This window comes from Phyllobates terribilis, unplaced genomic scaffold, assembly GCF_046119375.1.
Source record: "Phyllobates terribilis strain yellow unplaced genomic scaffold, ASM4611937v1 Scaffold_1__5_contigs__length_1240528914, whole genome shotgun sequence".
NCBI classification, from domain to species: Eukaryota; Metazoa; Chordata; class Amphibia; order Anura; family Dendrobatidae; genus Phyllobates; species Phyllobates terribilis.
The window spans coordinates 1,137,240,312-1,137,312,400 of NW_027362761.1; the positions used below are offsets into that span (position 1 = coordinate 1,137,240,312).

General features: G+C 47.7%; 1 pseudogene; it reads left to right on the forward strand.

Annotated features, from left to right (window-relative positions):
• The first annotated feature begins 5,386 nt into the window (after positions 1-5,386).
• On the forward strand, positions 5,387-57,705 carry LOC141183781 (uncharacterized; annotated as a pseudogene).
• Positions 57,706-72,089: the final 14,384 nt, after the last annotated feature.

A 72,089-nucleotide genomic window follows, 5' to 3' on the forward strand; every position in this document is an offset into this window, starting at 1 on the left:
ACCAACAGACAGGCGGCAGATGAGCGCTCCCAGATGAGCGGGCGAGAGTCTCTGGATAAGCGGGTGGTCACAGCACGTGACGGCAGAGCCTCCAGGTAGGCTAACGGACAGGCAGCAGATGAGCGCTCCCAGGTGAGCGGACAGGAGTCACTGGACAGGCAGGTGGTCACAGCACGTGACGGCGGAGCCTCCAGGTAGGCTAGCAGACAGGTAGCAGATGTGCGCTCCCAGGTGAGCGGGCAAGCTGGTCCATAGACAGACTGACAGGAGTTGGAAGGCAGACCGTCGGACCTCAGGCAAGCAGGCAGGTAGCTGAAGTGCGCTCCCAGGTGAGCGGGCAAGCTGGTCCTTAGGCAGACTGACAGGAGTTGTAAGGCAGACCGTCGGACCTCAGGCTAGCAGGCAGGTAGCGGAATATCAGGCAGGAATAAGACAGCAAGCTGGCAGGAATCTGGCAGGTATCTGGCAGGTAACTGGCAACGGGACCTGAGGGCTGAAGCAGAGTAGTGAACAGTGCAACAACATTGCTCGGGCACCTCCATTTTGGAGGAGGTGCCTTATATATGGTGAAGTCCTCCGGCCATTGGCCGGGGACTCCTTAGGACGGCGCGCGCGGCCCCTTTAAGAGGGAGGGAGAGCGCGCGCGCCCTAAGCACAGTGGCCGGGAAGGAGCGCGCGCTGCCAGCAGAGCGGGAGGAGGACGCCGGGCACGGAGCAGGGAGGTGAGGGGAACAGCGTCCCTGCCTAGCAGAGGGCAGGGACGCCGGCGCTACACTGATCAAGCAGCAGCAATGGCAACAGGAGGTGCTTATGCTGCAGATGGAAACCCCTCACAGAGGCCATTCCTAGTAGGCCGGCAGCCCCTCCCCCAATTACAGACGATGATTCATACGTCCGGAAGGCGGTAAGAAAAGTCTTTGTCTACCTCTATGTGCAGCAGGGTGAGCGAGCAGATCGACCACAGTTGGTGCTAGAAGTGTGGGCAACTTCCCCAGGGAGCACATGTGACGGCTGTGGATAGCCAGCATGTCTTGGATGAAGATGGCGGTGAGCCACGAAGTGTTTAGGTGATGATTCATACGTCAGGAAGGTGGTAAGACAAGCCATGCAAAAGATGACCCCAGGTGATGATATTGAGCCATTTTTGACTGTTTTTAAAAGGGTAATAGAGAGAGGGAAGCTGCCACTGGAGCAGTGGGTGGAGGTGCTGGCCCCCTATCTAACTGGCGAGTCCCAAAAGGCTCATTATATAGCCAGGCCTTACAGGATGCACAAGAGTATGCCAAATTAAAAACTGAGATATTGGCATGCTCAGGAGTGACTATGTCTGTCAGAGCACAAAGGTTCCACTACTGGGCGTATTGCAGTGACAAACCCCCTCACTCCCAAATGTTCGACTCACTTCATCTCGTATAGAAGAAGTGGTTACAGCTGGAGTCCTCCACCCCAGCCCAGATGGTCGAGTGTGTTTTCATGGACAGATTTATCCACTCTCTTCTTAGGCTAGTGCAGACCTGGGTTGCCCAGGGGGATGCATGGAATGCGAATGACCTGGATGGCATAGTGGAAACGTACCAGGTAGTCGAGAAGTCCTTAAGGAAACCGGGTATCATTGCATTTCTGTACTGGGGTACCCAGAAGCCAAAGTCTGCTGGTAAGTACTTAATTTCTTAATTTTTTGGCGATGTCATGGTGTCACGGGTGTGTCAGGTGTAATAGACAGTCGCTCTGGATCTAGCTGTAGAAGGTCACTGCGCAAGGCATTGCAGACACCTTCTTCCTTTAAGACCCAGCGGTGACCTCCCTCCTGCTGCTGATTGACACACCCTTGCATGGGAGTTAAAAACCCTCAGTTTGCTCCAGGCAATCACTGCTGATACTTCTATGTTCTTTTGTGCATGCCTGAAGCATTAGCTGTTGGCTGGCTTCTTCTCTGGTGCCCTTGGAGGACAGTTGGCATTACTCCTCTGGTGTCTGCTCAAGCTAAGTTAATCCCCTTTGTTTGTCTACCTTGTTGTCTTTCTTTTGTAGTGGGGCCTGACCAGTGCTCACCCCTCCCTCTCCCTATCTAGAGCCAAGGTCTAGGGATATACAAGGTTTAGAGTCCTGCTCGGCGATTGATGTGGAACCAATATAAGGACAGTAGGGTTGGAAGGGTGTTATTAGATCTGCCTAGGAGTCTCCACTCCACCTTTCCCTAGTGTTTGGGCTTCCTCCCCCTCTTCCCTTTGTGTTGCACTTAGTCTTTCCCACACCTTGCGTGACACATGGTCCTGGGCACAAAGCCGTCTGTTGTCTTATCTCCGATGGACTGCAGCATAGGGAGGCGCTGTTTGTATTATGCCTATCCAGCTTACAGTGTTGGCTATCAGCTGGGTGAGGGGCTGCAGGCATGTCTCATGACAATAAATGGGGTACTGGTGTCTGGAATCTTGGACTCAAGGAGTTTGGTGAACCTGGTAAGGGCCACACTCTCCCACCAGTTGAACTCCGGAAAGTTTGTGGACATCTGCTGTATTCATGGGGATGTCAAGGACTACCCCATCGCCAGAGTAACTATAAAAATGAACTGTGGCATGGAACCCCATAAGGTCAGGGAAGTTAAAGAACTGCTGCACCCAGTTATAATAGGGTGGGACTTCAGCTTATTCTGGGATTCATAGCAAAAGGTGGGGGTGCCAAGTTACTCAGACAGGAGCCGGTTCACCCATGAAGAATAAACATCGCAGTCGGAGGCGGATGAGTTCCCCCTGTGTCCTCGCTGGTGATGAGGACAAGATGGTGACCCATGAGTCTGAGATTCTTGAGTTGGGAGTTTCTGGAGGGAATTTTGGGACTGCTCAAATGGAGGACCTTATGTTAAAAGCTGCATGGGACAGTGTTACTGTGATAAATGGGGCTGCCCAAGAACCGGGGGCCGACACCAGATTTTTATATTTCGCTGTAAATAAGGATTTGCTATATTGGGTCACTAAACTGAAAGGGGAAGTAATAGAGCAGTTGTTAGTACCTGGCTCATATAGGCGCAGGGTATTAGACCTTGCCCATTCTCATGTCTTGGCTGGGCATATGGGTGTAGATAAAACCCAAGAGCGGGTCCTTCAGAGGTTCTACTGGCCTGGATGTCACAGAGAGATTGTTAATTATTGCCAGTCCTGCCCTACCTGTCAGCTAACTGCTTCCGTCTCAAACTTACACGGTTCCCTAGTGCCGTTACCCATTATAGAGGTCCAATTTGACCGGATTGCCATGGATCTTGTCGGACCCCTAGTTAAGTCTGTCAAGGGCACCAATATATCCTTGTGATCATGGACTATGCAACACAGTACCCGGAGACGGTACCACTGAGAAACTCCTCCACCAGGACTATAGCCCAAGAGCTAGTCCATATTTTTTCCTTAACGGGCCTCCCAAAGGAGATCTTGAAAGACCAAAGAACTCCTTTCATGTCCAAAGTAATGAGGGAGTTGTGTAATGCTCTCCAGATTAACAACTCAGGACGTCGGTGTAGACAGATGCCTAGTGATGAGCGAATATGTTCAGTTAACCCTTTCTGTGAGTATGCCCGGGCCAGTACCGAGTATCATCAGCGTACTTGGTAATATGTTTGAATAACTCCCATGTGCAGGATTTGCGAGCATACTCGCTGAAAGGGTTAACCGAACATACTCGCTCATCACTACAGATGGCCTGTTGGAGAGGTTCAATGAGACCTTGAAGTCCATGCTTTAGAAGGTCGTGGAGAAGGGTGGCCGAGACTGGGATTGTCTACTCTCATACCTGCTGTTTTCTATTAGGGAAGTTCCACAGGCCTCTACAGGGTTCTCATTGTTTGAGCTGTTATACGGACGGCACCCTCAGGGACTTATGGATATTACAAAGGAGACTTAGGAAGCAGAGGTTACACCCCACTGGAGCATCATTGAGCATGTGGCCCAGATACAGGACAGGATTGTGAGGGTAATGTTGATTGTGAGGGACAGCCTCCTTCAAGTGCAAGATGCCCAGGCAAGCGTCTACAATGGGGCAGTGAGACAATTTAGCCCTGGAAACAGGGTGATGATGTTGATCCCCACGGACAAAAGTAAATTTCTGGCCAAGTGGCCTGGGCCATACAAGCTGGTTAAGAAGCTGAGTGATGTCAACTACAAGGTCTATCAGATAGAGAGAAGAAAGTACCAACCTGCTTAAACCGTGGTGAGACAGGGAACCTGTGGAAGCTACGTGCCTGGGGGCCATTCTGGAAGCCAAGACTGAGGATATCACAGTGACAGAGACATCACCGGCCCAGAAACAACAGTGCCGGGAACTGCTTCAGCGGAACCAGGACCTGTTTTCAGAGTTGCCAGGATGTACACAGGTTGTTGATCATGAAATCCAGATGAAACAAAAAGCCATATTGAATCCCTGAAGCACGCCGTGAGGTAATTTTAAAGGAGATGAGGAGAATGTTGAGCCTGGGCGTCATCAAGGGGTCAAAGAGCGGCTGGTCCAGCCCCATTGTCCTTGTGCCAACGCCTGATGGATAGTGGCGTTTTGGTAATGACTACAGGAAAACTAAATGAAGTGTCCAAATTTGATGCATATTCGATGCCCTGGTATGATGAATTCATTGAGAGGCTAGGGTCAGCCAGATACATCATCACCCTGGACCTAACGAAAGGGTACTGGCAAATTCTCCTATCCCAAAATGCCAAGGAGAAGACGTCCTTCTCTACACCTGACGGTTGCTTCCAGTATACCAGAATGCCTTTTGGGCTGCAGGGAGCCCTGGCTATCTTCCAGAGGGCCATGGACCGAGTACTAGCCCTTCATAAAAAGTATGCTTCAGCTTACCACGACGATATTGTGATATTCACTTGGGGAAGTCATCTGCAGAAGGTCCAGGCCGTACTGGATGCACTGAGAAAGAAACCCAAAGATGTATGCCATGGGGAAAGAGGAAGCAAAATACTTGGGCTACATCACCGGAACAGGCAAATTAAAGCTGCAGTGAGGTGGAGGAATTCCAAAATTGGCCGCAACTGGTCTCCAAGAAACAGGTTCAGGCATTTCTGGGAATCGAATGATACTAACGGTGATTTATCCCGAATTTCGCTATGATAGCCGCACCCTTGACCGACTTTCTTAAGGGCACTAAGACGTTGATAGCCAAATTGTCTTCGATAGTGGAAATGACGTTCCAAGAATTGTAGCTCACCCTGTGTAAGCAGCCGGTCTTGATCATACCTGACTTCAATAAGTAATTTGTGGTCCAGACAGATGCCTCAGAGGTCAGGTTGGGAGCCATGTTTTCCCAGGAAATAAATGGGGAGGAAACTCCAATCCTGTATCTAAGTAGGAAACTTTCCTCCTGTGAGAAAAACTATGCCATTGTAGAAAAAGAATGCTTGGCTATCAAATGAGCAATTGGTACCTCGAGGTACTACCTGTTAGGCCAGAAGTTCAGGATAGTGTCAGATCATGCGCCCCTGAGATGGATGAGAGAAAGGAAGAGGAAGAATGCAATGCAATGAAACAAAGAGTTTAATAGAATTTATAGGGGTCTGAATACTTTCCGTACCCACTGAATATACATATACAGTGGGAACCAAATGTATTCAGACCCCTTTAAATTTATCGCTTTGTTTCATTGCAGCCATTTGGTAAATTCGAAAAATTTCATTTTTTTTCTCATTAAAGTACACTCTGCACCCCATCTTGCCTGAAAAAAACAGAAATGTAGAAATTTTTGCAAATTTATTAAAAAAGAAAAACTGAAATATCACATGGCCATAAGTATTCAGACCCTTTGCTCAGTATTGAGTAGAAGCACCCTTTTGAGCTAGTACAGCCATGAGTCTTCTTGGGAATGATGCAACAAGTTTTTCACACCTGGATTGGGGGATCCTCTGCCATTCTTCCTTGCAGATCCTCTTTAGTTCCGTCAGGTTGGATGGTGAACGTTGGTGGACAACCATTTTCTGGTCTCTCCAGAGATACTCAATTCGGTTTAGGTCAGGGCTCTGGCTGGGCCAGTCAAGAATGGTCACAGAGTTGTTCTGAAGCCACTCCTTTGTTATTTTAGCTGTGTCTTTAGTGTCATTGTCTTGTTGGAAGGTGAACCTTCGGCCAAGTCTGAGGTCCAGAGCACTCTGAAAGAGGGTTTCATCCAGGATATCTCTGTATTTGGCCGCATTAATGTTTCCTTCAATTGCAACCAGTCGTCATCTCCCTGCAGCTGAAAAACACCCCCATAGCATGATGCTGCCACCACCACCATGTTTCCCTGTTGGGATTGTAATGGGGAGTTGATAAGCAGGGCCTGGTTTTCTCCACACATACCACTTAGAATTATCACCAAAAAGTTCTATCTTTGTCTCATCAGACCAGAGAATCTTATTTCTTATAGTGTGGGAGTCCTTCATGTGTTCTTGAGCAAACTCTAGGCATGCCTTCGTATGTCTTGCACTGAGGAGAGGCTTACGTCAGGCCACTCTGCCATAAAGGCCCGACTGGTAGAGGGCTGCAGTGATAGTTGACTTTGTGGAACTTTCTCCCATCTCTCTACTACATCTCTGGAGCTCAGCCACGTTGATCTTGGGGTTCTTCTTTACCTCTCTCACTAAGGCTCTTCTCCCATGATTGCTCAGATTGGCTGGATGGCCAGGTCTAGGAAGACTTCTGGTGGTCCCAAACTTCTTCCATTTAAGGATTATGGAGGCCACTGTGCTCTTAGGAACCTTGAGTAATGCAGAAATTCTTTTGTAATCTTGGCCAGATCTGTGCTTTGTCACAATTCTGTCTCTGAGCTCCTTGGGCAGTTCCTTTGAGCTCATGATTCTCATTTGGTCTGACATGCACTGTGAGCTGCGAGCTGTGAGGTGCCTTTCCAAATCAATTCCTATCAGTTTAATGAAACACAGCTGGACTTCAATGAAGGAGTAGAACAATCTCAAGGAAGATCACAAGGAAATGGACAGCATGTGACTTAAATATGAGTGTCTGAGCAAAGGGTCTGAGTACTTATGACCATGTGATATTTCAGTTTTTCTTTTTTAATAAATTTGCAAAAATGTCTACATTTCTACATTTCTGTTTTCAGTCAAGATGGGGTGCAGAGTGTACTTTAATGAGAAAAAATGAACTTTTTAGAATTTACCAAATGGCTGCAATGAAACAAAGAGTGAAAAATTTAAAGGGGTCTGAATACTTTCCGTACCCACTGTATATATATATAGTTTTATATATACAGTGGGGAAAATAAGTATTTGATAACACTGCCGATTTTGCAAGTTTTCCCACCTACAAAGAATGGAGAGGTCTGTAATTTTTATCGTAGTCACACTTCAACTGTGAGAGACAGAATCTAAAAAGAAAAGAACAGAAAATCACATTGCATGATTTTTAAATAAGTAAATTGTATTTTATTGCATCAAATAAGTATTTGATCACCTACCAACCAGCAAGAATTCTGGCTCTCACAGACCTGTTAGTTTTTCTTTAAGAAGTCCTCCTACTCTGCACTCAATACCTGTATTAATTGCACCTGTTTGAACTCATTACCGGTATAAAAGACACATATCCACACACTCAATTATTCACACTTCAACCTCTCCACCATGGCCAAGACCAAAGAGCTGTCTAAGGACACCAGGGACAAAATTGTAGACCTGCTCAAGGCTGGGATGGGCTACAGTACAATAGGCAAGCAGATTCATGAGAAGGCAACAACTGTTGGCACACTTATTAGACAATGGAAGAAACACAAGATTACTGTAAATCTTCCTCTGTCTAGGGCTCCATGCAAGATCTCACCTTGTGGGTAAGGATGATTCTGAGAAAGGTCAGGAATCAGCCCAGAACTACACGGGAGGACCAGGTCAATGACCTGAAGAGAGCTGAAACTACAGTCTCAAACATTACCGTTAGTAACACACTATGCCGTCATGGATTAAAATTCTGCAGGGCAAGCAAGGTCCCCCTGCTCAAGCCAGCACATGTACAGGCCCGTTTGAAGTTCACCAATCACTGCTTTGATGATACAGCAGAGCATGGGAGAAGGTCATGTGTTCAGATGAGACCAAAATAGAACTTTTTAGCATCAACTCCACTTGCCATGTTTGGAGGAAGAAGAAGAATGAGTACAACCGCAAGAACACCGTCCCAACTGTGAAGCATAGTGGGGGAAACATCATACTTTGGGATTGCTTTTCTGCAAAGGGGACAGGGAGACTGAGCCATATTAAAGGCAGGATGGATGGGGTCATGTATTGCGAGATTTTGGCCAACGACCTCCTTCCCTCAGTAAGAGCATTGAAGATGGGTCATGGCTGGGTTTTCTAGCATGACAACGACCCAAAGCACACAGCCAGGAAAACTAAGGAGTGGCTCTGTAAGAAGCATTTACAAGGTCCTGAAGTGGCAGACCTGAACCCAATAGAAAATCTTTGGCGGGAGCTGAAATTCAATGTTGCACAGCGACAGTGCCGAAACCTGAAAGATCTTGAGAAGATCAGTATGGAGGAGTGGGCCAAAATCCCTGCTGATGTGTGTGCAAACTTGGTCAAGAAATGTCTGACCTCTGTAATTGCAAATAAAGTGTGGCATCGGCGTCTGTGCCTCCTGCCGGGCAGAGACGCCGTTCCCCTCACCGCCGCGGTCCCGTCCGGCGTCTTCCTGCTCCCCTCCTGCTGCTGCTGTGGCGCGCACCGTGCGCAGCTTCCCGGGCACTGTGCTTAGGGCCGCGCATGCTGTCCTAAAGCGTCCCTGGCCAATGGCCAGAGGACTTCCCCTTTATAAGGCACCTCCTCCAAAATGGAGGTGCCTGTGCAAGGTTGTTGTTTTGTGTGCTAACACTTTCCTCAGCCCTCAGGTCCAGCTGCCTGTCAGCCTGCACGCAAGTCTGTCTAACAGTCCAGCCCGCCAGTCTGTCTATCAGCCATGCCCACCAGCCTGCCTACCCGGAGCACCCGCCAGTTACCTGCCGTGCCCGCCAGCCTGCCTACCCGGAGCACCTGACAGTAACCTGCCGTGCCGGCCAGCCTGTCTACCTGGAGCACCTGCCAGTTACCTGCCGTGTCCACCAGCTTGCCTACCCGGAGCACCTGTCTGGCTAACCGCCGTACCAGCCTGCTTGCCTACCCGGAGCACCTGTCTGGCTATCAGCCGTACCTGCCTGCTTATCTACCGGGACCACCCGCTAGCCTTCCTGCCATGCTCATCCGCTGTATCGCTCAGCTCCTGTCATCTGACCCATGGGAGTCACCTGCTCTCACACAAGGTCGGTGCCAGAGTGGCATCTGGTTCACCAGCCCGGTCCCTCCCTGGTTCACGGAGTCGACTAAGCTACAGTGTGACCTGGGTCGGTCCAAGTAGGCATTTAGTTATGTCCCTCTGGTCCCTCCTTGCTCCGAAGCACAGAATTTCCACCATCCGGACCCGTAACAGTTTGCACAGGCCATGGAATCCGGTGGCTTCCAGGCTCCTTCGCTCTCTGACCTGTACCTGGAGGTCTCTCGTCAGAGATCCCAACAGGAAACTATTCTGTCCTATCTGCGGACTGTCAACTCCTGCCTGGACACTCTGTCCACCCCATCTGTGTCCATCTCTAGCCGAGCGGCACCTCAACCTAGTGGGGCTGTGGCATCCGGCTTTGGACCCCGGCTCTCGGCGCCTCCACGTTTTGGTGGTGACCCCGTCCTATGTCGGGGCTTCTTAAATCAATGTACGCTGCACTTTGAACTCCTGGCACACCAGTTCACCTCCGACCGGGCCAAGATGGCGTTCATCATGTCTCACCTCACCGGAGAGGCATTGGCACGGTTTAACCCTCTGTGTGAAAGAGGGGATCCCCTGGTGTCCAATCTCCTGGTTTTCCTCGCTGCCTTCCGGAAGTTCTTCGATGAGCCCGGACGAAAATTTTCTACTGCCTCCTCACTTCTCCGTCTCCGCCAAAGGTATGCCGTACGTTTCCGAACCCTCGCATCTGAACTTGCCTGGAACAATGAGGCCCTGGTTTCCACCTTTTGGGAGGGTTTTTCCGGACGGATCAAGGATGAGCTAGCCGGTCGTGACATCCCTTCCACCCTGGACGCCCTGGTGTCATTAGCTACCCGGATTGACATCCGTTTTCTGGAGCGTGCTATGGAGATGTCCTGGGAGAGAAGATTTCCGCGTCTCGCTCCAACATTTCAAAGGCCAGCCTCGCAACCAGCAATCCCCCGGGCATGTTTGTCAGAACCTATGCAAATTGAGAAAACCAAGATGGTCAAGTCTCGCCTGGAGATACGCCAAGCCGAGGGGAGTTGCTTCTACTGTGGCAGTATAGAACATCTGTTCCGTTCCTGCCCGGTGAAGCCGGGAAACTCCAGTGTCTAGGACCGCTCGGAGAGGTAATCCGAGGCAAGAGTAAATCCTCTACGTCTTTGACTAAGTCTGTTTCCATTTCCAGTGGTGAGACCCGCTTCTTCGAGACAGCCCATCTGGATTCCGGAGCCGCTGAGAATCTCATTCAACAGGCTGTTGTGGAGTGTTATCAGATTCCTAACGTACATCTGGCTGAACCGTTGGCGGTTGCCTCTGTGGATGGGAAGCTTCTCCCAGAAACCATCTTGCTAGTCACTGAGCCTGTAACCGTTCAGGTGGAAATGCTGCACTCGGAGAAGATCTCCTTTCATGTGCTGTCCGGTCTCTCTCACTCCCTCTTGCTTGGTCTACCCTGGTTACAAAGACATGAGCCCATCCTGAATTGGAGATCTGGTGAAGTGCTCCGTTCGGGTCAGGAATGCCATGAGTCCTGTCTGGTTCCGGTTCGCCCTGCTCGACCCCCGTCTACCTGGTCTGCTGGCGCCCTGGTCTGCTGGTCTGCCTGGTCTGTCGGCGCCCTACTGGTCCTATGTGGATGTTTTTGACAAAAAGTAGGCTGAGACGCTACCAGCTCATAAGCCATATGATTACCCCATCGACCTGGTACCTGGTGCTTCTCCTCCCCGTGGGCGAATCTACCCTTTGTCGCTGGCCGAGACCCGTGCCGTGTCTGAGTACATAGAGGAGATACTTGCTAGGGGATTTATCCAGAAATCCACTTCTCCAGCTGGAGCAGGATTCTTCTTCGTCAAGAAGAAAGACGGTTTTCTATGTCCCTGTATCGATTACAGGGGCCTAAACCAGATCACCATCAAAAATAAGTACCCCTTGCCTCTCATCTCGAAGCTGTTTGACCGCCTTAAAGGTGCGAAGATCTTTACCAAGCTTGATCTTCGTGGGGCGTCCAATTTGGTCCAGATTCGCCAGGGAGACGAGTGGAAGACGGCATTCAACACCCGGGACGGTCACTACGAATACCGCGTGATGCCCTTTGGTCTCTGTAATGCTCCAGCCATCTTCCAGGAGCTGGTCAATGACATCTTCCGAGATCTCCTGTATTCTTGCGTGGTGGTGTACCTGGACGATATCTTGGTTTTCTCTCCGGATGCGCCCTCACACCGGAGGGATGTTCGTCAGGTTCTGCTGAGGCTCCGGAAGAATTGCCTATACGCTAAATACGAGAAATGCCTCTTTGAGCAGACCTCTCTGCCATTCCTGGGCTATATTATCTCTGAGACTGGTCTGTGGATGGATCCTGAGAAGGTGTCTGCCGTCTTAAAGTGGCCCCTACCGGAGGGGTTGAAGGCGATTCAGCAATTCCTGGGCATCGCAAACTAATATCATCTCTTCATTCCTCATTTCTCCTCCCGGACTGCTGTCATCTCTGCGCTCACCCGTAAAGGAGCAAATCCCAGGGAATGGACTTCCGAAGTGGAGAAGGCCTTTGTCTCCCTTAAACAAGCCTTCTCCTCCACTCCTGTGCTACACCGTCCGGATTGCAACAAGCAGTTCTTCCTGGAGGTTGATGCGTCCTCCTCCGGGGCCGGAGCAGTGCTCACCCAGAAATCCTCGTCCGGGCGAATGGTGACCTGCCGATTCTTCTCCAAGCTCTTCTCCTCGTCCGAATGCCACTACTCTATAGGAGATCGAGAACTGCTGGCCATCAAGTTAGCGCTGGAGGAGTGGTGCTATTTGCTTGAGGGGCTCTGCACCCGGTGGTCATCTACACTGACCATAAGAACCTTGCTTATTTGCAGAAGGTCCAAAGACTAAATCCGTGTCAGGCCAGGTGGTCTCTATTCTTTGCCCGATTCTGCTTCACTCTCCACTACTGCCCGGCGGACAAAAACATTAAAGCTGATGCTCTATCCCGCTCATTCCTGTCTTCCGACCAAGAGGATGAGCCTCTACATATCATTGACCCCTCCAAAGTAATGACTGTTGCTCCGCTTGACCTGTCCCATCTTCCACCCGGTAAGACCTTTTTAGCGGTTACGTATCTAAAGAAGGTTCTACTCTGGGGCCATTCATCCAAACTAGCCGATCACGCTGGCCAGAGGAAGACCTTTCTGCTCGTTGCTCGACATTACTGGTGGCCTTCCCTGCACAAGGATGTTGCGTACTTTGGTGCAGCTTGTTCCTCTTGTGCCCGTAACAAGGTTCCCAGGCACCTTCCAGCCGGCCGTCTCCTTCTTCTTCCTGTGCTTTCCGCTCCGTGGCAACACATTGCATTGGACTCCATCATGGATCTCTCTGTTTCTGGTGGTTGTACTGTCATTTGGGTGGTCGCCAACCGCTTTTCTAAGATGGCCCACTTCATCCATCTGCCTGGTCTTCCGTCTGCATCTGTGCTGGCTAAGGACTTCATCCATCACATCTTCCGTCTCCACGGCCTACCCCTCCACATTGTCTCGAATCGCAGAGTTCAATTCACTTTGCGCTTCTGGAGAGCCACATGCAAGCTGCTGGATGTCCCTTTGGATTTCTCTTCTGCTTATCATCCTCAGTCCAATGGTCAAGTGGAATGTATCAACCAGATACTTACCATCTTTCTTCGGCACTTTGTCAACGCTCACCATAGCGATTGGGTTGAGCTCCTGCCCTGGGCCGAGTTCACCTATAACAACCATGAGAGCGAGTCTTCTACTAAATCTCCGTTTTTTGTGGTCTACGGTCGACACCCCCGGATTCCGTTTCCCGTCTCCTCTTCAGTGGAGAATCCTGCCGCGGAGTCTCTCGTCAGTGAAGTTTCGGCTATTTGGGAAGACACTAGATCTGCGCTTCTTCTGTCCTCCGAGTGGATGAAGAAGAATGCTGATAAAAGACGTCTGGATTCGCCTCAATTCCGTCCGGGAGACAAGGTCTGGCTTTCCTCCAAATATGGCCGTCTCAATATACCTTCTTATAAGTTGGGTCTGCGGTTCATCGTTCCATTCGAGTTTCTGAACCAAATTAATCCTGTGGCTTACAAGCTGAAACTCCTGGTCACCTTACGGATTCCCAACTCCTTTCATGTATCTCTCCTCAAATCAGTTGTTCTTAATTCTTTCTCTGACAATACAGGTACCACCCCAGCTCCAGCCTCCGCTGAGGACGTCTTCGAGGTAGAGATCATTTTGGCCACCAAGATGGTAAGAGGAAAGACTTTCTTTTTTGTGGATTGGAAGGGGTTTGGCCCGGAGGAGAGGTCTTGAGAACCCATGGAGAACATTCATGCCCCTCATCTTCTTAAAAAATTTTTTGCGGGCCTAAAGAAGAGGGGGCGTAAAAGGGGGGTACTGTAGCATTGGAGTCTCTGCCTCCTGTCGGGCAGAGACGTTGTTCCCCTCACCGCCGCGGTCCCGGTCTGGTGTCTTCCTGCTCCCCTCCTGTTGCTGCTGTGGCGCGCACCGCACACAGCTTCCCGAGCACGCGCGCGCTCCCTCCCTCTTAAAGAGCCCGCGCACGCCGTCCTAAAGAGTCCCCGGCCAATGGCCGGAGGACTTCCCCTTTATAAGGCACCTCCTACAAAATGGAGGTGCCTGTGCAATGTTGTTGTTTTGTGTGCTAACACTTTCCTCAGCCCTCAGGCCCAGCTGCCTGTCAACCCTGCCCGCCAGTCTGTCTAACAGTCCAGCATGCCAGTCTGTCTAACATTCCAGCCCGCCAGTCTGTCTAACAGTCCTGCCCGCCAGTCTGTCTATCAGCCGTGCCCGCCAGCCTGCCTACCCGGAGCACCTGCCAGTAACTTGCCGTACCCACCAGTTACCTGCCGTGTCCGCCAGCTTGCCTACCTGGAGCACCTGCCAGTTACCTGCCATGCATGCCAGCCTGCCTACCTGGAGCACCTGCCAGTTACCTGCCATGTCCGCCAGCCTGCCTACCTGGAGCACCTGCCAGTTACCTGCTGTGCCCGCCATCCTGCCTACACGGAGCACCTGCCAGTAACCTGCCATGCCCGTCAGCCTGCCTACCTGGAGCACCTGCCAGTTACCTACCGTGCCCATCAGCCTGCCTACCTGGAGCACCTGCCAGTTACCTGCCGTGCCTGCCAACTTGCCAACCTGGAGCACCTGCCAGTAACCTGCCGTGCCCGCCAGACTGCCTGCCTGGAGCACCTGCCAGTAACCTGCCGTGCCCACCAGCCTGCCTACCTGGAGCACCCGCCAGTTACCTGCCATGCCCGCCAGCCTGCCTGCCCAGAGCACCTGTCTGGCTAACCGCCGTACCCGCCTGCTTGCCTACCCGGAGCACCTGTCTGGCTATCAGCCGTACCTGCCTGCTTATCTACCGGGATCACCCGCCAGCCTTCCTGCCATGCTCATCCGCTGTACTGCTTAGCTCCTGTCATCTGACCCGTGGGAGTCACCTGCTCTCACACAAGGTCGATCCCAGAGTGGCATCTGGATCACCTGCCCGGTCCCTCCCTGGTTCACGGAGTTGACTAAGCCACCGTGTGAACTGGGTCGGTCCGAGTAGGCACTTAATTACGCCCCTCTGGTCCCTCCTTGCACCGAAGCACAGAGGTTCCACCACCCGGACCCGTAACATAAAGGTTTATGTACCAAATATTAAGTTCTGTTTTCCTATTGTATCAAATGCTTATTTCATACAATAATATACAAATTAATTATGTAAAAATTAGTGTTGAGCGAGCACTAAAATGCTCGGGTGCTTGAAGCTCGGGCCGAGCTCACCGTGATACTCGGGTGCTCGACCCGAGCAACGAGCCCAATGTTAGTCTATGGTAGACCCGAGTATTTTTGCGGCAGCACCCCGGCAGTCTGTAGAATGCCTAAAAAGTGCCCAAAACGATAGTGACAGTGCTCAAAAGACATGGGGACAGCATGAGGATCGCCCCAGGAAGCATTTCTGACCCCCAGGTCACTGCTGTCAACAACGTGGTCAGAGGTATTAAGCCACTTTTACGGGCTCACAATAAAACGTTCAAAAACGAAACTGAGACTGCTTTCCTGTGAAATATGTTAAGGAACATCCTTTCCAGGGTAAATACTTGTGTATAAGGTAAAATAGATAACCAAAAACAAAAATACTCCTCCACACCTTGGGCTATGTTCACAAGTAGCATTTTTTATGCGTTTTTGCACTTTTGTATTGCTTTCAACCGTGACAAATGCATTCACCAGGAAATGTCATTTTAACATTTTACAACCTTATCTGGCCATGTGCTGTGTGACACATGCATACAGTGCTGAAAAGACATGGGAACATCATGGGGAAGACCCATGGAAGCATCTCTGACACCCAGGTCACTGCCTAAAAGTGTGCCCATCAGAAGTGATCCTTGCCGCATCAGAAGATGCAGACATGCAACTATCCCCATGCAAATCCTTGTCCCAGGGCAGTGTTCAATTGTACTTCCCCCATTCCTTGCAATGCAAGCGCAAGTATGCAGCCTGCAACCCACCCACCCCGAGGCTGCAATACCATACTGCTTGCCTGCACTTGAAATTGGGCCTTTTAGGCATGTGGAGGCGGAATCTGGCCACCACATCATGGCTGTGTCGGCGGCCTGGTATCCATACTCAGTCCCCAGCCGTCCGGCGGCCGGTTGTCCATGCTTGGTCCCCAGCTGCCAGGGGACGGCCGGGTGTCCATAAACCGTCCCTAGCCGCCCCTATTTGTCCCGGTGCACCTTATACACAAGCGTGCATACCAAAACATTACCTGTGCCCTCCGCAGTGCATTTAGTGGGAAGGACAGCCTAACCACAAACACGTGGAAAAGTGAATGTGCCCGGGATGGTCCTTCTGACTGACGCCTTCACACTGGGTTAATATTGTGGAAGCCGGGACACAGTTGGACACTGGGATGCAACATGTCCTCCAGACATAGAGGATTGTGGGTCCTGGGTCAATCAGGCTTCAACACAAAGTTCAGAAGGTAGACAGCAGCAGTGGTCGGCCTCCTACGCAATGAATAAATTATTTATTATCATGATGCCATCCATCTCCTTAGCTTTCTGTTCCTTTGAATGCAAGCGCATGTATGTAGTAGCGGCTAGGACTGAGGTGGTCAGCGTTTTGGCGCATATCCTACCTCCTCCGAGGATTGCTGGATGTTTTCCTGCTACTATCCCAGTTCTATGACTCCCGTTAAAACAAAGCTTCAGGTGATGAATGATGGATGAGGTGGTAACAAAGGAGAAAGAGCAGGAGGAACAGGGACCATTCACATCAATATCAGGCCAGTCAACCACACATGTCTTGTAGGGTATGTTTCTATACCAAAAGGAGCGGTTCGGCTACACAGTTATAGGGCATACAGTGAGTGCAATGCCTACCAAAAATTTTGAGGCACTCCAATGCCCCTTGGAAGTGACATGGAGATCAGAGGGCCTTAACTAAACCATTTTTTTCATTTATAGCAACTGGGTCTCCCTCCTGTACACTGTTGGCCTAAGCAATGAATGGAAGGATTTCCAAAAATTCTGAGGAATTGCAATGCCCTTTGAAACAGACGTGGATTACAGCGTACTAAAAACCTTCTACCCATTATTGGGGAGTGGGTCTCCCTTAGTGTTCGCCTATGCATTGAAAAGCAAAAGGTGACTAAAATTAGGAGGAAATGCAATGCCCGTTGGAAGAGTCGTGGAGGTTAGAGGTAATTAAAAACAGCATTTCAATGCCTCTTGGAAGAGCTGTGGAGTTCAGAGTGGTTAAACAATATGGTTTCAATGCCTCTTGGAAGAGACGTGGAGGTCACAGTAGCTTAACAAGACGGTTTTAAAGCCCCTTGGAAGAGACGTGGAGTTCAGAGTGGTTTAACAAGACGGTTTTAATGCCCCTTGGAAGAGACTTGGAGGTCCCAGTGGAATAAAAAGACAATATCAATGCCCCTTGGAAGAGTGGTTGTGGTCGCAGTGGAATAAAAAGACAATATCATTGCCCCTTGGAAGAGTGGTGGAGGTCCCAGTAGGGTAAAAAGACAATATCAATGACCCTTGGAAGAGACGTGGAGGTCACAGTAGCTTAACAAGACGGTTTTAATGCCCCTTGGAAGAGACGTGGAGTTCAGAGTGGTTTAACAAGATGGTTTTAATGCCCCTTGGAAGAGACGTGGAGGTCCCAGTGGAAAAATAAGACAATATCAATGCCCCTTGGAAGAGTGGTAGAGGTCGCAGTGGAATAAAAAGACAATATCTATGCCCCTTGGAAGAGGTGTGGAGGTCACAGTAGCTTAACAAGACTGTTTTAATGCTCCTTGGAAGAGACGTGGAGTTCAGACTGGTTTAACATGACATTTTTAATGCCCCTTGGAAGAGACGTGGAGGTCCCAGTGGAATAAAAAGACAATATCAATGACCCTTCGAAGAGTGGTGGAGGTTACAGTGGAATAAATAGACAATATCAATGCCACTTGGAAGAGACGTGGAGATCACAATAGCTTAACATGACGGTTTTAATTCCCCTTGGAATAGACGTGGAGGTCACAGTAGCTTAACAAGACAGTTTTAATGCCCCTTGGAAGAGACGTACAGTTCAGAGTGGTTTAACAAGACAGTTTTATTGCCCTTTGCAAGAGACATGGAGGTCCCAGTGGAATAAAAAGAAAATATCAATGACACTTGGAAGAGTGGTGGAGGTCCAAGTGGAATAAAAGGACAAAATCAATGCCCCTTGGAAGAGACGTGGAGGTCACAGTATATAAACAAGACGGTTTTTATACCCCTTGGAAGAGACGGGGAGGTTACAGTAGCTTAACAAGACAGTTTTAATGCCCCTTGGTAGAGACGTGGAGGTGACAGTAGCTTAACAAGACGGTTTTAATGCCCTTTGGTAGAGACCTGGAGGTCACAGTAGCTTAACAAGAATTTTTAAATGCCCCTTGGAAGATATGAGGAGTTCAGAGTGGTTTAACAAGATGGTTTTAATGCCCCTTGGAAGAGACGTGGAGGTCCCAGTGGAATAAAAAGACAAAATCAATGCCCCTTGGAAGAGTGGTGGAGGTCGCAGTGGAATAAAAAGACAAAATCAAAGCCCCTTGGAAGAGATGTGGAGGTCACAGTAGCTTAACAAGACGGTTTTAAAGCCCCTTGGAAGAGACGTGGAGGTCACAGTAGCTTAACAAGACGGTTTTAATGCCCCTTGGAAGAGACGTGGAGTTCAGAGTGGTTTAACTAGACGGTTTTAATGCCTCTTGGAAGAGACGTGGAGGTCACAGTAGCTTAACAAGACAGTTTTAATGCCCCTTGGAAGAGACGTGGAGTTCAGAGTGGTTTAGCAAGACAGTTTTATTGCCCCTTGGTAGAGTGGTGGAGGTCGCAGTGGAATGAAAAGAAAATATCAATGACCCTTGGAAGAGTGGTGGAGGTCTCAGTGAAATTAAAAGACAATATCAACACCCCTTGGAAGAGACGTGGAGGTCACAGTAGCTTAACAAGACGGTTTTAATGCCCCTTGGAAGAGACGTGGAGGTCCCAGTGGAATAAAAAGACAATATCAATGCCCCTTGGAAGAGATGTGGAGGTCACACTAGCTTATCAAGACGGTTTTAATGCCCCTTGGAAGAGACGTGGAGTTCAGAGTGGTTTAGCGAGACAGTTTCATTGCCCCTTGGAAGAGTGGAGGAGGTCGCAGTGGTTTAAAAAGACAATATCAATGACCCTTGGAAGAGTAGTGGAGGTCGCAGTGAAATAAAAAAACAATATCAACGCCCCTTGAAAGAGACGTGGAGGTCACAGTAGCTTAACAAGACGGTTTTAATGCCCCTTGGAAGAGATGTGGATTACAGAGTGGTTTAACAAGACGGTTTTAATGCCCCTTGGAAGAGACGTGGAGGTCCCAGTGGAATAAAAATACAATATCAATGACCCCTTTAAGAGTGGTGGAGGTCGCAGTGGAATGAAAAGACAATATCAATGACCCTTGGAAGAGTGGTGGAGGTCGCAGTGATATAAAAAGACAATATCAACGCTCCTTGGTAGAGACGTGGAGGTCACAGTAGCTTAACAAGACGGTTTTAATGCCCCTTGGAAGAGACGTGGAGTTCAGAGTTGTTTAGCAAGACAGTTTTATTGCCCCTTGGAAGAGTGGTGGAGGTCGCAGTGGAATAAAAAGACAATATCAATGACACTTGGTAGAGTGGTGGAGGTCTCAGTGAAATTAAAAGACAATATCAACGCCCCTTGGAAGAGACGTGGAGGTCACAGTAGCTTAACAAGACGGTTTTAATGCCCCTTGGAAGAGACGTGGAGGTCACAGTAGCTTAACAAGACGGTTATATTGCCCCATGGAAGAGACGTGGAGTTCAGAGTGGTTTAACAAGACGGTTTTAAAGCCCCTTGGAAGAGATGTGGAGGTCACAGTAGCTTAACAAGACGATTTTAATGCCCCTTGGAAGAGATGTGAAGTTCAGAGAGGTTAAACAAAACGGTTTTAATGCCCCTTGGAAGAGACGTGGAGGTCACAGTAGCTTAAGAAGATGGTTTTAATGCCCCTTGGAAGAGACGTGGAGGTCCCAGTGGAATAAAAAGACAATATCAATGCACCTTGGAAGAGTGGTGGATGTCGCAGTGGAATAAAAAGACAATATCAATGATGCTTGGAAGAGTTGAGGAGGTCTCAGTGAAATAAAATGACAATATCAACGCCCCTTGGTAGAGACGTGGAGGTCACAGTGGCTTAACAAGATGGTTTTAATGCCCCTTGAAAGAGACGTGAAAGTCACAGTAGCTTAACCAGACGGTTTTAATGCCCCTTGGAAGAGATGTGAAGTTCAGAGTGGATTAATAAGATGGTTTTAATGCCCCTTGGAAGAGACGTGGAGGTCACACTGGAATAAAAATACAATATCAATGACCCTTGGAAGAGTGATGGAGGTCTCAGTGAAATTAAAAGACAATATCAACGACCCTTGGAAGAGACGTGGAGTTCACAGTAGCTTAACAAGACGGTTTTAATGCCCCTTGGAAGAGACGAGGAGTTCAGAGTGGTTTAGCAAGACAGTTTTATTGCCCCTTGGAAGAGTGGTGGAGGTCGCAGTGGAATAAAAAGACAATATCAATGACCCTTGGAAGAGAGGTGGAGGTCGCAGTGAAATAAAAAGACAATATCAACACCCCTTGGATGAGACGTGGAGGTCACAGTAGCTTAACAAGACGGTTTTAATGCCCCTTGTAAGAGACATGGAGGTCACAGTAGCTTAACAATACAGTTTTAATGCCCCTTGGAAGAGACGTAAAGTTCAGAGTGGTTTAACAAGACGGTTTTAATGCCCCTTGGAAGAGACGTGGAGGTCCCAGTGGAATAAAAAGACAATATCAATGCCCCTTGGAAGAGTGGTGGAGGTCCAAGTGGAATAAAAAGACAATATCAATGCCCCTTGGAAGAGTGGTGGAGGTCGCAGTGGAATAAAAAGACAATATCAATGCCTCTTGGAAGAGACGTGGAGGTCACAGTATCTAAACAAGACAGTTTTAATGCCGCTTGGAAGAGATGGGGAGGTTACAGTAGCTTAACAAGACTGTTTTAATGCCCATTGGAATAGACGTGGCGTTCAGAGTGGTTTAACAAGATGGTTTTACTGCCCCTTGGAAGAGACGTGAAGGTCAGAGTAGCTTAACAAGACTGTTTTAATGCCCCTTGGAAGAGACGTGGTGTTCAGAGTGGTTTAACAAGACGGTTTTAATGCCCCTTGGTAGAGACGTGGAGGTCCCAGTGGAATAAAAAGACAATTTCAATGCACCTTGGAAGAGTGGTGGATGTCGCAGTGGAATAAAAAGACAATATCAATCACCCTTGGAAGTGTGGTGGAGGTCGCAGTGAAATAAATTGACAATATCAACGCCCCTTGGTAGAGACGTGGAGGTCACAGTGTCTTAACAAGACGGTTTTAATGCCCCTGCAAAGAGACGTGGAAGTCACAGTAGCTCAACCAGACGGTTTTAATGCCCCTAGGAAGAGATGTGGAGTTCAGGGTGGATTAATAAGACGGTTTTAATGCCCCTTGGAAGAGACGTGGAGGTCACAGTGGAATAAAAATACAATATCAATGCCCCTTGGAAGAGTGGTGGAGGTCGCAGTGGAATAAAAAGACAATATAAATGCCCCTTGTAAGAGATGTGGAGGTCACAGTAGCTTATCAAGACGGTTTTAATGCCCCTTGGAAGAGACGTGGAGTTCAGAGTGGTTTAACTAGACGGTTTTAATGCCTCTTGGAAGAGACATGGAGGTCACAGTAGCTTATCAAGACGGTTTTAATGCCCCTTGGAAGAAACGTGGAGTTCAGAGTGGTTTAGCAAGACAGTTTTATTGCCCATTGGAAGAGTGGTGGAGGTCGCAGTGGAATAAAAAGACAATATCAATGACCCTTGGAAGAGTGGTGGAGGTCTTAGTTCAAATTAAAAGACAATATCAACGCCCCTTGGAAGAGACGTGGAGGTCACAGTAGCTTAACAATCCGGTTTTAATGCCCCTTGGAAGAGACGTGGAGGTCACAGTAGCTTAACAAGACGGTTATATTGCCCCTTGGAAAAGACGTGGAGTTCAGAGTGGTTTAACAAGACGGTATTAAAGCCCCTTTGAAGAGATGTGGATGTCATAGTAGCTTAACAAGACGGTTTTAATGCCCCTTGGAAGAGACGTGGAGGTCACAGTAGCTTAACAAGTCGATTTTAATGCCCCTTGGAAGAGATGTGGAGTTCAGAGAGGTTAAAGAATACGGTTTTATTTCCCCTTGGAAGAGACGTGGAGGTCACAGTAGCTTAATAAGACGGTTTAATGCACCTTGGAAGAGACGTGGAGGTCACAGTAACTTAACGAGACGTTTTTAATGCACCTTGGAAGAGACGTGGAGTTCAGAGTGGTTTAACAAGACGGTTTTAATGCCCCTTGATGGAGATGTGGAGGTCACAGTAGCTTAACAAGACCGTTTTAATGCCCCTTGGAAGAGACGTGGAGGTCACAGTAGCTTAACAAGACGGTTTTAATGCCGCATGGAAGAGATGTGGAGTTCAGAGTGGTTTAACAAGACGGTTTTAATGCCCCTTGGAAGAGACGTGGACGTCCCAGTGGAATAAAAAGACAATATCAATGCCCCTTGGAAGAGATGTGGAGGTCACACTAGCTTATCAAGACGGTTTTAATGCCGCTTGGAAGAGACGTGGAGTTCAGAGTGGTTTAGCGAGACAGTTTTATTGCCCCTTGGAAGAGTGGAGGAGGTCGCAGTGGTTTAAAAAGACAATATCAATGACCCTTGGAAGAGTAGTGGAGGTCGCAGTGAAATAAAAAAACAATATCAACGCCCCTTGAAAGAGACGTGGAGGTCACAGTAGCTTAACAAGACGGTTTTAATGCCCCTTGGAAGAGATGTGGATTACAGAGTGGTTTAACAAGACGGTTTTAATGCCCCTTGGAAGAGACGTGGAGGTCCCAGTGGAATAAAAATACAATATCAATGACCCCTTTAAGAGTGGTGGAGGTCACAGTGGAATGAAAAGACAATATCAATGACCCTTGGAAGAGTGGTGGAGGTCGCAGTGATATAAAAAGACAATATCAACACTCCTTGGTAGAGACGTGGAGGTCACAGTAGCTTAACAAGACGGTTTTAATGCCCCTTGGAAGAGACGTGGAGTTCAGAGTTGTTTAGCAAGACAGTTTTATTGCCCCTTGGAAGAGTGGTGGAGGTCGCAGTGGAATAAAAAGACAATATCAATGACACTTGGTAGAGTGGTGGAGGTCTCAGTGAAATTAAAAGACAATATCAACGCCCCTTGGAAGAGACGTGGAGGTCACAGTAGCTTAACAAGACGGTTTTAATGCCCCTTGGAAGAGACGTGGAGGTCACAGTAGCTTAACAAGACGGTTATATTGCCCCATGGAAGAGACGTGGAGTTCAGAGTGGTTTAACAAGACGGTTTTAAAGCCCCTTGGAAGAGATGTGGAGGTCACAGTAGCTTAACAAGACGATTTTAATGCCACTTGGAAGAGATGTGGAGTTCAGAGAGGTTAAACAAGACGGTTTTAATGCCCCTTGGAAGAGACGTGGAGGTCACAGTAGCTTAAGAAGATGGTTTTAATGCACCTTGGAAGAGACGTGGAGGTCACAGTAGCTTAACAAGACGTTTTTAATGCAACTTGGAAGAGACATGGAGGTCCCAGTGGAATAAAAAGACAATATCAATGACCCTTGGAAGAGTGGTGGAAGTCGCAGTGGAATAAAAAGACAATATCAGTTACCCTTGGAATAGACGTGGAGGTCACAGTAGCTTAACAAGACGATTTTAATGCCCCTTACAAGAGCCATGCAATACAGCATATTGAAAACATTATTCCCATTATTGGGGAGTGGGTCTCCCATAGTCTTTGCCTATGCCTTCCAAGCAAAAGCTGTCAAAAATTAGGACGGAGGAACTTGCAATGCCCCATACAAGAGCCGTGCAGTACAGCATATTAAAAACATTATTCCCATTATTGGGGAGTGGGTCTCCTATAGTCTTTGCCTATGCCTTCCAAGCAAAAGCTGCCAAAAATTAGGATGGAGGAACTAGCAATGCTGGCAACACGGACCACGGTCACCCTGGTGTTATAGTGGTGGTGAAGGCTGAGGATAAGGAGAAGAGCAAAATACAGCCGAAATGAGGAAGCGTATACCCATGTGTGGGTGTGAAGCTGTGCATGGGAATACACCTCCCGTGGTAACACAGTGGATTTGACTTTATGTTACTCTGCCGTCATTTAGTGGTGATGAGAAGTCTGGCCCAATCCAGCCCTTGTTAATTTTGATAAGGGTCAGCTTGTCAGCATTGTCATTTGACAGGCGAGTGCGCTTATCAGTTATAATTCCCCCAGCGGCACTAAAAACACGCTCCGATAACACGCTAGCAGCAGAGCAGGCCAGGACCTCCAAGGCGAACAGAGCGAGTTCATTCCAAGTGTCCAGCTTGGATACCCAATAATTAATAGGCACAGAGGAATCACGGAGGACGCTGGTAAGGTCGGCAAGGTACTCCCTCACCATCATTTGAAACTTTCCACTCCTTGTGAAAGTTCCACGAGCCTCAGGACCTGTAAGCTGGGCGTGTCTCAGAAAACTGTCCCAGAACGTTGACAGTGTTCCCCTGCCTCTGCTGGATTGGAGTTGCGTCTCTCTCACCTGTACGCCTTGGTTGGGCAACGAACTGTGACCTCTGCCGCTAGCGTGTTCAGATGGGAAAATTTTTAACAGTTCTGCAGCAAGGGCCTTCTGGTACTGCCCCATTTTTGTAGACCTCTCCACCTCAGGAATAAGAGAGTGAAAGTTCTCCTTGTAGTTGGGGTCTAAAAGTGTCACCAACCAGTAATGACTGTCACCCAACATTTTGACAACGCGAGGGTCACGGTTAAGGCAGCGTAAAATAAAGTCAGCCATGCGTGCCAGACTGGTAACGAGCAAGACTTCCGTGTCCTCACCAAGATGACGACTAACCATGCTCTCCTCCTCCTCCTCCCCCCTGTCCTCAGGTCACCCATGCTGAACCAACGGTATAACAGTTGTACAGATACTACTGTCTACAGCGCATGATACCAGCTCCTGTTCTTCTACCTCCTCCTCCTCTCCCTCATTGTCCCCCAATGCACATTGGGATGAGATGAGGCTGGGCTGTGTGTAATCGCCCGCTATGGCTTCTTGATCCATCTCATCATACTCTGGCTGCAATGCCTCCTCTTTAATTCTCTGCAGAGAGCGTTGCAAAAGACAGACAAGTGGGATGCTGATGCTAATGATGGCGTCATATGTCAGACATCCAGGTCCACTCCTGAGGTCTTATGTGTGGAGTCTGACCTGAATATTGACGGCCTTGTTGCAGCTGGTACTCCACAACTGCTCTCTTCTGCTCACAAATCCTTTGCAACATGTGGAGGGTAGAGTTCCAACGTGTGGGGACATCACACACCAGTCGGTGTGTCGGAAGCTGCAAACGCTGCTGCAACACAGCAAGGGCGGCGGAAGCTGTAGCCGACTTCCGAAAATGAGCTGACGGGCGGCGTACTTTGACGAGCAGATCTGGCAACTCGGGGTACGATTTAAGAAACCGCTGAACCACGAGGTTAAGCACATGAGCCAGGCATGGTACGTGTGTGATCTTGCCTCGCCTCAGAGCCGCCACCAGGTTATGGCCATTGTCACACACGACCATGCCTGGATGTAGGTTCAGCGGTCTCAGCCTCAGATCTCCCTGCTCTTTCACAGCTGTCCACAACTCACAAGCAGTGTGAGGTTTTTCAAATAATGTAAGGAAAATATAAATGTCAGGAAAATGTTCTTCCATATCTGCCTGACACAGATTAACAGAATATTAGCCCTTCTCCCATGCCCTCTCCTGTAGTGTTTGTCCAGAGATGACAATTATACTGTGTCTTCCTGCAAATTAGCCCCCACAGCCAAAAGGCTTTACACATGAAGTGTCACAAGCTAAAATGCAAATGTATTTCCTCTTAACACCGACCTAAGAGAGTGACACCTTCTCCCAAGCAAGGAGTTTGGAGGAAAGATGAAATGGTTCGTTAAGTTCAAAGACACTCATAAACAACTCCTGGCCACCAGCCATAGCCAGATCGGCTCCGATATTAGATATGAAATATTATGAGTTCCATACGTCCGGCAATAACGAGACCCAAACGGGTAGTGACCAAATCAGCCCAGGAATTTGTAGGTAGTTTTCCTGGGCTGTAACCAAAATCAGGGAGCTGCAGCGCAAAAACACCAGAATGGCAGACTGCAGCTATGGGATGTGTGATATCTAAATAAAGATAAAATCATAAGGAAAAAAATGGCGTAGTCTGCAAGCTTCTGCGATCCACGAGAGATGAGTTATCGCAGAAGTTAGTGTTTCTAATAAAAATGTACAGGCTGGAGACCGGCCCACATGATGTCACCACAAGGGGCGTGGGGCCAGATCGATACTTAGGTATAAGAGAACCCATGGAGAAGACAAGAGCACTCATTGCCAGGGGGGAATAAGAATTATAAGCAACGGGTCCTGTTCACTAACAGCATATTCCAACCGGAGCTCCCCTCCTCCACCTATATTGAGTCGTCGCAGCGAACTTTATAGTGTAAGTTTCACTTTTTTATCCTGTTTTATTTTATGTAACTGCCTATGTATTTTAATGTCCCCTTTGTAACATCCTTGTATATATTTTTCCTAAAAACTGCCTCCCTTTTGGATTAAATATAAAATGTAATAGTTCTGTTTCTTTTGTTCCGTAATCGTTCCCTTCCCCGAAGCCATATACGCTACCAAAACGAAGGCGTCTGGCCAGGCCTGTATTATATTTTAAACTTGGCCGGTGGTGGCAGAGAGTATTAATAATTGGGTTATCGTGAAGCGGACAGTGGCCGTACAGAGGGCGTTAAACACGGATTCCAGGCTGTGGAACCCAGGGTGTTGAGCCATACGCTCACTGGTCGCTTACTGATACCTATGTAGAGAGTAGTCTGGATCGCATGCTCGCGACTCCGGACGAAATACGGACAGCGTGACGGCACGGTGAGATATTATGTGATCTCCCCGGTGTCGTCCTGACTGTGAGTGGGTGGAATCCCTGACAAATTGGTGGCAGCGGTGGGATATTACAGAACATCAGCGGCTGGATTGAGCAATCATTCCTGTCACTGAAAACTTTCACGGTTCTTGCGAGAATTCTGTGCAGAGTTTTAAGAAATCAGACTCAGTGCTTTAATATTTTTTTATCTGGGACATTACTATACTTGTAGCAGCTGCATCCCCTCCCTTCTCTTGTTTTTCTGTCCTATCTTTTATTTGGCAATAATGGCTACACGTGGAGAGAACTGGTATCACCAGCAGGTGAAGACCACTATCATCGCCCTCTGTGAGCTGAGGCAGATTGACCCCACGGGCAAAACCAAGGTCCAAATGATTGCTGAACTGCTGCAAGGTGATGCAGAGCCCGTCCGACAGCAGAGCCCTGATGATGGGGCAACCAGCCAAGGCGCTGCTGCAGGGGTCCCACCTGTGATTGCCAGCCATACCCGCAACCAGGGTAGTGTGCACCCCCACCTGCAGATGGCCTTGGAGCAGCTCGATGCAGACGATCGTGACGGACGACTGCAGCTGATCCTGAAATTCCAGGAGCGAGCAGAGCAACAGGCCAAAGCTGACCGAGAGGCTGAGAGAGCTGAGCGACAAGCTGACCGAGAAGCTGCTGAGCGCCAGGCCCAAGCTGACCGACAACACCAGTTGGAGCTAGCCCGGATCCCGACGGAGTCATCCTCGACACAGACCCGTGAGTCCAACAGCACCAACGGTTTTAAACCCCATCCTGAGCACTTCCCGGTGATGGAAAAGGATGGGGACTTGGACACATTTCTGTGAGGCTTTGAAAAGGCCTGCAGGCAGTATCAGCTGCCAACGGACCAGTGGGAAAGATACTTAACTCCAGGGCTCCGAGGAAAAGCCTTGGAGGTGTTCGCTTCCCTCCCTCGAGAACAAGATTTAGACTATGAGGCCGTCAAGCAGGCCCTGGTAAAAAAGTACCAGCTGACTCCGGAGGTTTACCGGAAAAAGTTCAGAGCTCTCCAACGTGGACCACATGACACTTACAGCGATGTGGTAGACGGGCTCAGAACCAACTTTGAGCAGTGGATCCGAGGACTGTCAGTCACCACCTTCGAGGACCTGAAGGATCTGATGGGGAAGGACCAGTTTCTTCATCTTTGCCCAGTGGAAGTGAGACAGTTTGTGCTGGAACGGGAGCCAAAGGAAGCCGCCAAAGCAGCCCAGATCGCGGATATCTATGAGGCCAACCGCACCCCAGAGGTGCGGAAGTCAGCTGCCGCTAGCTGGAAAGGGGTTAAGCCGACGACCACCCCCAGTGATCCAGCCAGCCGGCCTTCAGCGGGTCCTGCCCCATCTTCCAGCACCTGGACTGCATTTGACTCCCGTAAGTGTTATACTTGTGGCCAAACGGGTCACATCAGCCTTGTCTGCCCGGAGAGGCAGAAGATGAACCCCACACCTGAGGCCCCAGGGCCTACTGCAGCCATTCTTTTTGTGGGTGGGGTGGTTGGCCGGGCCCGGGGGAAATTACAACCCGTTACCGTGGGAAACACAGTTACTGTCGGCCTTAAGGATACTGGCGCAGAACGTACCCTGATCCGCCCGGAGTTTGTGTTACCAGAGGAACTCATTCCTGGGAAGACCCTGACTGTCACAGGGTTTGGGGGTGTTCGCCGTCCCATACCGATGGCCCGAGTTTTCCTGGACTGGGGTGCGGGGAGGGGTTTAAGGGAAGTGGGGGTGTCGGAGAATCGCCCCACTAATGTGCTATTGGGAACTGATCTGGGACGGTTGGTTGCCCGATACATTCCTGACAACCCTCCCAGATCTGATATGTCATGTAATACCGCTGTCAAAAATGTGAATGTGATGTCTAATAAAACTGTGTGTTGTGGTAAAGGGGTACTCAGCCTCGTCACCCCGCGGGGTGATGCTGCTGAGGATCCCCTAAAGCGAGCCAGTATAAGTGCTAGGGGCAAGGGGAGCAGGCACAGACACCAGGAAGCAGGTCGTCCCGTGCAGGTGACCAGTGTCACGCCAGAGGGTAACATGGTCAATTGTAGCTGCCCCATGACTAGCACGGCTCCAGAGGTGATGTGGAAGGATGGGGAGAAACAAGGGGATCATAGGGAAAGTGGTCCCGTGCCGACGACCAGTGTCATGACGGACTGTGACATGGCCGGTCATAGCTCCCCCCTAGAGAGCACAGCTCTCAAGGTAAAGATGATGACAGGTAAAAAGGTAGGCCGCATAACCAGGCAGAGTAGGAGGAAGTTGTGTCCCCCTGTCTGTCAGGAGAATAGCAGGAAGGTACCCATAGCCTGTTAGAGGTGTGGGGAAGATGTATCCCAAACCGGTCAGGGTGATCGGAAAGCTGGACCCTCAGGTTGGTGGGCAAGTGGATCTGCGGCTTGTCGGATCAGCAGGAAGGGTGGGCCAGGAGGTGGGCTAAAGGGGCAATCTGTAAATCACCCCTTATGCCACCTCAAAGAGGGGGAGATGTAGGGAAAATATATATGTCAGGAAAATGTTCTTCTATATCTGCCTGACACAGTTTAACAGAATATTAGCCCTTCTCCCATGCCCTCTCCTGTAGTGTTTGTCCAGAGATGACAATTATACTGTGTCTTCCTGCAAATTAGCCCCCACAGCCAAAAGGCTTTACACATGAAGTGTCACAAGCTAAAATGCAAATGTATTTCCTCTTAACACCGACCAAAGAGAGTGACACCTTCTCCCAAGCAAGGAGTTTGGAGGAAAGAGGAAATGGTTCGTTAAGTTCAAAGACACTCATAAACAATTCCTGGCCACCAGCCATAGCCAGATCGGCTCCGATATTAAATATGAAATATTATGAGTTCCATACATCCGGCAATAACGAGACCCAAACGGGTAGTAACCAAATCAGCCCAAGAATGTGTAGGTAGTTTTCCCGGGCTGTAACCAAAATCAGGGAGCTGCAGCGCAAATACACCAGAATGGCAGACTGCAGCTATGGGATGTGTGATATCTAAATAAAGATAAAATCATAAGGAAAAAAATGGCATAGTCTGCAAGCTTCTGCGATCCACGAGAGATGAGTTATCGCAGAAGTTAGCATTTCTAATAAAAATGTACAGGCTTGAGACCGGCCCACATGATGTCACCACAAGGGGCGTGGGGCCAGATCGATCCTTAGGTATAAGAGAACCCATGGAGAAGACAAGAGCACTCATTGCCAGGGGGGAATAAGAATTATAAGCAACGGGTCCTGTTCACTAACAGCATATTCCAACCGGAGCGCCCCTCCTCCACCTATATTGAGTCGTCGTAGCGAACTTTATAGTGTAAGTTTCACTTTTTTATCCTGTTTTATTTTATGTAACTGCCTATGTATTTTAATGTCCCCTTTGTAACATCCTTGTATATATTTTTCCTAAACACTGCCTCCCTTTTGGATTAAATATACAATTTAATAGTTCTGTTTCTTTTGTTCTGTAATTGTTCCCTTTCCCGAAGCCATATACGCTACCAAAACGCAGGCGTCCGGCCAGGCCTGTATTATATTTTAAACTCGGCCGGTGGTGGCAGAGAGTATTAATAATTGGGTTATCGTGAAGCGGACAGTAACCGTACAGAGGGTGTTAAACATGGATTCCAGGCTGTGGAACCCAGGGTGTTGAGCCATACGCTCACTGGTCGCTTACCGATACCTACGTAGAGAGTAGTCTGGATCGCATGCTCGTGACTCCGGACGAAATACAGACTGTGTGACGGCACGGTGAGATATTGTGTGATCTCCCCGGCGTCGGCCTGACTGTGAGAGGGTGGAATCCCTGACACCTATGCTTATGAGTTTCAGCACAGCCCGTTGCTGCTTGGCTGAGGCAGTACTGCAGTGCTTCCAGCTTGTAACTGATGTGGTGATATCTGAGATGAAGGCTGAACATGAGGAGGAGGAGGAGGAGGATTCGCAGGAGCTGTACACTGTGAGGGCAACTCTGACTGACACAGGGCCCGCAATCCTCAGTGTGGGGAGGATGTGTTCTGTCCCAAGGTCCGACTGGGTCCCGGCTTCCACTATGTTTACCTAGTGTGCCGTCAGGGAGATGTACCATCCCTGGCCACAAGCACTTGTTCACGTGTCCGTTGTCAGGTGGACTCTCCCAGTAACTGCGTTGTTGAGGGCAAGGCAGATGTTTTGGGACACAAGCTTGTGTAGTGCGGGGATGGCACACCGGGCAAAATAGTGTCGGCTGGGGACCGAGTACCGAGGGACGGCCACCGCCATAAGGTTGCGGAAGGATTCCGTCTCCACCAGCCTAAAGGCAGCATTTCCAACAAAGCAGAAGTGAAATTTGAGAATTTAGGACTGTGGCCTATAGGGCGTTGGCTGCGAATTTGCGCTTTCGTTCAAAGGTCTGGTATATGGACAATTGAACGCTGCGGTGGGACGTGGACGTGGACGTTGATGCTGTTTCTTGAGAAACTGCCATAACAAGTGAAGACTGAGAGGAGGGGGCATCTTTGTATGCAGTATGGACAGGGGATTGCCTTGCACACACAACAGGGGATTCTCTTACATGCACAACAGCGGAAGAAGCAGTGGTGACACCCGCTGACACTGGTCGTGGACCCTGGGGTTCGCCCCGCAAAGTTGGGTGCTTTGCTGACATGTGCCTGATCATGCTGGTGGTGGTCAGGCTGGTAGTTTGGTCACTCCTGCTTATGCTGGCCTGGCAGGTGGTACAAATGGCCTTTTGGGGTTATCAGCAGAGTCTTTGAAAAAATTCCAGACTCTGGAAGACCTACCGGTTGTACTGGCAACGTCCCTCGTATTGGTGTTACGGGGAACGGTTGCCCGCCTTCTGTCTGTGGCCACCACACTGCTTCTTCCTGCATGTTGGGGTACTCTGCCTCCCTCCCCCTGTGTGCTGCTGGCCTCGCTCTGCGTGTCCTCCTGCCACGTTGGGTCAGTTACTAGGTCATCCACCACCTCCTCCTCTTCCACTTCCGCACCACGGTCCTCCTCCTCACTTTGTGGCAATTGTGTCTCGTCATCGTCCACCTCTTGTGACAAATTTCCAGTGTCGCCTTCCAGTGGCCGTGGCTGTTCAAATACTTGGCCATCACTACATGGGATCTCCTCTTCCACCACTTCAAGCGGAGCAGGCGAGGGGCCCAATTATGGAAATGGACCAGTGAACAGCACTTCAGAGTGTCCAAGTGTGGGATCAGTTGCTGTCAGACTCTGCATTGTGGGAGGAAGGAGCATAAGGGTGAGGAGGAATATGCAGTCGAGACTCACGGCTACTAACACTTGACCATGTGGAAGACAGACCGGTGGTGGTGGTGCCCAGGTGAGTGGAGGTATTATCTGCTATCCAATTAATAACCTGTTCACACTGATCAGTTCGCAATAGAGGTGCTGTTGTGTGCTTCCCTAGTAATTCGGTCAAGAACTGGAAGCGAGAAGATGTGGCTGTTGTTTGTGGCACATTTTCCCCTAGGTAACGGCCCCATCCTCTGCACGCACCATCACCAAAACGTCCAGTTCCACGTCCCTTGCCACGCGCCTTGCCCATTGTAAATTATGTAAAATAGCTTACACTCGCACTATCAATGGCAAAAGGAGATTAGAACCGTGGAAGAGGAAAACCACAGTTCTATTTCTCTGGCCTACACCAGAATCTTTTAAACAGATATATTTGTGTCTGAACAGTCAGCGAGACACTGAAACTGTTTTCTTTATGCAAAAAGGTGGATTACACCCAGATTTGAACCGTGGAAGAGGAAAACCACAGTTCTAGTTATCTGTCCTACACCAGAATCTTTTAAACAGATATATTTGTGTCTGAACAGTCAGCGAGACACTCAAAATATTTTTTTTTATGGAAAAAAGGCAAAAAAGTGGATAATACAGAGATTTGAACTGTGGAACTGCAAAACCACAGTTTTGTTTATCAGGCCTACACCAGACTCTTTTAAACAGATATATTTGTGTCTGAACACTCACAGACACACTAAATTTTTTTGGGGGGGAGGGAAACATACCAAAGGGTTAATAAGACAGGTATTTGTACAGTCTGACTGAGGAAAAAAAAAAAAAGAGGATTTAGATGAAAAAAAAGGATTTTTCCTGGCCCCTGAGACCTGGGGCTAAGTCTTGCAATTTGAAAAGCAGCACACAGGACTGTAATGCAGTGTTTGTTGGCATAACCACTGCGTCTCCTATACAGCCTGCCTGCCTGCCTACCTGATATCTGGGATGGATATTAGTCCTGAGAAGGACTGTTTGTTTGATTTTGCAGGCTTTAGAGACCCTACTCTACCTATTTTGCAGTATAAATCTCTCCCTAGCTCAGCAGCACTCTCCCTACACCGTCTGATCCGGAGCGACTGTGTCCAAGATGGCGGCGCCCGGTTTTAAATACTCGAGGTGACGCTGTGCGGCCAGCCAATCACCGTAATGCCCACAACCAACATGGCTGCGGCATTACAGTGACTGGCTGGCAATCCCTGAATGTTCATTGGCTCTGTAAAGAGCTCCCGCCCGAGTAACCCGGAAATGCTCGGTGCTCACCAAACATCCCGAGTAGTGAGATGCTCGGGCGAGCACCGAGCAGTGTCGAGCATGCTCGATCAACACTAGTAAAAATCATAAAATGTGATTTTCTGGATTTTTTTTAGATTCTGTCTCTCACAATTAAAGTGTACCTACAATAAAAATTACAGACCTCTCCAATCTTTGTAAGGATGAAATCTTCAGTGTATTAAAAACTTATTTTCCCCACTATGTATATATTGTAGTAAGAACCGTATTTTCTCTGCAGGCTTTATTATGTAGCATAAAGCCCTGCTGCTCTAGCAAAAATAAACACAGCCTTACTGGCAAAACAACAAAACAAAATATAAACGATAGCACAGTCCATAGCAGGGTGGGGTTCGCCCACCCAGGTTGTAGTCCCACCTTTCAGCTCCTCTCTTTATTCCAGTCTGGAGTCCTTGCCTCTCCAAACTCAACAACAGAGAAAAAAAGGTGACTGAGCATTTAAACCTTGCTCAGCCACACTCTGAGGGGAGGTAGTGTGAATGGCTTCCCACCCTCTTTGCCATTCACATAAAACCACACACCCTTTAGTGAGTTAACCCCCAGGATATAACATGCTGACAGAAATTTTGCAGGTTTCAGTTCACACAGGGTAGCAACCAGAGTGACACATACCTCTCCTCGTATATCACACCAGTGACTCTGTCACATATTCCCCCCCTCTGCACAAAGCCGGGGGTTTGGGCACGTTCCGATACCAGACAGGGACTTCTAGAAAGGTCATCCCGTGTAACTTCTCTGTTTCCTCCGTCCACTTCACCATGGTTGATCTGGTGCCTTTCAGGAGATCTGTCAGTGGCGCGGCCATCATGGCAAAATTTGGGATAAACCGCTGTTAATATCCCACCATTCCCAGGAATGATCTTACTTGCTTCTTGGAGAGTGATTGTGGCCAGGTCTGGATTGCCGCGACTTTATTAACTTGTGGCTTTATTTTGCCTCTCCCGATGACATAGCCCAAGTACTTGGCCTCCTCTTTCCCAGCGGCACATTTTCTTGGATTTATAGTAAATCCCGCCTTCCTCAGAGCATCCAGAACGGCCTGTAGTTTAGGTAGATGACTAGCCAAGTCTGGGCTAAAGACTACAGTGTCATCAAGGCAGGCTGCGGCATAGTTCTTATGTGTGGCTAGGATCCGATCCATAGCCCTCTGAAAGATGGCTGGGGCCCCCTGTAGTCCGAACGGCATTCAAGTGTATTGAAAGAACCCATCAGGTTTCATGAAAGCCGTCTTCTCCTTGGCCGTCTGGGACATGGGAATCTGCTAATAGCCCTTCGTCATGTCAAGGGTGGTGATATACCTTGCCAATACCTCTCTACCAGACCCACGAGGTGATCTGCATTCCCAGGGTTGCCCTGGGCAGCCCAGGTCTGCACTAGCCTAGGTAGGGAATGGATGAACCTGTCCATCCCCTCACCTGGACTTGGGGATGGAGCGGTTGTCCTTCCACAGATCTCCCCTGCTAGGAACTCCATCTGTCGTTGCTGCTGTTGGATTTGCTGTATCAGGAGTTTATTTGTGTCCTGCTGCTGCTCCCGTTGCTGCTGTAGCTGCTCTCAGTGCTGCTTCATGCTCTGCTGGCTCTGCAAGTGTTCAGCTGGCTCTGCAAGTGCTGTTGCTGCATGCTCTGCTGGCTCTGCACCAGGTGCCTAATTAGCTCTTCCATGCTGCCGGACGTTTCCTGCTGGCTGACAGCCTTTATCCAAGACATCCACAGGTCTCTGTAGCAGGTACAAGTGTTCCTGGAATCTTGCACATACTCTCGCACTAACTGTGGAAGACGCCTCACTCAGCCGCTTCCAGAAGTAGACTCAGGAACCGTGTTTTCTCTGCAGGCTCTGTTATGTGGCATAAAGCCCTGCAGCTCCAGCAAAAATAAAAACACAGCCTTACTGGCAAAACAACAAAACAAAAGATAAACGATAACAAAGTCCATAGCAAGGTGGGGTTCGCCCACCCAGGTTGTAGTCCCACCTTTCAGCTCCTCTCTGAGCATTGACCCTTGTTGTTCCCATGCGCCAGTGCTCAATCCTGCCCTCATCATGGTTCCCTACCGGCGCTATGATCAGCATGAGCAGGAACCATGATGAGGATAGTAATAATGTATTCTCAGTGTCCCCACCTGTGAAATTAAAAATAAAATAATGAAATCCTTATACTCACCTCTCCTAGGTGTCCCCCGCTGTCATCCATGTGACCTCTGCTGCAGAGAAGCCGGGGAGAATGAGCCGCTCCAGAGCTACAGCTCAGGAGCATGGTCCTGTCACTCACTGAGCGCAGCTCAGGGGCCGCTCATTCTCCCCGGCTCCTCTGCAGCAGCGGGCGCGTGGATGACAGTGGGGGACACCTAGGAGAGGTGAGTATAAAGATTTTATTATTTTATTCTTAATTTTACAGGTGGCGACACTGAGAGTACACTACTACTGCCCTCATCAAGCTCCCTGATGATGCTGATCACAGCGCCGGCAGGGAACTATGATGAGGGCAGCATTCAGTACCAGTGCCTGGGAACAGCGCTAACTGTAGCACTGATTCCCAGGCGCCCATCCATATGATCCAGATGCGGCACACGTGCCGCACACGGATGCCACACGTAAAACACACATGGGCACACGGGCTACGGATATCTACGGTACTGTTTTTTCTGGTACCAGAAATATCGGACATGTGAAACCGACCTTAAACCTTGCTCAGCCACACCCTGATGGGAGGTAGTGTGAATGGCTTCCCACCCTCTTTGCCATTCACATAAAACCACACCCCATACAATTAAGTAAGTTCACCCCCAGCATATAACATGCTGGCAGAAATTTTGCAGGTTTCAGTTCACACAGGCTAGCAACCTGAGTGACACATACCTCCCCTCGTATATCACACCAGTGACTCTGTCACAATATACAGTACAGACCAAAAGTTTGGACACACCTTCTCATTTAAAGATTTTTCTGTATTTTCATGACTATGAAAATTGTACATTCACACTGAAGGCATCAAAACTATGAAATAACACATGTGGAATTATATACTTAACAAAAAAGTGTGAAACAACTGAAAATATGTCTTATATTCTAGGTTCTTCAAAGTAGCCACCTTTTGCTTTGATGACAGCTTTATCACACTCTTGGCATTCTCTTGATGAGCTTCAAGAGCTAGTCACCAGAAATGGTCTTCCAACAATCTTGAAGGAGTTCCCAGAGATGCTTAGCACTTGTTGGCCCTTTTGCCTTCACTCTGCAGTCCAGTTCACCCCAAACCATCTCGATTGGGTGCAGGTCTGGTGACTGTGGAGGCTAGGTCATCTGGCGTAGCACCCAATTACTCTCCTTTTTGGTCAAATAGCCCTAACACAGCCTGGAGGTGTGTTTGGGGTCATTGTCCTGTTGAAAAATAAATGATGGTCCAACTAAACGCAAACCGGATGGAATAGCATGCCGCTGCAAGATGCTGTGGTAGCCATGCTGGTTCAGTATGCCTTCAATTTTGAATAAATCCCCAACAGTGTCACCAGCAAAGAACCCCCACACCATCACACCTCCTCCTCCATGCTTCACGGTGAGAACCAGGCATGTAGAGTCCATCCGTTCACTTTTTCTGTGTCGCACAAAGACACGGTGGTTGGAACCAAAGATCTCAAATTTGGACTCATTTCCACACACAAAGCACAGACTTCCACTGCTCTAATGTCTATTCCTTTTGTTCTTTAGCCCAAACAAGTCTCTTCTGCTTGTTGCCTGTCCTTAGCAGTGGTTTCCTAGCAGCTATTTTACCATGAAGGCCTGCTGCACAAAGTCTCCTCTTAACAGTTGTTGAAGAGATGTGTCTGCTGCTAGAACTCTGTGTGGCATTGACCTGGTCTCTAATCTGAGCTGCTGTTAACCTGTGATTTCTGAGGCTGGTGACTCGGAGAAACTTATCCTCAGAAGCAGAGGTGACTCTTGGTCTTCCTTTCCTGGGGCAGTACTCATGTGAGCCAGTTTCTTTGTAGCGCTTGATGGTTTTTGCAACTGCACTTGGGGACACTTTCAAAGTTTGCCCAATTTTTCGGACTCACTGACCTTCATTTCTTAAAGTAATGATGGCCACTCGTTTTTCTTTACTTAGCGGCTTTTTTCTTGCCATATTACAAATTCTAACAGTCTATTCAGTAGGATTATCAGCTGTGCATCCACCAGACTTCTGCACAACACAACTGATGGTCCCAACCCCATTTATAAGGCAAGAAATCCCACTTATTAAACCTGACAGGGCACACCTGTGAAGTGAAAACCATTTCCGGTGACTACCTCTTGAAGCTCATCAAGAGAATGCCAAGAGTGTGCAAAGCAGTCATCAAAGCAAAAGGTGGCTACTTTGAAGAACCTAGAATATAAGACATATTTTCAGTTGTTTCACACTTTTTTGTTAAGTATATAATTCCACACGTGTTAATTAATAGTTTTGATGCCTTCAGTGTGAATGTACAATTTTCATAGTCATGAAAATACAGAAAAATCTTTAAATGAGAAGGGGTGTCCAAACTTTTGGTCTGTACTTTATGTATACACACACATATATATATATGTATGTATATATATATATATATTTATATATATATATATATATATATATATATATATATACACACATATACAGCTCTGGCAAAAATTAGGAAAAGAGACCACTGAACAGTTTTCTATTGGAAAGCATGTAAAGACTGGTGTAAAGCATGCCAATACGAATGAAAGCTGTGATTAAAAACCATGGTTAGTACACCAAATATTGCCAAATATTGATTTCACAGTTAAAACATGAGTAATTTGAGGTCTGAAAGCACTGTTTCTTTTTTAGTATTTTGACACTTTATCATTTGCTGCAAATAAATACAAAATTTTTAGCTTTGAATTTCAGATACATGTTGTCAGTATTTTATAGACTAAAACAACACTGTACATTTTACTCAAAAATATACTTATAAAGAGAAAAATCAGAAAAACTGAAAATTTTGCAGTGGTCTCTTAATTTTTGCCAGAGCTCTATATATACATTCATACAGAGCACCTGTAGGCATTCATGGCTTATTGATGATCTGTACTATCTGGGGCAGCTACAGTCTGTAAGATGAAATTACTGTGGCCTAACCAACATGTTTCTCCATTAAAGCATCTTCAGGGGGATCAGGCTGTAGTATATAGCCTCATCCCCCCTGACGACGCCACACTCTTTAGGATCTCTTTTTATCATTATATTGATATTAATATGTAAATTAGCTCTTCTCCAGAAGAAAGCTGTCTCATAACATAATACCCAAACCGGAGTGTACTCTGAGCGATAGAGGCACACATCTACCGAAGGCTGCTTGAGCAATTATTAGTATTGAGCAGGGTACTGGTTGATGGGATGATGTACCTTAGATGCAGCTTGACGTATTGGGGTTCTGGCACCTTTCAGTGAACAAACAGTGCTGGACCGAGACTTATTTACAGACAATGCTCGATAGGAAAAAATATGACAAGGTCAGGAAGATAATATGCATATTAATGCTATTTTAATGATTCTTTGTTCACTGCAATTTTCAAATGAAACATTGACTTTTATTATTATACTTGTATCAACCATTCTATTACGTTTTTAATCAAATGAATTTCAATATACAAAGATTTAAATATCTATATAAGAAATTTATGATTGCATTATGTCTCAAATTAGTTTCCTGACCCCAGATGGAAATGCAGGTCTGGCATGTTTTCTTGCATACAGAATTTTGGTTATTTTGATGCTAGAAGATAAATAACTCATCTGAATGACTGTCACGAAGGTGTTGAATACAAAGATTACTAAGAAACTAGGAGGAACTAAGGAACTAAGACACTGAAGAAAGTGTTTTCTTTAAGCCATTTCTACTATGTTGCATATTTCAATTTTTTATGGAGGTAATTCACTGCATTACATCAAAGAGAAAGTCAAAAATCACAAACCACCCAATTAGACGAACATTTAAAATGAACCATAATAATATCACATATGAAATATGAATTGTTTCAAAAGTTAATTTCAAACTTTTTCAAAACATTCTTCCAGATAAATTTACTTCCCAAGGGCATCCATACTGTAGAAGCAGAACTTATGACTGTTTGGGGGCCATTCAAAGACTGAGTTAAACCCTGGTTGATCCTGCCTTCTTTGGTATTGTGCAAGCTTGGTTAGCATTGGCAGCAAGAACGGGGGTTGTAAATTTGTCCAACTATCATAGAAAGTGTGTGGAGAGGAAATACAAACCTGGTTCGTCTGACGGGGAAGGGAAAAATCTCCACCATAATGCCACCCATTTTTGTTCTTCTCCATGGATTCTCTCTCCCTAGCCTGTTGCTGTTTTCGCTAGGTTTAAATTGACCTTTATCTAAGTCCTAGTCCCCCAAGTTATCTGGGGAAAGAGATTATATGGCACCTGGGAATTGAGTTAGGCATTTAGCTGGAAAGGGTTTCATAGTATTTTGGATGCCTTCAGTGGTCCCTTAAATCACAATATGTATTTGCTCTGTTGTAAACCTAAATTATTGTATCTTGGCTCCAAAAGTCCAAAAGCTGGCAATTACTATTACACCCCATAATATTTGTTACACACCAGTCCCAGATATCCCAGTCTCTACCACCTTTACCTCGGTCCGCTGCCCTTTGTTGGCATGCACATTGAGTTTTGCAGGTTGCCCTGTGTGGATCTATGACACCACCTCCCTAGACATATTTAAGGCTGATTGACATACACACCTGTGTCTTAGGATTGTGCTTTAAGACTTTAGGTTGGTTTACTCCACCTCCTGTGAACATCATGCTAATCTGCTTCTTTTTGTGTGGACTTCACTGCATCTGTCCACCTGCACCCTAGATTCTCGAGCACACCTCGTCCTCACTCCCTACATGCCATCCTGCCAGCTACACATACGCTCAGAGACTGTGTACCCACCGGGCCTGGGCTTAGTGAGTCCACTTCACGAAGTATGCCTGACAATATTCACCCCAAATAGTAGCAAAAAAAAAAACAAAAAAAAAGGAAATTACCAATACAGATAATAGTCCATAAGTATAGGAATTAAAGTCAAAGCTAAGAACCGTAAAAATACATTATAGTCCAATGGTGTCAAAAGTAGTTCTTGTTCTGTTAGTAGTTTACTTGTAGTACTGCACTGTGCCTCAAAGGTGCTGTACTCAGTGCTACTAGACAGCCATTGAGTTCATGCACTTAAAGGGTTGGTCCTAAGTCCAAAGTAATTTTCATCCTAAATGCCTATTTAAGAGCCATAGTTTAAACTACCGTATTTTTCTAACTATAAGACACACCGGACCATAAGACGCACGTAGGTTTTAGAGGAGGAAAATAGAAAAAAAAAATTAAGCAAAAAATGTGGTCAGGATGCACTGTAATGTCCCCCAATTCTATTAATATCCCCCATCCTGGTATATATGCCCCCCTCCTTATTGTTATATGTGGCCCCCATCCCCATATGCATGTCACCCCTCATCCCCATCCTGGTATACATGGCACCCCTGATCCCCTTCCTGGTATGCAAGTCACCCCCTGATCCCCATCCTGGTATGCATGGCACCCCCTGACTCCCATCCTGGTATGCATGGCACCCCCTGACCCCATCCTGGTATGCATGGCACCCCTGATGCCCATCCTGGTATGCATGGCACCCCTGATCATCATCACACTGCGCAAACAAAGATAAATAGTTATACTCACCTCCTTTCTTCTCCAATGCTGCATCCCGCTCTGCTGCCGACACTCTCACTGTGTGAGCCACGCATGGTAGGGCATGCATGTTGTCCCTGCCATGCGCCCTCACACTGAGATGCTGTGTCAGAATAGTCACTGCTCCCCTTGCCGGGACTGTGTGCGTGGGGAGCAGTGACCATTCACTCTTCTTAATAGCGCGCACACTGTAGTCGCAGCGCAGCTCCTGCTGTGCTCGACAGTCTGTGTGCTTAATATTAAAGACCATGAATATTCACTACAACCCATGGGAGTGGGTTGTAGTGAATATTCATGGGCTTTAATAGCGGGCACACTGGCCGCCGAGCACAGCAGCCCCAGTGCGATGTGCACAATGACAGTGTGTTTTCTGTTGCTGGCTCAGATTAGCAGTAACAAGCAGGCAACAGTGAGCTTTGTCAGAATATCTGGCGTGCAGAGAGAAGTACTGCTCCCACAATTGAGGTCAATGGTCTCTGCACATTGGGTATTCTGACAATGCTCTCTGTTGCCAGATTGCTATTGCTGATGTAAGCCAGCAGCAGAGAATGCACTGTCATTGTGCACATAATACAGTGCAGATCACGCTGTAACTAGCTCAGACCCTGAAACAAGCATCAATGATGATTAGTGATGAGCGAGCATGTTTGCTACTGCTCGGTGCTCGCCTGAGCATCTCACTGCTCGACATGCTCGGGGTTGCTCGGCGGGAGCTCGGGTCTCCTCCCTGCATGTTTGGTGCTCTTTAGAGCGCCAATGAACATGCAGGGATTGCTTGCCACTCACTGTAATGTCGTAGCCATGTTGGTTGTGGCATTACAGTGATTGGCTGGCAGCACAGCGTCATCAGGTCTACATCAGACCTGGCGCCGCCATGCTCGTCACAGTCACTCCGGAATCAGACTGTATAGGGAGAGGTGCTGCTGAGCTAGGGAGAGATTTGCTTGTTGCAAGTTAGTGTAGGTGTACCAAACTATATTAGAGACACATATCCATCTCAACAAACAGTCCTTCTGAGGACTAATCCATCTGCAGAGATATCATGCAGGCAGTGTATATAGGCAGGCAGGCAGGGTATATAGCAGACTGCAGTGCACATAGGACAAGAGGCTCCATTCCAGTTTTGTCTGCTGCTGCTGTTAGATAATTCTAGAAATAGGCCCAGGTCTCAGGGGCAAGGAATAATTTTTTTTGGATCTTAATCCTCATTATTTGCTTAAAAAGCAATCCAGAGAACACAGTTTTTCTGTGCCATTTGCTTGTTGATGCTGCAGAATACAGCCAGGTCCTTTCCATATTACAGCGCTAAAAATCCAGCTATTTAAAACTGTGTTTTCTCCGTCACACGGATCACATATATGTTTTCTGAAAATACTGCCATTTTTGACCTCCATTAAAAATCAGTTTCAGTGTGTCAGTGAAGCAATTGACACCAGATTGCTGTTCAAAATAGTTACCTACAGGCCAGGTATTTAAAACTGTTTTTTCTCCGTCACACAAAGGCGATGGTGGGAAAGTGTCACAAGAGGTGAACGATGATGAGACACAATTGCCAGAAAGTCAGGAGGAGGACCAGAGTGCGGAAGTGGAAGACGAGGTGGTGGATGATATAGTAACTGACCCAACCTAGCAGGAGGACATGCGGAGTGAGTGCAGCAATACACAGGGGGAGGGAGGCAGAGCACCCCAACAGGCAGGAAGAAGCAGTGTGGTGGCTGCAGAAAGAAGGCAGGCAACCTTTCCCCTTAACACCAACACGAAGGAAGTTGCCAGTACAACTGTTAGGTCTTCCCGAGTCTGGTTGTTTTTTAAAGACTCTGCTGATAACCCCAAAAAGGCCAGCACCACCTGCCAGGCCAGCATCAGCAGGGGTGGCAAAACGACCAGCCTGACCACCACCAGCATGATCAGGCACATGGCAGCAAAGCACCCGACTTTGTGGGCCGAACCCCAGGGTCCCAGAACAGTGTCTGCGGTTGGCACCATTGCTTCTTCCGCTGTTGTGCACGCAAGCCAATCTCCTGTCCATGTTGCATGCGAAGATGCCTCCTGCCCTGCACCTGTCATTGCACACTCTCAAGTAGCAGCGTCAGGAAGCACGTCCACGTCCTTGTCCTAGCGCAGCATTCAGTTGTCCATACTCCAGTCCTTGGAACGCAATGACAAATACACAGCCAACGCCTCACAGGCCACAGTACTAAATTCCCACAATTTACGGCTGCTTGCACTTGAAATGTTGCCATTTAGGCTCGTGGAAACGAAAACATTCCGCAATCTGATGGCGGTGGCCGTCCCTCGGTACTCAGTCCCCAGCCGCCACTATTTCTCCCGGTGTGCAGTCCCTGCATTACACAAGCAAGTGTCCCAAAACATTAGCCGTGCCCTCAACAACGCAGTTAATGGGAAAGTCCACCTAACCACGGATAAGTGCTTGTGGGCAGGGACGGTACATCTCGCTGACGGCACACTGGGTTAACATAGTGGAAGCCGGGACCCAGTCGGACATTGGGATGGAACACATCCTCCCGACGCCAAGGATTGCGGACCCTAAGTCAATGAGGGTTGCCCCCACGGTGTACAGCTCCTGCATCTCAGCCTCCTCCTCTTCAGCCTCCATCTCCAAAATGACCACATCAGTTACAAGCTGGAAGCACTGCAGCACTGCCTCCGCCAAGCGGCAACAGGCTGTGCTGAAGCTAATATGCTTAGGTGACAAATCGCACAGTGCTGAAGAGTTGTGGACAGCTCTGAAAGAGTAGGCAGATCTATGGCTCACACTACTGAACCTACAACCAGGCATTGTCATGTGTGACATGGCCGGAACCTGGTGGCGGCTCTAAGGCGAGGCGAGCTCACACACGTACCATGCCTGGCCCATGTGCTTAACCTCGTGGTTCAGCGGTTTCTCAAATCCTACCCGGTGCTGCCGGATCTGCTTGTTAAAGTACACCGCCTGTGTGCCCATTTCAGCAGCGTTTGTAGCTTCCAGCTCACAGACTGGTATGTGATGTCCCCACGTGTTGGAACTCTACACTGCAGATGTTGAGAAGGATTTGTGAGCAGAAGAGGGCAGTTGTTGAGTACTAGCATCAACAAAGCCGTCGATATTCAGTTCAGACTCCACACATAAGAACTTAGAAGTGGACATGGATGTCAGACATATGTACCATATTCCAAAACTTTGAGGACTCCACCAAAATGGTGAGAGGCGATGATGTCATAATTAGCGTCACCATCCCGCTTCTCTGTCGTCTGAAATGCTCTCTGCTCACAATCAAAGAGGATGCATTGCAGGCGAAGCAGGATGAGATGGAGCAAGGAACCATACAGGGTGATTACACAGAGCCAAGCCTCATCTCATCTCAACGTGGATTGGGTGACAATGAGGAAGAGGAGGAGGAGGAACAGGAGCTAGTTTCATGAGCTATAGACGGTACTACCTGCACAACTGTCATGCCGTCAATATCTTACCTGAGGAAGGTTATTCTGTACAAATATATAGCCGAAACGCGTTGTTCTATGTATCTTTTTTTATGATGATTTTTATCTAAGTAAATTTATGAAGACTTTTAATACCTCTGCCTGGTGCCTGTCTCCTGGGAGCGCTGAACAGACTGGATGAATCCTTTCATTTTCTCCTGACCTTATTCCTGAGGCGGACAGGTCTACAAAAATGGGGCAGTACCAGAAGGCCCTTGTTGCGGAACTATTAAAAAAATTCCCATTTGAAAATGCTGGCAGCAGAGGTCACAGTTCATTGGACAACCAAGGAATACAGGCGAGAGAGACACAACTCCAATCCAGCAGAGGCAGGGGAACACTGTCAAAGATCTGGGACAGTTTTCTCAGATCCTCCCATCGCACAGGCCCTGAGGTGTGGGGTACTCTCACAAGGAGTGCAAAGTTTGGGAAGATGCTGAGAGAGTATCTTGCCGACCGTACCAACGTCCTCTGCAATTCCTCTGTGCCTTTTAATTATTGGATATCCAAGCTGGATACATGGAACGAACTGTCTCTCTGCGCCTTGGAGGTCCTGGGCTGCCCTGCCGTTAGCTTTTTATCAGAGCGGGTTTTTAGTGCCACTGGTGGAATTATAATTAGAATTATGATATATAATGATAAGCGCATCCGCCTGTCAACAGAAAATGCTGACAGCCTGACTCTTATGAAAATGAGCAAGGGTTGGATTGGGCCAGACTTTTCAACACCACCGAATGATAGCAGCATAACATAAAGTCAAATTTAGTGTCTTTTTTTGGGTGGTGTATTCCCATGCACCTCTTCACACCCACACATTGGTATACGCTTCCTGATTTTGGCAATTTGCTCTTGTCTTCCTACTTCTCCTCATCCTCATCCTCCACCACCTTATCACCAGGGTGACCTTGGTCCGTGATACAACACCCACATAATTTTTTTAAAGGGTGTTTATGATGCCCGTAACAAAAAATATTATACAGTATGTTCATGTATCCCCCCCCAGGGGTAAATGTTTGTCAGCCCATACACTTAGTGCATGGGCTTTACAAATATAGGAGACCCACTCCTTTCTAATTCGAACATTTTTTTATGAGGCCCTCTAAGTCTCTTCCAATGGTGCATTGGAGTACCTCCCAATTTTTGGCAGCCTTTGAATTCACTGCATAGGCCAACACTATGGGAGACCCTCTCCTTTCTAATGGGAATTTGTTGTTACTGTGGCCCTGCTCTATGTGTCTTTAAATTCTTAGTGGGGTTTTTCCTAAATTTGGTCAGTCGTTGGACTCACTGCATATCCTGTAACTGTATAGCAGACCCTCTCCTTTCTAATGGGAACATGTCGTAGTTGCTACTGTGGCCCTGCTCTAAGTGTCTTTAAATTCTTAGTGAGGTTTTTCCAAAATCTGGTCAGCCGTTGGACTCACTGCATACCCTATAACTGTATAGCAGACTCTCTCCTTTCTAATGGGAATTTGTCATTACTGTGGCCCTGCTCTATGTGTCTTTAAATTCTTATTGGGGTTTTTCCCAAATTTTGGCAGCCCTTGCAGTGACAGCATGGGCATTACCACTGTAGGAGAGCCGCTCCTTTATAATCTGAACATTTTTTTTACTGAGACCCTCCACTGTCTCTTCAAAGGCGTATTGGGTTACTTCCAAATTTTTTTCAGCACTTGCAGTTATTGCATATGCAATAACAGTATAGGAGACCCACTTGTTAATAATTTGAACAACAAAGCATAGCCGGATGATGGCTCTCTAACAATAGCGAGGGCCGACTGCTGGCCTTTTAAGAATAGTAAGGGCCATCTGATGGCCCTATTAAAATAGGCTTTATGACTTTCAGAGTCCCTCCATCATAAATGAAACAGGATCTGCCTGATGATGTGTCACACACCACATTGCCAGATAAGGTTGTAAAATGTTAAAATGACATTTCCCAGTGAATACATTTGTCTTAAAAAAAACGTAAAAAAAAAAAACAATAGGATCTTTCTTTAGTCTAAAAAACAGCGTCGCCAATTTAACCTCATTGTAATCACATTGTTCAGCTCCTGCACCTCCTCCTCCATCTCCGAAATGACCACATCAGTCACATGCTGACAGCACTGCAGCACTGCCTTGGCCAAGCGGCAACAGGCTGTGCTGAAGATAACATGCTTAACTGACAAACCGCCCAGCTCTGCAGAGTTGTTGAAAGCTGTAACACAGCAGCCTGATCTGTGGCTCTCACCCCTGAACATACAGCCAGCCATGGTCGTGTGTGACACTGAGCGGAACCTGGTGACAGAGAAATGACAGCCTAAGTAGATACGGTTTCCCTCTATGCCCGTCCTTTCACCGAGCTAAAGAATATGGCTGTGGTTAAATACAACTCCCACTGAGAAACTGTTTCAGATTGAAAAACATTGTGCCCACCAGAGGATTTGATTCTGAGGGCCACCTTTCTCCTCCGCTCAAGAGCCCCACAGCAGCTGCAAAGTTAGTGCTATCATGAACTTCCCTGATGTAGAAGCAGTCCTGGCTAAGAAAAGTGTGTGGGAAGGTTCACAGACACTCTATGGCTGCTTTTTTACTGAGGAGGAAACACACGCAAACACTGGGAGAACATATAAAGTCCTTGCAGATGTTGTCCTTGCTGGGATTTGAACCCGGGATCCCAGCGCTGCAAGGCTTCAGTACTAACCACTGATTCAATGTGCTGCCATTCACCCTCTAATATCTAACAGGCTGGAGAAACTTGTACCTACTGCCACTCTATCTTCAGCTCCTTTTTGAGAAACTAATGTATTTGGGCAGCCACTCAGTCTACCAAATAAAATCCCTGAAAATGAAATTGGGGATGGCTTCGCTACTGGTACTGGGGGCAGTGCTAATACCATGGCATTGTACCATAGTTTACTGGAAATATTCCAGGCTGGTAGGAGGCAAGCAAATTCCCACAGAAAAGTACCAGCAGTAATGTTCAGGGACCCGCACTTGTAGAAGGCGGAGACAACACCAGGAGAAATAGTGGTGGCTGGGGACCGAGTATGGACACGAGGCATGAGGCATGAGGTTGTGAAAAGCTTCCGCCTCCATGACCCTAAAAGGCCACATTTCAAGTGCAAGCAGCTGCTCAGAAATCTGGCAGTTTAGTATTGCGGCCTGTGGGTGGGTGGGTGGTGGCTGGCTGCATACTTGCATTCCAAGTAGCAGAAAGCTAAGCAGATGGCGGTCTCTATCATCATCATGGCCTCACCTTGGCACTATGAACTCTCCTGAAGGAGAAGCCGGGACCCACCAGAGGAGTCTCCGGTTCTCTGGTGGGCTCGTCCAACCCTGCTGAGAAGCAGCCCTGGCTAAGAAAAGTGTGGGGGAAGGTTCCCGGACACTCTATGGCTGCTTTTTTAATGTGGATCGGACATGCTTATGCATGCTATTTCTTAAACCGCATTGCAGATCAGGCCATTGTCTAACTCTGTATTCATGAAATTAAATGCGCAAAGAAAGATGTTTGTGTGTCAAAGCACCACCGACAAGTGCGAGTTGATGTTGGATTGGCTGCCATTGCTTCTGCAACAAGCTGCATTAGAGGACTTCCTGGGGGAAATGACATCCAGGGTAGATAAGGTTTCCCTCTATGCCAGTCCTTTCACCGAGCTAAATACAATTCTCAGCAAAAAAAGCTGTGGATTGGCTCTGTACCGTCCCTAGCCACATTCACCTGTTCATGTGTTTGTGGTTAGGCGGTCCTTCCCAGTAAGTGAACTGGGGAGGGCACGCGTAATGTTGTGGGACCCATGCTTGTGGAAGGCGGAGACGATACCGGGAGAAATAGTGGGGACCGAGTATGGCTACCCGATCACCGCCGCCATAAGATTGTGGTCAGCTTCCGCCTCCACGAACCTAAAAGGCGACATTTCAAGTGCAAACAGCTGTCAAAAATTTGGCAGTATAGTATCGCAGCCTGTGGGTGGGTGGGTGGCTGGCTGCATACTTGCGCTTGCATTCCAAGGAATGGGGTATGGACAACTGAACGCTGCACTGGGACAAGGACATGGACGGTGATTGTTGCAAGTCTACAACGACAGGTGCATGGTGGGAGGCATCTTCTCATGCGCTAAGGATCACTTATGATGGGCACACTTTTAGGCAGTGACCTGGGAGTCAGAAATGCTTCAAGAGGTCTTCCCCATGCTGTTCCCATGACTTTTCAGCACTGTAGGTGTAGCACCCCGAGGGTTCGGTTGCTACAGAGGTATTGCATCTCACCCAGATGTGCGATATCTCACTTCCAGGTAAGGATGGAGTGTGGCTCAGGACCCTAACACCCACATGCACTACACCACATTTCCGGGGGACAGCTCGACGGTGCTCCCATTAGTTATGCAGGCACGAGTGAGCATGTCCCTGGCTGGAGTGGGGGGAGGGAACACCTAGAGAAGGGAACCCGGTAGTGTGTGCGTGGGGGAAGTAGATCCTGGGTGCACTCTGTACAGGAGTATAAAGGGAGGCACCATCTTGGAAAGGGAGGGAGTTGAGAGGGGAGAAGACAGGGAGCAGAGCTGGTTTATGGGCTCTGCTCCACAGGCAGGCCCTGTCAGGAGGCCTGAGCCTGGAGGAGGGAAGAAGGAGGAAGAGGAGCAGACTGGGCTCCAGGAAGGACAGAGGGGACCCCAGGGGTGTGGACTGGCTGGTAGCCACCACACGCCCGCCGCTACCTGAGTAGGGGGGTCAGGTCAAGAAGATGGGAACCGGATCCCAAATTAGTGGAGGAGAGAAACTACCCTCAACTAAGAACCGGAGGCTGCGACATTACATGTGGAGCAGCCCCTCACCACAACCGCTAGAAAGGCACCACATAGGACCTGGGAAACGCAGGCCAACGTTTGCCCACCAAGAAGGTCCGAGGCAGCTGGACATAAGCGTGGTCACTAGTGGGGTTGAAGACCAGAGACAGGGGACATAAAGGGGGTCCTGCAAAGCACTCCAGAAAGACCTGGGAGTTAACCGAGCCCCTCACCTGGTGAGCACAGCGCGACACAGGCGGCCACCTCTGCAGCGGTGGCCTGGAGCAGTAACCGAGTAACCGTGAGTAAAGACCCTGAACTGCACCACCAAGACTCCGAGTTGTCTTTGTTGCGCTCGTGTACCACCATCACCCCCATCATCTATCCCTGCTGCCCTGAGGCCATACCCCTCCCGTTGGGGGTTATAACATCATTGCTGCACCCATACCACCGGCCTCAGCGGACTGTTCTGCAGCGGCGGCTGCAAAGCCGCACTCAACGGGTGGCGTAGTCGACATCCAAGTTAACATCTACTGCCATAGACTGCCACTTAGTTTGACACCCTGGGCACGGACCGGGTCACCGCCACAAGGACTACTACCCCTATCCAGATCCGGCTCCGGGTATCCCCTGAATATGGCCCAGGGGGCGCGTCATATGCATGTGTCTGATGATGTGTCACACGCCACATGGCCAGATAAGGTTGTAAAATGTTAAAATGACATTTCCTGGTGAGTGCATTTGTCTTGGTTGAAAGCAATGTAAAAGTGCAAAAATGCATCAAAAACACTACGTGTGAACATAGCCCAAGGTGTGGAGGAGTATTTTTGGTTTTGGTTAATTATTTTGCCTTATATACAAGTCATTATCCTGGAAAGGATGTTCCTTAACATATTTCCCAGGAAAATCAATTTTTGTATCTTTTATTGTGAGTCCGTAAAAGTGGCGTAATACTCTGACAAGGCTGTTGACAGCAGTGACCTGGAAGTCAGAAATGCTTCCAGTGGTCTTCCCCATGCTGTTCCCATGTCATTTGAGCACTGTTCCCGTCGATTTGGGCAATTTTTAGGCCCTCTGCAGACTGCCGGGGGGAGCCGTCTGAAAAATACTCGAGTTTCCCATAGACTTACATTGGGCTCGTTGCTCGGGTCGAGCACCCGAGTATTCCAATTTGCTCGACCCCAGCAACGAGCACCCGAGCATTTTAATGCTCGCTCATCGCTACTGATGACGTTTTTTTTAGGGAGTAAGCAGGGGCTGCGGCAGTGACCACAGCCTCTGCCCCTTGATGATGCTTTGGTTGAGTATCCCAGCATGCATCATTTTCATCAAAAAGGAAGTGAAATAAGAGCAGTATTTAGATAGTGTAGTTAAGGAACGGTAGGGAATTTTTAATTGAACTATATTAGAAAATAGTTTAAATTATGGCATTAAATAGGGATTTAGGATGAAAATTCATTTGGACCACCCCTGTAAATAGTACTGCACCCTATTACGCCCAATTGTACAGCAATTTGGCGCTAATCATAGCATTTCATATTAAATATGGTTTCAAGGTAGGGTAGAGTGTGGGCAATAAATGGTTCAAAGCTGGTGATTTTGGCCGGAGCCAGCCATCTATAAAATGTTTATCAGTGTATCTCAACCATTCTGGAATTTGAATTTCAATATATCTGATCCTTTGTCCCCATGGGAGAAAGCCGGATGCCTAAGTGGATGTGCTGGATGAGTGCAATTTCGCTGCTGCTAAAAAAGATAACATCTTTTAGTAGAAGTATACCCATAATACAATATTTTTATGGAATTAAAGTCACAAAAGTGGAACCTCACATTACTGATTTTATTTTATAATTGGACTTGCATTTTTAACAAATTAATACGAGAACCTTTGTGTCTCTATAATTACTCCCCATTGATATTATTAGCACACATATGTCTCACAACACTAAAATATTCTGACATTACAAGCAGGTGCAACGTACCCCCTTGTGAGATGACACAATTCTTTTAAAGTGTGGTGGTCTATGACTCATTGTGTATAAGTAAAACTTAAAATAAAGAAACTTTAATCTTATCTACTGTATGTTTCCTGGTCTTGAAATAATGGCCCTGCTATGTTAGCAATCTAAGTAGGTCTATTTTTCGAAGAATCCAATTTTGAAGTCAGATTTTTGCATTAAATGTGACATCGTTTCCTATTAACTCCTTCCTTCCATAGACAATTTTTTACTTTTGTGCTTTCATTTTTTTTGTCCCCTTCTTCCAAGAACCATATCTTTTTTCTTTTTCCATAATCTTAGCTATAAAAGGCTTTGATTATTGTAGGACGAGTTAGAGTTTTAAAATATGCCATTCGTTTTAATAGTCAACGTACTGGAAAATAAGGAAAAAAACAATTTCAAGTGAAGTGAAATTGCTAAGGAAAATTGATATTTTGGCATGTTTTTTTTAAGGGGTATTGTTCTTAAAGTGTACATTCTGCAGTAAGCATTATATTATTCTTCAGGTCAGAACAATTACAGCAATACAAAACTTAGATTTCTTTCATTTAAGTGGAGAAAAAAAAAATTCTGAAATTTGTAGAAGTAAAAAAAAGTTTGATTTGTGTCGCCATTTTCTGGGACCTGTAACATTTTTGTTTTTCCTTTGATTGAGCTATGTGAGGGATTGATTTCTTCACTCTTCATTCAATTTTATTGATACCATTCTGGGCTCTGAATGATGATTTGATCTATTTTATTGCATTTTTTTTTAGAAAGGAGTAATAACCAAAAAACTGCAGCTCTGCCATTTTATTTTATTTTTTCTAGTTTTGGCTAAGCCGATTGAATTAATTAGTTTTATATTTTGATAGATCTGACTTTAATGCCAGATATCTATTTTTTTAAATGGGGCTAAGATGGGCGATTTGAATATTTTTTTTTTTTTCCATTTTTTTGTATTTTTTAAAACTTTTTTTAACTTTATTTATTAGTTCCCTTTAGGGTATTTAAACCTGCGGTCATCCGATTGCTTATTATACTATATACTATATAGTATATAGTAAAAATCCCGCACTACTTTGAAGCTCAGCTAATAGAGGAGTACCAAATGTTAGCGATGGGGGCCTTCGATAGGGCCCAGGATATCATGGTAACCCATTGTCAACTCATGATCACATCTCTGCAGGCCTATGGGAGTCGGTAAACATGAATAGAGGCACGCGTTCCATTTAAACACCATTGTAAGAGGTTGAAAGCGGCGATTAAATGATTAACATTTGTGGTTGGAGCTCAACTGCTTCCTTGGCTATTAGAGACAGATGCTGGCTATTTAATATATGTTTAGAGAACTTCGGTTCTGAGCCCCCTCCACAAGTGATCACCGCACAATCACATACATCTATGTGCTTTTGTAGTTAATAAGTTGGGTTATACCAAAGTGACTAAAAGTACATCTCATCATGCCGCTGTTGGTCACCAGTATCTGTACATGTTTTATTCTTGGATTGCAACTTTAACAATATCTATATCACCAACCTGGGGCTCCTCTTTTTATTTAATTAAATTGTTGGGTTTCCCAGATTAGAGATTTTTCTAAATATCATCTATTAATAAAAAAGTACTCAGAAGGGTCCATAATGTCCCTTGAAAAGGCCTTACTCTCCAGCAAAAGTGAGGCAAAAATTTGGGTTGTGGTGTCGTGGCATGCAGAGCGGGATGCCACAAGCCTTTGTGGCCACTCTCACAGTGAAAGAGCGAGACCTTGTGAAATCTCGCTCTTTGGACTAACCGAGCACTGAACATAGTTTACTAAGTGGTGAATGAATGGTAGAATCATCAGAAAAGTTACTGTTCGGTAACAGTTTACTAGAGTTGGTGGCAGCTCTGGGTTGGTATAAACAGCATGATCTTGAGGGAGCGGCTTTCTGAATGGTTGAGAGATCTTGCTCTACATGCCTTGGTCCCACAACCTGGAAGTTCAGGCCCAAGTTTTTCAAGAAAGTCCTGCTTTTCAGGGGTCAGTAGGGACCATTCTGAGTGATTTTGCTAATAGATGATATTTAGAAAAAACCTTAATCTGATGTAGAAATTCTCCTTGCCATTGCTGAGAAATCTTGAATTTAAATTACATTCAAATGAGTGGCAAGTCCATTGGAGCATAAGAAAGCACTTCAGCTCTTTGGCCCTCATTCCTTATTCCCTGCTCAGCACCTGTTTCATGTGTTTAATTTTTCAGGTCAGCCTGGCTTCTGTCATCCAATGCCACCTTGATGAGATCTCGTGCAACTGCTGGAGTGACCTGTCAATTATTCCCAGGAGGTTGACACCGGGAGGGAATAAGGAATGAGAGTCGGAGAGCTGAAGCAATGTGTCATGGTCCAATGTACTTGCTGCTCAATTGCATATAATGTCAATGCAAGATTTCACATCAATGGCTGGGTGGATTTTTAAACCAAAGGTATCGATTTACTTAATGGGAGAATTCATATACAGACATACTTTTTAGGTTGAAATACTTCCTGACAGGTTCTCTTTAAAATATTGTTTCCAGAATGCTAACATCTCACTGGTGTGGAGCGAATCTGTCAAAATTTGAATTTGGTCATTTGCTTGAATGTGTCCTGATTTGCTCTGGGGTCTTTCGGGAGCATAAAAAATGCACGGTTAGAAAAAAAAAAAAACTTATAAACTTATACTCCCTTATCCTTGTCTAGGCATCTAGGTCATTCTGGTCCTGTCCTTCATTCACAGGTCTTGTCTGTTTGTGTCTCCAATGCCCACAAGGCCTAGTGACATCATGATGTGTGCCAGTAAAGCCAAAGACCCAGTGCAACCTGTGGAATGAATAGAGGGTGTTTGTGAATGAAAACCAGACTGGTGCAAGCAAGAAGGGAGCTGCACTGACAAGGTGAGGGCCAGGGTGAGGGTAGGTTTATTTTTTTAACTCTATCCTGTCCTTTTAAATGCAGAGTAGTAGTAGCTCAGTCTCCAATTTACTGAATTGGCAGAAATGCAAGAAATTTGGATCTTTGAAAATCCGAATTATTGGGGAAATTGTTGACAAATTCTGTTTTGCTTATATCTACTTATCTATTTACAGTATACATAATAATTGTCCACTTGCTGAAGGTCCCACGATGGAGACCACTATCAGTCTTAAGAGCCGGTAATCCATGTCTCATGTTTAAATGGAGTGGTGGTTTGTGAGTTGCAACTTCATTTAAAATCTTTGGGACTGATGGAATAACTGAATGATGTACTTTCTCTAACAGACTTTGAACCCTGTTCTTGAGATCAGTAGTGGAGCCAACTATGAGACCTTCTGTCATCTATGCAACCTAATCCTGAGGGTAAGTTACGATTCTGAGAACACCAGGATTAAATGTCATGTTGTTGAGAATGATTGGATGTTTGAAAAAAAAAGGTTTTACACTAGAATAAGGAAATATTAATGCATTGCACATGAGATACAGTGAAAATTCAGGGACACTAACCCACTGTTTGATGAAGCGTTGATGTTGATATGCCTTTAAACATGCTGCTTGTGCTGACAATATCATGGGAAGCAGGCGTTACCAGTAAAGGTAAGGGTAGGGTCTCATGGCTGTTTTCTCCACATCTGAAAGTTTTTCTCAGACATGAAGGAAAAAAAGAAAAAAGTTTCTCCACCTTCTCCATTCTGTCAGTCCACGAAAATTGGACGGCACTCGGATGTTATCCGAGTGCGGTCTGATTTATTTTACACACCCATAGACTTGTATTGCAGATTTTGCAATTGCTGAATACTCGGCTCAAAATGGGTAGTGATGGGTAAACCCATGGATTTTCGGGTCCAGTGGGTTGGCCGAACATTAAAAAAAAGTTTGGTTCGGGTACCGAACTCGAACCCGAACCTGGACCCCATTCAAGTGAATGTGGGGCCCGAACATCAAGTGTTTCCCACACTGTCATCTGTGTGACAGCATGAGAAACACCGGCTAAGATCAACGGTAACTTGTTGCAGCAGGTCAGAGCGCAGTGGTTCCCACGCTGTAACACAGATGACAGCGCGTGAGCCAGCAGCTCTGACCAGCGGTAAAAAGGTTACCGCCTGTCAAGGCGTCGGCTGATGAGACGCCTCTTCATTACTAACCTGTGGGCTTGGTGTCAGCTTACATTACAAAGCTGAAATCAACCAAACCTGCCACCACACCAGCGCAAGTGGGAAGAGCCAGGCTAAGCACCAGAATTTATGCATCTAATGGCTGCTGTTATTAGTCTGGGACGGGGCCAATATCCATGGATCTTTCCTGGGCTATTAATATTAGCCCGCAGCTGTCTGTTTAGCCTTTGCTGCTTATTGAATATAGGGGGAACCCCACATCATTTTTTGGATGGCAGTCTCCCCTATAATAATCATTAAAGGCTAAGCAAACAGCTGTGAGCTGATATTAACAGCCTGGGAACCTTTATGGTTATTGGCCCATTCCCAGAATATTAACAACAGCCCCCAACTGTCGGCTTTTACTCAGTTGTTTATTACAGGGGATCACATGCTGTTTTTTTCATTTATATTTTTATTTATTAACAAGTATAGTAAGGTAACCTGCGTTCATAACAGCTGTTTCTCTTGCTTTGCAAGTGCCAGTGCTGGACTGATGAACGACCACAAGTCCGGCACTTTGACATTCATCAGTCCGGGACTCATTCTTCCCACTTGCCCTGGTGCAGTCGCAAATGGGGTAATATTTGTGGGGTTGATGTCAGCTTTGTAATGTCAACTGATAAATAAACAACTTTGTGTTTTTAAATTAAAGGACTTTATTCTGGCTGTGTATTTTTTATAATAAGACTATGGGGGTTAATAAAGTGAGTGTCCATTACTAACCCCTGGGCTTGATGTCACTGGCCATAAAACAACTGCTTTAGTTTGACTGGTTGTTAAAAATGGGGGGGGACCTTACTCTGTTTTTTAAATTATTTATTTAAATAATTAAAAAATATGGTGTGGGGACCCCCATATTTTTGATAACCAGCCAATAGAATGCTGACAGGTGGGGACTGCAGCCCACAGCTGTGAGCTTTACCTGCACTGGTTATCAAAAATAGACGGGAACCTGCACATTTGTTTTTCAAATTTATTTATTGCACAGGCACCGGCTGTTAAATACTCTCATCAGCCTGCCGGACCTGAACAGCGACATGGACTTGAGGGAGGAGTCCGTGTTCGGGGCCCGTGCATGGACACTAGGCGTTCGGTACAGAGCTTAACTGTTCATTTTCACCCATCAGTAAAAATGTGACATACATCTGATTTTTTTCTGCGGACCACTCAGTCCAAGTAAAAAATTGGACATGTGAATGGCTCCATAGAATGTCTTAGGTACAAGTGCTATTTGTGGAAAACATGGATAGCACTCGTCCAAAACAATCAGCCATGTGCACGAGTCCGTAAGTCTAGTACATTTGTTTGCATTCCTGATTTTCAAATTCACTTTGACATCCTCTCCAACTTGGCAATCACACTGGAAAACCTCATGACTCTGAGACTTAGTTATATGGTGAAAAACATAAGGGTTCATTTACTCAGTGACAAATAAATTTGGAGAATGATCATTTCTATACTTATCTGCTACGTCACTTGCAATTTTTGGGAATCAATTATTATATGTTTTCTTAGAGGTTTCGAAAAATGGCAACACCCTCCACCTAGATATAGCAAGAAAAACTAAAATCTTTTGACTCTATGCAAACTTTACTAGGGGTTAATAAAGTGATGTTTACCCCTTTTGCGCCCCTACATAATTTTATATGTTCAGTGCAAATACATATTACAATAGATTATTTTTAATATCCTTACTTGTCTCTAACTAGTCAGCTCTTAAATCAATGTAAAAAAATGAGTGGTTTAGTAGAAGTAATACTTTACCTTTTAGCGCATTTCTACACACATTAAACCAGATTTGCAGCTTGCATGTTGCTCCTTGCTGAGCAGTGAAGTCGTAATCACCTTAAGAACCTGAAGAGTGTGTGGGAAGTATGAAAATGTTTACTTAAGTCTTCCTTCCCAGCTCAGCAGGAACACATTTAAATGTCTTTCAACTCTCAAATAAGCTGATGTGGGATTTATAAAATGTATTTTTCATACTTGACACCAGGTTAGCCTTAATATTTTATTCTCTAATTAGATTTCTATGAAATTCTTTTTGTGTTTTTTGTAATACTTTTAGATAATTCTTTTTTTTTACTATATTACTTTATAGTTTTCGAAAGACTTCAAGTTCACACTAAAGTATTCAGAAATCCAAAAAGCAGCTCCTGAGATTTTATACCTATGTTAGTCTTCTCTGCATTTCAAAACACTGTATTATCAGAATTTTTTTAGTTTTTGCTCTATTTTTGATCAAATTGATAGAACGGCGGGAGGGTGTGCTTTCTTTTTTTGTAATTCAGTAGCCTTCATGGACACAAGCTGTTTCCATCTACGTGACCAAAAATGAGCAAGAAAGGACACGGAGAATCAATTGACTGATTCGAACGGTGAGGTCAATTATTTTGCATTGCACTTTGAAAATTTATTAAAAAGTGAAAATGTAAAAATTTCCAATTTTGCACCTATTATAAAGGCAACAACCATATATTATATAAAGTGTAGTTTTCAGCCCTTTAAAGATCATTGTTAGCTCTCATTATGCTAAACTGTTATACTTCTCAGGGATCTGATCTTGTAACCTGTGGTTTTCATTGCCGTCAGCTATCTGGAACTCAGCTTGCATTTTTGATTGTCCTGTTTTGTTGAATGCATTGTGTTCTTTGTGTGATATTCCCCACCTGTAGTGAATTTCCCGTAGTCTTCTTGCCTATGGCGTAAGAACTTGCTGGAACAATCTGCATTTTTCTTTCTGTCTATTTGTCTACATCTTGTCTGCTCCTGGTCCCTTTGAAATATACAAACCTCAACATTGAAATTGCAACACCAGGAAGGAAAATTTGTGCAATTATAGAAATCACAGGAATTATAGACATGGTAATGATCTGCAAATGATGAAAAATGTAAACAAAATTTTGAAAAAATCTCAATTTATTCAGTATCGAACATAATCACCACATGGAGAAATCCCTGCACTTACAGCCTTGGCTGCTATCAATGAGGTTATTACTGGTTGTCTGAGGAATGTTCTACAATGCTGAATGCACTTGGTAAATTATCAAGTTCCGCTGCTGTCATCTCCCTCTCGATGGCAGAGAAGACTGGATATGCGGCAGGCCATGGCTGCCCGTTTAGAAGACGCAGGCAACTCATAACAGCATGACCAACAATGTGCCTAGGGTTGTCATGTTGAAAGATGGCTCTGGGGACACTGAACATACAGTAAATAAGCTTTTATTTAAGATATAATAATTAGAAATATTGGGCAAAGCAATGAGTCTGGGAAATGAGTCAATACGCAGCAGGAGAATGTGCTTTACACAGGTGTACAGTAGCTCAAGACAGTACACCTTGTTTCCCAGCACGTGCACAATGAAGGGAGGTGTACTGTCCTCCACCTTAGCTCTGCAATGCATGTGCCCCTTCTGCATATGGAGTTGTCTCCTGGGCAATGTTTAAATCCTTTTTCCTAATTACTAATCCTCCTTCTTTACTGTGACTTCTCATGTTTGTATGTTTTTCATTTTCAATTAATGACGCCAGATGTCCTATTATTTATTTAGAAAATTGTATCATTCAATCAGATATTGTAACATCCCAAACAATTTCATCTGAGCTTGTTTGCTACTCCATCAAATTATTCATGAAAAATGTCTGGCTTTGACATGGGCATATTTGATCCGTTAAACCCAAGTTGCATAACAACATGCTGGTGGTTTTGTGGTCCCACACCAAGTGGCAAGTTCCCTATAATATCCTCAAATGGCATAAATTCATACATTAATACAGACACCTGGTGTACAGTCACAGACCCAAGAATTGATTCACATTTCTTCTCCTAGAATGGTGATAATAACTCCTTCACCCATTTCCATGAATAATTTTCCATTGTGTCTTTTCTTAAACTTTAGAATTATTAAATAAATATTATGCAAGCCTGATTCCTAATATACAGAATTCTTGCTGTACAATACTGTTATGAGGCGCAATTACTATTCATGAATAATTTGATGGCGTAGCAAACAAGTTCAGATGAAACTGTTTGGTATGTTACAATATCTGATTGAATGATACAGTTTTCCAAGTAAATAATTGGACATCTGGTGTTATAAATTGCAACTGAAGAATATATAAACCATAGAAGTCATAGTAAAGAAGGATGAAAGAAGTAATAACAATATACACATGTAAAAAATTATAATGCCGTATTTTTTATGGAAAAAAATGTGACTGTTTTCTTTTAGAAGCTTATTTATAGGGAGTGACTAGTATTGCAGATCAATTCCAATAAAGTGAATGGGGCTGAGCTGCAATATCAATCACAATCCATTATAATGGGCTAAATAAGATTTATATATTGCTATGTGGATAAAGCCTAAAGCTATAGATTACCCTTCTCATTAGTTAGCAGTCAGATGAACGATGGTTCCGATGAACATTCGGCTATCTCGTCCAACTCCCCCATACACAAAAATGCTCGTTCTGTTGAGTGCTACTATGCTTTTTATAAGAGAGAGAACAAAGATGAGCATGAAGGCTTAATCATGTAAAGGATGCATCTGACGCGCCCAGGGGATGGGGACGACTCGGTACCCGGGCCTTTACCTGGTTTGGGGATGTCGCGGTGGTCGGCTCTCGGGCCCGTACCCTGGGGTCACTCTTGAAAAAGGGGATTGAAACTTGGATAAAAATAAAAATAAAATAAATAGTTTGTGACGCCACCTGTGGTACCTGGTAAGGATTACCAGCGATGCTTCAGACCTCCGGGGGGGTGTTGGGACAGCAGCCGAGGTGTTACTGCTCCCCACAGGCGGAGCGGGCCCCCGGGGCAGGGTGGTGTGAAGGGATGCAGGAGAGAGGGGACCCAGCCAGGTCAGAGGAAGAACAGACACACACACCGGGGCTAGTTTCAGTACCTTTACTGCAGATGGTAGGCAGGTATGGTCCGGGGTACTTGTAGGTGGTGTGCACTTCTGGACTTGCTCCCCAGTGAGCGGGTGTAAGGCCTCCTTTCTGTATCTTCCTGTCTCTCTCCCTGGAGCTTCTGACCTGCCTGGAACAGGGTCTAGCTTCCTTGATGTTTCTCTCACCCGTATGCTTGGAGGCGAGGGCTTTCCCTTGGTTATCACTATCCCTGGACGCCTGGGCCTTCGTGGTACCTAGTCCTCTAAATGTGCAGTATTCACGGGTGGACCGAGGGATATGAAATCCTCCTCAGTATGCCAGATTGCCTACTGGGCATGGAGGTCCCAATAGGCTCGGGCCCGGTGCCCGGCTTGCATCACGGGACGAACCCTCTGTGGTTCCTCTGTCTCTCATGGCTCTTCTCCTCTCCTTGTCTTCCAGCCCAGAGGTCCCCAACCGCCGGTCCGCGGACCAGGACCGGGCCGTTGGGGTTTTTCAGCCGGTCCGCGGCACCGCCACAGACAATCACTAAACATTGACAGTGTGCTCTGGTCTGCGGTGGCTCAGAGCACACTGTGTGGGGTGGATGCTGCCCGCTGTTCTAGACTCCCGCAGGGTAGACCTGTAGAGGACCTGTGATGACATCAAGGTACATAACTGTGATGTCACCACAGGTCCTGAACCAGGATGAAGCAGGGGCGGAACTACCGCCCGTGCAGCCGGTTCATTGAACGGGGGCCCCGAGGGAGAGGGGGCCCCTCCAGCCTCCAGCAGGGCCGCCATCAGGGCATAACTGCCCTGACTCCAGTATGGGGCCCGGCCGGTAGGAGCCCCCTCGGAGCCCCCTCTTGTGCGTCTCTCTCCTCATGGGGCCCCAGGCCCCATGCAAAGCGCCGGGTCCAGGACATCTCATAATTCCTCTGACTTCCGGTCATGTGACGGCGCCGTCAAGCCAAGCCACACATTATGTTTTTAGTTTTCTGTATAACATCAAGACCCACCTATATATAAGTGGGTCAGTTTTTAGTGCTAGCCCTTAACCCCAACCATGGAACACCATTCAAAAATGGAGCAACTATGGACGCAGTGTTCTACCTGTAGTAGAAGGCCTAAAGCCATCAGAAGAACTCTTGCAGGATGTGCCAGGGATGAGGAGAAATTGCCATATGCTGGCCAGACATAATCAAGCCGAACCAAGTTGTGCTAGAGGAGTTGAAGGGGGAGCCGATTCAGATGCTGGACCAGATCAGGTGACAGGTGACACCCAGGAAGGATTTCCTGGGCATAAGAGTCCAATGCACCAAGACACATGGAGATTTGGTGCCAGGCTGCAGAGTGGAGCGGACAAGCTTAAGAGGGACTGCAGAGCACAGTGTGACAGGCCTCAGCTGGAGGCCTGCATCGCACCAGAGCCAGACACTGCTTGAGAAGCCCTGGACCCCTTACAGAAGTGCCCTGAGCCCTGTGCATGTTGATCAGAGTCAGCACCTGCGCCCCACACTGAGTAAGTTCTCGGGATCCGACACCGCCTGTCAAGAGCCGAGGTCTGGATCCCCTTACCGCAAGCGTGAGACACTACCGTCGACGGTCAAGCCGAGAAGAGCTGAGAAGGAACTCCGACAGGAGAGATGCACCAGCAGCCGCAGAGGAATCGCAGAAGTGAACAGGGCCGTCACTTCCAACTATCACCTACGGTACCGGGGACAGTTGGGATTAGGATTTCAGGTTGGGAGGGGGCCGGTTGGTGCGTGTGAGGCTAAACGGGATCTGATAGACTTTATCTGGAAGAGTCTTGCGGCCTAGCGGGAATAACTGGCAACCCCCGCTAGGGCCATACAAAGAGAACTCGCGTGTTGACTCCCACGACTGGGTGCATCACACTTTTGCAAAGAACTTTACTGTTATTCGCTGAAAGATATTTCTTATTGTTATTCCAAGTTGCTGTTTATTTTCCTTGTTAATAACCCCCTTGCATAATAGTTGTTATACATATAAAGTGGTTATATCAACCCTTGACTGTACCTACCTTGTGTCTCTGTGCGCTGCATTCGGGCACCTGTGTTACACCTGGAAGAGGTTTTATTCAACTGGAGGTAATTTAGAGTAATTGATAAATCTCTCAATGAGGGCAGAAACTTTACTATTAAACATATTATAGTAGAATATATTTTGGTGGTTGTACAACAATAAATGACAAAAGTATTTAGGCACAGAATGTAGCAATTATACATCAGAACTGAGACAGAATGATTAGTGATTATGTTTTTCACCTGTCTCAGCTCCAGCACTGGGCTTTGCTCACTTCTCACATGGCTTGCAAATTCTGTGTTAGCACACTCAAGATTAAAGTGGTAACCCAGAAAACACCTCTGTCATCATCAACCAAGGGCTTTTATGGCCAGCTCAGGTGGCTGTGTGCTGCCTGAGTATTCAGAAACTAGAGCATCCTGCTACCACAAGCTTTTCCAAGAGTTTACTCTTCTTCCATTTAACTATTCTCCAGCCAGGTATTACAGTACCCTCCCAGCTACTGTTATAGTTTCATAGTGTTTAAGGTTGAAGCTAGACATAAATCCATAAAGTTTAACCTATAGCCTAAAATGTTGATCTTGAGGAAAGCGAAAACCAATGAGGAAGATTCTAATTGCCAGATATTAAGAGAAAAATTCCTTCCCAGCTCCACATACGGCAATCAGACTTGTTGCCTGGATTAATGCCCCATCAGAAAATGTAATTCTTATAAATGTAATATATTTTTCAAGAAAGGTATCCAGGCCTTCTTGAACTTTTGTAGTGAATCAACAATTACAAGATCATGTGATAGACAGGTTCATAGTCTCACTGCTCTTACAATCATGAATCACCTCCTGTGACTATGATTCTGTGAACCTTCTTTCCTGTAGAAGTATTGGATTTCCCCTTGTCACTTTTGCTTACCTAGGTGTAATGTTCATTAGAAAGATCTCTGTACTTTCCCTTTATATGTTTAATATATTGTAAAAAAAAAATGGCCCCTAACCCTTCATTTTTCCAAACTGGATAACACCAAGTTTGATAACCTGTCTTGGTATTGCAGTCCACCCATACCCTTAGAAACTTTGGTTGCTCTTCTCTGCACCCACTCTAGTACAGCTTTGTCCTTCTTATACACTCTTCTTGACTGCAATTCTTCTGTGCCAATATACATGTCAACAACTCCATCTCTGCTGTTAATGTACCTGATTATTTATTTGATTCTGAAACTGTGCTGCTATCACACACAACTCTGTTGTTCTTGTGTCTACTCATACAGCTGCTGCAATATTCCAGATTGCATACACATCTTAGCTATTCCTGTGTGTAGCCTCACTTCTGCTAGCAAGATACCAGATTTCTTTACATTTTTGCTATTCCTGTTCAATCCGCATATCTGATTCAGCTGCATTAACTGCTTCCAACTCTGCTTGCCCGTCTGCCATCCTGCATACCTACTGTCCTAGTCCTCGCTGTTCCATGTGTTGTTCGACCAGTAGAGATCTGTGGTATCGTCGCCACCAGTCTGTGCTGCTCACCCTGACTTACAGCTTAGAGAATCCACCTCCCTAGATGAGCCTACAACAGATTAAATTTAAGAGCTTAGACACACAGCTTGGTCGTTACACTTCAAAAAGGAGAGACAGTTTAGGGGTTATGTGGCACCCCAGGGGTCTGGTTTCCACAGTAATAGCAGTATTACGTCTGTGAGCAGGTGGGAGGTCTCCTGGGCAGGAATCCTAAGCATACCAAACCTCCTGCCCAGTCCTGGGAGGGGAAGAACTTCCCCTACATAAACTGGGGCTGAGGCAGGGTTAGGAAGAGGAGTTCCAGACAAAGACGGAGTCTGGTCTGGACACGCAGAAACAGGGACAGATAAACATCAGGAGCTCTGTAGGAGCCAGGGAGAAGCGCCAGGGGCTGGAGCTGTGCAGAGCTCGCCCTGGGAGAAGGTACTAAAACCGGACACAGGAGTCCGAGGCTGTGGGGACTAAGATATACCCAGCAGCAGAATCCATCCGGCAGGGGATTCCAGGTCCTCTGGCCATAAAAGCCCGGAGGCTCAGTCACAACAAAGGGACCAGCACCGCCATCCCGGAGCGGAGGCTAACAGGAGGCCCCAGGTCACCAGCCATACGGGTGAGCACCACACGGTATACCCAGGGACGTGGGCTACTTGTAACCGCCGAAAGCAGGGTAGCCAGGAAGGGTACAGACTAACGGGAAGGCCTACAACTCCACCTGGCCAGGGGAACTCCGGCTTACTCGCAGACTAACCAGGCCCCAACTACTAGCCAGTACTCCCGGGGGAATTTGCCTTGTACCATCAGTAAAGACCCTGAACTGTACCCTCGCGTCTCCGTGCTTCCTTGTCGCACCATTAGTGCTGGGACATCCACACCATCACTCCCAACATCAACCTCATCCTCTGCCCTGAGGCCATACCCCTCCCGTTGGGGGTTATACCATCCACGCTGCACATCCGTACCACCGGCCTCAGCGGACTGCCCTGCAGCGGCGGTTTCATAGCCGCATTCAACGGGTGGCGTAGTCGGACACTAATACCATCATACCAATAACTGCCACTTAGTTTGACCACCCTGGGCACGGACCGGGTCACCGCCACACGGAGACTACAACCCCCAGCATCTCAGCGATCCGGTTCCGGGTTCCCCTGCACAGCACAGGCCCAGGGGGTGAGTAAATATTGGCGTAGTCGGCAGGATTATGTGCCCGCAACCACCGGGTACTGCGTGCCTGAAAAAAGAGACTTTTATACTTACTTGTGGTGAAGTTTCCCGCCGTCCGGAGTCGTTTCCCGCCATCTGGAGCCGATTCCCGCCATCCGACGCCATCTTCTGCCTTCTTCCCGCCATCCGTGGAGTTTTCCCGCCATTGGACGCCATCTTGAGGGCGCCGCGCGGGAAGAAGAGGGGCGTGGACTCCGAAAGCCCGCGAGAACTGAAGCCCCGCCTCACGTCCGGACGTTGCGTAAGGTCCTGGAAGTAGCCCAGCAGACGCCGACGTCACAGGAGCGCGACGGAAGGTCCTCAACCCTGACGATCCACTGCGGAGCCGCGGCCTACGGAAGAGGATCATCGCAAGGTAGGCCACGGTCCACTAGGGGGGAGGAGGATGTCGGATACGGAGGAGAGCTTCACCGCCACAGCCGCCGCCAGCGCCACCGCTGCTGCGGTCATGCCTTTCACCATGCCCTATATCCCGGGGGCAGCCTGGCTACCCCAGTACTCAGGGGAGTCACATACCCTAAATGACTTCAGAGAAAGGCTGGATAGCCTCTTCCAGGTGTATCCCCTCACGGAGGCGCAAAAAGTGAGCATCCTGGTGGCCCATATAATCGGGGCAGCCCAAAGGGAGGAAAAGTCCTGGCCACCTGGGAGGAAGAGGACTGTCAGAGACATACTAACCCGGCTGAAAGACACATTTGACACCTGCACCTCAGCCGAAATAAAACTAAGATTTTATGGGTGCAAACAACGGGCACATGAGAGTATAAGAGACTATGCTCTAAACCTACAAGAGGCCCTGAGAGCCATTAAGCAGGCAGACCCTGACAGCGTGGGAAATGAAGATAAGCTGTTGACTGAACAATTCATTGAGGGTCTACTGTGCAATGCCCACCGAACCCAGTTGCGGGCAATGGCCTTACAGGACCCTGACCTGGACTTTGCACAGTTCAAGGACAGAGCCATCCGGGTGCTCCGAGAACCGGCACCAGGTGGCGCTGTGACCCACAGGCGCCCTGCTATCACTTACCACCAGGGGATGGCGCCCTTGTCTGCAGAGCCTGTGGGAGCTGATGCGCAGGCTTTAAACAGTGACCCGGTTACAGACCTGCACCATCAGGTCCAAAAGCTGACTAAGAGCGTTGCCGCGCTAACCAGAACTGTGCAGTCTTTACAGGTCTCTTCTCCAGGAAAGATCCAGCTGGCATCCGGACCGGAGGACGTCCCGTGGCGCCGACTGAGAAGGACCCCACCGGCCAGAGGAAGACCCAGCGACAGATACAACGAGGACGGACGACCCATCTGCCGCCGCTGCAATCAACCCGGACATGTGGCAAGGTACTGTCATTTAAACGGGCACAACCTGGGGTAGAGGGCCAACCCCCAGGCATAAGACCATCAGGCCCATCAAACTGGCGTGATAAATACGTAGGGGGACGTCCAATCTTGCCTGTGGTACTGGATGGCATTCCTATGAGTGCCCTACTAGACACCGGGTCACAGGTCACCACCATCCCGTACGTGCTCTTTAAACAGTACTGGAATGACTCGGACATAACCCGCTACCCAGATGACGACCTGAGTATCATCGCCAGCAATGGTCAGCCCGTGCCGCAGGTGGGATTCAAGGAGGTGACCATTAAAATCGGTAAAGTCGAACTAGTGGCACAAGGACTGATTATAGTGGACATCGACCGTCATGAGAGTCACCCTAGAATCACCCTGGGAACCAATGTAATTGAAAATTGTCTTGCAGAGGTGATTCTCATTTTACAGCAGGTGGCCAAGAACGCCAGTTCCGGCCAGCAGCGTGCGCTCCAAAAAGAGATCCGGGCACTGATGAAGCGGCAACAGGTGGAACTATCTGGTGGTGAGATAGGTAGCGTGAGAATGTGTGACCCGTTCCCTATTGCCATGCCCCCAAAAAGTGAGATGATGATTTGGTGCCGGGCAGCTATTGGTCTAAGAGGTAGAGACTACCAAGCAATGGTAGAACCCGTCTACTCAGACAGTAGGCCCACCATTTTGACAGCACGGGGGGTGGTCGATGTACGCCATGGGAGGGTGCCCGTTCGCATCATAAATATCGGTGAGAGAGAAGTACACCTGCCCCGGTATGCCACGCTAGCTAAATTGTTCACCATAAACCAGAATTCTGTACAGGCCGTGGAACCCTTGCCTCCATCTCAACCAGAGGAAGGTAACGGCTCTAAGAAACCAGTGGGGGACTGGTGTCAGCAACTACATCTGGGTACCGACTCCACTCCCTCACACCAGAAACAAGGAGTCTATCGGGTGGTTCAAGAGTACGAGAGAGTGTTTAGTAAACACCCGTTAGACTTCGGGCGAGTAAAGGGGGTAGAACACCACATCCCCACGGGAGACCATCCTCCCATAAAGGAGAGATACCGACCCGTACCCCCTGCACACTACCAACACGCCAAGGGGATGCTTAGAGACATGAAGGAGGCTGGGGTAATCAGGGACAGCTGTAGCCCCTGGGCAGCTCCACTAGTCTTAGTGAAAAAGAAAGACAACACCATGAGGATGTGTGTAGACTACAGGAAGGTCAACCGTATCACACACAAAGATGCGTACCCGTTACCAAGGATAGAAGAGTCCTTAGCTGCATTAAAATCTGCTAACTTCTTCTCTACTTTGGATCTCACTAGCGGGTACTGGCAGGTTCCTGTAGCAGAGTCAGACCGGGAGAAGACCGCATTCACCACCCCGATGGGTCTCAGCGAATTTAACTGCATGCCGTTCGGGCTCTGCAACGCACCAGGAACCTTCCAACGGTTGATGGAATGCTGTCTGGGACACCGGAACTTCGAGACGGTCCTGTTATACCTGGACGATGTCATCGTCTATTCCAAGACCTACGAGGACCACCTGAAACACCTGGCAGAAGTGTTCGAAGCTCTGGCAAACTACGGCCTAAAGGTGAAACCCTCCAAGTGTCACCTCCTGAAACCAAAGGTGCAATACCTGGGACACGTGGTGAGTGCTGACGGAGTGGCTCCTGACCCTGATAAGATCACCGTGATTAAGGACTGGCCAAGACCCTGCAGCATAAAGGAAGTGCGGCAGTTCCTTGGGTTGGTAGGCTACTACCGAAGATTCATTCCCGGTTTCACCAAAATGGCAGCCCCTATGCAGGACCTCCTGATAGGTCAATCTCGAAAAGCCAAAAACCAGAAGCCGCCCTTCAGGTGGGAAAAGCTGGAAGAGGAGTCCTTTTGCCAGCTGAAGATGGCCCTCCAGGGGGATGAAATCCTGGCATATCCAGACTACAGCCAGCCCTTTATCCTCCACACGGACGCAAGCAACATCGGGCTAGGAGCCGTACTGTCCCAGATCCAGCAGGGGAAAGAACGGGTAATCGCTTACGCCAGCCGAAAGCTACGGCCCACGGAGAGGAACCCTGAGAATTATAGCTCATTTAAGCTGGAGTTCCTGGCAGTAGTGTGGGCAGTGACCGAACATTTCAAGCATTACCTTGCCTCCTCCAAATTCATCGTGTACACGGATAACAACCCGTTGACACACCTGGACACTGCAAGGCTCGGTGCTCTGGAACAGAGATGGATGGCTCGCCTGTCCAACTTTGAATTCACCATCAAATACCGGGCAGGACGCTCAAATGCCAACGCGGATGCCCTGTCTAGAATGCCGAACTTACCGGACGTAGGGGAAGATCCAGAAGATCTGGAAGAAGTTGAGCTCCCTGCGTTCCACCGTCATGGGATTACCCTGTATTCCAACCGTGTGAAGGACAGGCGCTCCGCGACGTTCAATCCCTTGCCCCACTACAACTGGGCGGAGACGCAAGACAGTGATCCTGCAGTCCGCCTGGTGAAGGAAATGCTGACCCAAGCCGATGCCAGTCTGGACCCAGACGCCCCAGAGGAGACTAAGCAACTGTGGAAGGAGAAAAGTAGGCTGTTCCTCTACAGGGAGAAGTTGTGCCGGAGAATGGTTAACTCTCGAACGCATGAGTTGACCTGGCAGGTAGTGGTCCCCAGACGAGACGCGGCTATGATTCTGGAGGCGTACCACAACGGAGCAGGACATTTCGGGTGGAAGAAGCTGGAGTTCTTATTGCGTGAACGGTTCTACTGGGTAGGCATGAGAGGAGCCATCGAGAGGTGGTGCAGAGACTGTGGACCGTGCCACCTAAGAAGGAAGGACCGTGCCAGCCAGAAGACTCCCTTGCAGCCCATCATCACCCGACAGCCACTGGAACTGGTAGCCCTGGACCATGTGAAACTGGCTCCAAGCAGATCTGGGTATGTCTACGCCCTCACAATCGTAGATCATTACTCCCGGTTCCTGGTGGTGGTCCCGGTCAAGGACTTAACGGCTCAAACAGCAGCTAGAGCCTTCCAGCAGCATTTCTGCCGTCCACACGGGTACCCGGACCAAGTGCTGACAGACCAAGGGCCAGCCTTCGAAGCGGAAGTCTTCCAGGAGTTCTGCAACCTGTATGGCTGCACGAAGATAAGAACAACGCCCTATCACCCACAAACTAATGGACTCTGCGAGAAGATGAACCAGTTGGTGATAGACCTCCTGAAAACATTGCCCCTGGAAGAACGCAGTATGTGGCCTGAGAAGCTGCCTGATCTGGTGGACCTATACAACCACATCCCTGTAGGTTCCACCAACTGTACCCCGGCTTACCTAATGAGAGCGAGACCTGGTAAGCTGCCTATCGACCTGGATATGGGAGTCCTGACGCCCGAGGACACCTCGCCAGAGGCAGACTGGGATACAGGACGGCAGCAGCAGTATCGGAAAGTGCAGGAGAGCGTGGAGCGAAGTCTGTCTCAAGCTAGAGAAAGGCAAGAGAGGGCTTATAATCAGTATGCTCCCGCTGTTCCCCTGGTACCTGGAGAGCAGGTCTTGAAGAGGAAAAGACGGCTCCACAAGTTGGACGACCAGTGGGAGAAGGACCCGTACACCGTACTGCCATCAAGCCATGAGAGCCCAAAGATTTGCGTGATCAGTAAGGATGGAGGAGAAACCACAGCCGTTGTCTCCAGAGACCACCTGAAGAAGTGTCCCGAGCAGCTGCAAAGCCCTGAAGAAGATCAAGAAAACCCTCAACCCGCAGAGGAAAGGGAAGAAATGATCAGGACTGTACTCGGAGACTTCCCCCGGTCTTGGACACAAGTAAACGGTGCTGTCGTGATACCCGTCCTCACCTTTCTCCAGCCAGCCCCGCAAGTGCCTACAGAAGAACCAGTAGAGCTGGAAGAGCAGCCGGCCCAAGAGGCAGAAGAGTCCACACCAGCAGTACAGGAGGATCAACTCTCTGCTAGTAGTGAGCCTGCCGTGCCCCTAGTGAGCCAAAGAGTGCGCAGAAAGCTGCCCAGCCTGCCCATAACACCTCCTACACCCTGTAGTGCAGGACCAGTTAGTGAGCTCCGTAGGTCCACTAGGGTTACCAGAGGCCAGATGCCCGTACGTTGGAGAATCTAAGTTGGCTAGTTGCTTTAACTATTTTATGTTTACCTGTTTTGTTGTAGCCGTTGCTAATTATGTTTTTCAGTTACAGGTTTCTTTATATGGACTGACAGGTTATGGACAGTGAGTAACCGGAACTCTGTTGTAAATATGTTTGGAGCGTAACCCAGGAATGGACTACAGACTGTTAAAGACTCGGGGCAGGACAGACCCCTACCTGGTTACGGCTCCCTGTTCTTTGGTGAAATGGACACCCTTATTGCTTCCCGGTTACGGACACGCCGTGACCATCTCATGTATTTAATTGTTATTGTTTATACCCTGTTATGTTTAGTCCGGGAGTACTAAATTTCACTAGGGGGGAATGTGGCACCCCAGGGGTCTGGTTTCCACAGTAATAGCAGTATTACGTCTGTGAGCAGGTGGGAGGTCTCCTGGGCAGGAATCCTAAGCATACCACACCTCCTGTCCAATCCTGGGAGGGGAAGAACTTCACCTACATAAACTGGGGCTGAGGCAGGGTTAGGAAGAGGAGTTCCAGACAGAGACGGAGTCTGGTCTGGACACGCAGAAACAGGGACAGATAAACATCAGGAGCTCTGTAGGAGCCAAGGAGAAGCGCCAGGGGCTGGAGCTGTGCAGAGCTCGCCCTGGGAGAAGGTACTAAAACCGGACACAGGAGTCCGAGGCTGTGGGGACTAAGATATACCCAGCAGCAGAATCCATCCGGCAGGGGATTCCAGGTCCTCTGGCCATAAAAGCCCGGAGGCTCAGTCACAACGAAGGGACCAACACCGCCATCCCGGAGCGGAGGCTAACAGGAGGCCCCAGGTCACCAGCCATACGGGTGAGCACCACACGGTATACCCAGGGACGTGGGCTACTTGTAACCGCCGAAAGCAGGGTAGCCAGGAAGGGTACAGACTAACGGGAAGGCCTACAACTCCACCTGGCCAGGGGAACTCCGGCTTACTCGCAGACTAACCAGGCCCCAACTACTAGCCAGTACTCCCGGAGGAATTTGCCTTGTACCATCAGTAAAGACCCTGAACTGTACCCTCGCGTCTCCGTGCTTCCTTGTCGCACCATTAGTGCAGGGACATCCACACCATCACTCCCAACATCAACCTCATCCTCTGCCCTGAGGCCATACCCCTCCCGTTGGGGGTTATACCATCCACGCTGCACATCCGTACCACCGGCCTCAGCGGACTGCCCTGCAGCGGCGGCTTCATAGCCGCATTCAACGGGTGGCGTAGTCGGACACTAATACCATCATACCAATAACTGCCACTTAGTTTGACCACCCTGGGCACGGACCGGGTCACCGCCACACGGAGACTACAACCCCCAGCATCTCAGCGATCCGGTTCCGGGTTCACCTGCACAGCACAGGCCCAGGGGGTGAGTCAGTTACACTTC